Below are 70,249 nucleotides of genomic sequence, written 5' to 3'. Positions count from 1 at the left end.
AGATTGGCCTTTCCAATAAGAGACCAAGAACATAAAAGTGTTGTCACACGCTTTGAAGCAACAGTTCTACTCTGGAAACTGACCATGAAGAATTGATTCCAGATTGAAAAAATTAACTACCCGTAGATGGTCACTGCACTATTATTTATAACAACCAAAGCTCAAAATGGACTAATTAACTAATAAGACAGGATTGGCAAATTAACTTACTGTGTGTCCTCACGACTGCTTGTGATTTTTAGAAAAATGTTGTAATCACATGGGAATATGTTTATGTCTTTCAGGAGAAAACATAAACTCACAATAAGAACGTGTACAATTGTGTAGCCACAGCTGTGTAAAATCATCCCAGGAAAAGACAAGGATGGAAAGGTCTCAAAATGGTAGTTAACACAATGTGATAGGAAGGAGGGGTATGTTTACTTCTCTGGCACTTTCCAAACTGCTTCGAGATGAGTGGATATGTTTGATAATTGTGTTGATGTTTTACAAAGTAACTTCAGGCTTAAGGCGAACCAGCAGCCTTTCCACGCCTGCGGAAGTCGTAACAGAGAATAAGCTTTCAATGCAGGAGGCTTCTGTGTTGATGGGAATCAATGGAATTTGAAGGCTCATAGCATAGAATATTGCCTGAGGATGAAAATGCTGGCTCCACGGCGTGGCAGTTGGTCATTTTCACCTTGCCCTCCCCTACAGGACCCCCACAAGCCTCAGGGAAACCTGACCGTCTTCCAGAGGGGGTGCTCAGTCTCCCATGAAGCTACACAGGGAGGAAATGTCTATCCACCTGGTGCCCCTGACACAGCTTAGGGACAGACAGACCCCAGAGCATGGACTGACCACGTGTTCTTAGTCCTGTGACTCTCAACCATGTCTCCTCATGTTGATGGTCATGCAATGAAATATTTTCCTCACTCTTCCCCTGGGTCTGGCCCCAGGACAGAGAAACTCAATTGCCACATGTCTCCTCTCCCATTGACCAGCCCCAGAGACCCTGACCTCCGTTGTGCCCGAGGAGTGATGAGCTGACTCACGGGCAGCAAGTCTTGGCACACATCTTTGTGTTTCTCCATCACCACTGTTATTTTCCTGTTATCCCTACCAAAGGAAGATGTTTTTGTCCTTCAATTGGGTGTGCTCCCTGACCCCACAGACTTACACAAAAATAGTATCATGGTTCCCAAAAGAACATCTGTCTCTTAAGGAATTCAGAACCATCAGCAAAGTGATTAGCTACAAATTGATCCTGTTGATCACCATGAGGACTCGAGTCTTTCCAAATAGGACAGCTTAAAACTTTGATGGAAGGTGGTTTCCCTTGGGCCAAGATCATTAGAACTGTGTATGTGAGCAGGCTCCTCTTACAGGTGGGGAATCTGAGGCTCGGAACAAGGAGAAGGCTGGCCCCAATTCCTTGCAGACCCAGGACAGGGTCTAGGATGCCTACTTTTGGCATCCTGGTGACCTAAGGACAACTGCTCCCATGAATACAGTCAAGCAAAAAAATGACCCAGAGAACACGGATATTTGGAACTTTGTGTATCACTTCTTCTGGATGGTAGAGTCTTTCTAGAATCACTGGGATCTCCAGCGCTCAAAGAACTCCGATTTTCTACCTGCAGGCTCCGCTATCAGTTGCCAGCCAGTGAGCCACCTCCATGACACATTAAGGAAAGGAGCCCCTTATTCCTCCCTGCTGCTCTCCGTGGTACTCAGACTCCTGAGTTTCTGCATGGAAATGGGTCCACCTTCTGCATGAAATCTGCTGATGGCCCCAGAGTTCGGATGGTGGGTCTGGAATCTGCCTCCGCCCCTGAGCAAGAGGATGGAACAGCTAGCAGAGACCCCAGGAGGATGAAACCTCACCAGACTCTGCTGCAGACACTCAGTCGGATCTCAGGCATGACTGAGACCTATAACACATCTCTCCGAGGCGGTGCTGAGAACCCCGAGTTACGAGTCCCTTAGGGAAGGAAATTAACATAGAATAAGTACCTAAGTTACACCCGCTGGATCAGGAAGGGACAGGATTAACATCTCCTTTTTACTACTGGGGAAACTGAGGCTGAGAAAGAGTGAGAGACTTAGTCAAACTCACTAAGCCAATGTGTGCTGGGGCCAGGATCCAAACCCAGGAATGTTTAACTTCAAATCCCATCCTGCCAGGGACTCACTTGACCTGGAACCGTTACCCTCATGTCAGAAAAATTGACGCCAAGAGGAATGGTGGAGTGTTCACTTCAATCAAACATGGTGGTGGAAGTGGCGTCATATCGACTTCCTCCCCCAAATCCCAGTAACGTGAAAGCCATCAGCCAACGAGCGAAAGAAAAAAAAGAAAAACGGCAGCAGATTAGACATGTCAGTAGAACTTTGGGAAGTCAGAAAGGTGAAAGCTAAGCTTACAGTGAGGAGGGCAGTAAGGAGTCAGCTGATTGATCCCAACAAATCATTGGAAGGGCTCTGGCGTTGGAGGTGGCGGGAATTACGAACGTGGGGACCAGAGTGGTACTGAAAACAGAGGTTTTGCGGAAACTGAACAAGAAGGTTGTATTCGCCCATCCCCTCCCCACCCAGCATAGCCGGGCGCCCCCAAAACACACACAAGGTCCTTTCTAGGGAAACCAAGGAGAAGCAGCTCTGAATTCAGGGACAGCAGTTACTGCTAAAGATGCGGGTGAGGTGCCTCACTGAAGAGGGAGTATGGTGACCTTCTGGAAAGGAACCTTCATATCCTCAGCCCCTTCCCGCCTCCAACCCCTCAACAAGCAGCAGCCACCCCTACCCATCCCCAGACAGGAGATGGGAGACGGTGTGGTGGGGGCACTCCTGATCTGCCCAGGGGCAAATGAACAGACATTTGCAGTCCCCAAAGGAAAGGCCAGGTCCCCACGTGACCACATGACTTGGAAAGCCCTCAAGTGATCGCCCCGGTTGCCACCCCCACATACACCTTATACCCAGAGTTTCCAATCAACCTCGGTGCCTCAGTCTGGATTTTAATTTTATATTGCGTTTTGACTTGAGAGAGACAAATTTAAGTTAATGGAGCTCCTCATCTCAGAGGGCAGCACTGGTCCACGCAAGCCCCTCTTTTGTGTTGGTTTGTTTTCTCTTCTATCCTTAGTCCCCAGCCCCCCTCGACCCCTGCCATAAGCAGCTATTCTGAAATATATGATATCATTTCTAAGTTTCATTAGGTCTCATCAGGTCTCTCCCCCCGAGACAAGCCCCTGAGCCCCTGCTGTTGTCACACTCCCCCCAGTGGCCTTACTTCTGGCCCTCCTAGAGCCCGCCCTGCTGGGACTTTGCTAACCTGCACGAGAACACGAGCTCACGGGCTGGGACCCTGCCTCCTGTCCCTTGGGTTCCCAGGCCCTAGAACTGGCCCTCGCAGGGATTGCAGGAACCTGACACTTTCCTGCCCCAAAATGCTTGTGGCCCTGGAGCTCCCACCCACTCCAGGCTCCCAGGAGCCTGTCCCTGCCTGCCCACCCCATGTCTTCATCCATCCCCTCCGCATCACGCAGCCCTTTTGTGAACAAATGGGAACACACATTTCAGGAGAGGAAAGCTGTAGCCCAGAGGGCCCAGTCCCCCTATTCTGTGGTTGGGCCTAGGTGTGAGGTTCCCAGGGCTGGCCTGCTGGGGTGGCCCCCGGCCTTTGCTCTTGGGGTGGGTCCAGCCCAGAGCACAGACTCCCCCAGCCACCCGCAGGCCTAGTCAGACACAGATCTCCCGGGCTGCAGCATAAAACCCTAACCAGGTACATAAAAGCCGCCTGCCAGCCCGCCAGGGCCTCTGCTGGTTCCAGAGAGCCTCCAAGACCAGCCAAGACAGACGGCAAGGGTTGGGACGGAGTGGCACCAGGTTACAGGGTCCCCAGACGCCTGGCACCTGGGCACAGAGTGTAGCGGCGGCAAGGCTTCTTTAAATCACCTGGCTGCCTCCTCACTCTGGGGTAGAAGAGACCTGGTGTCACCAAAGTGATTTAAGGAATGATGTTTAAGCCTTAGGATCCACCTGGCAAGGTGAAAATTACATGGGAAGCAGGCTTTGTGCTTGAGAAGCTGAAGGTCATCAAAGGTCACGCGGCCAGGCAGGAAGAGGCTGGTCCTCCACCCTTGCTGTCTGCCACTCTCCCTGCCTGCTCCCCTCCATGGACCAGGCTTTAGAGAACCTCCTTTGGGTCTGTGGGAAGTCAGATCCCCTCCTCAGTGAGAGCAGACTGCTGTCATTTCCAGAATCCCAGCTTCAGGAAGGGGATGAAGGCTTCATGCTTCTCTTGGTTCACTGCCCCAGCTGCAGGCAGGACCCCAGCTCCCAGCGTCTGACCATGAATATTCTTTGTGTTTCTCTAAATTGCCCTGCAAAGCCACATCTCTGCTTCAGCAGATACCACATGACTCTTCCTTCCCTCTCAATGGCCTAACTCAGTGGTCCAGGTAGCTATGATTGCTTGTAATGTCTACAAGGGCCAAGGGTATGCTTGCCTTCTACCTTATTTGAAGTTCTTGGGAAGACCATGCCTGTTCCTTTTTCTCTGACTCTGTATACTCCCTTGGCCTGGAACACCTTTTCTTCTTTCACTATGCTGTTTTTGTTTTTTTTTTTTTTTTTTGGCCCAGTTGCCACCTCCTCCAGGAAGCCCTCCTGGACCTCTCCATCCAGGTGCAGTTAGGGTCTCACAGTGAGATCTCTTCCATCACCCCTTGTGTCACGTCCACTTCTCTGTCCTCATCTTGTGACCCACACCACCTTGCTCTCACTTCCTGGAAGCCTTCAGAACCACCTGCCCATGCTCAGCTCATCACAGACCCTCGAGAAACATTGTCCAATAGATGTTGAACAGGAAAAATCTCCAAATCCCACTGGAAACAGTGAGAATCAGAAACAGGATTCCAAAGGGCCCTGTGAGCTGGACCGGGATGAGGGCAGGAGCAGGGCCAGCACCTCCCTGAGGTGTTCTTGTGGGGGATCCTGGTACCTGCTCCAGTCTCCTGTCATCTACTTATGGGACCGGACCCCATGCTGGCATCTCACATAGGATGAAATTATCCCATGTAAAATGTTCATTTGATTCATCTGAATCTGAGACAAGGGCACCACTGGCAAACTGGTTCTAGAAGAAAGGCTCGCAGTCTAGCTTGTGTTGAGGGGAACTGATTTTAACTCTGCCAATCAGCCAACTTCCTTGGTCATAGGAAAAGTGGCAGAGGCTGCCAGCCTTGTATCCTGGCGTCATGTGATGTACCTGCCACCCTCAGCAGGCACCTCGGACATAGGAGAACAGGAGATCTACGATTCAAGTCCTCAGGAAGCAGTGGGGTCAGGGGCAGCCCCTCCTTACCTCTTAGGGGCCTCCCAATCCCAGTCTCTCTCCAGCAAATCTTCCAAGCCCCTCCTCATTCAGCCCCTCCCTACTGACAAGACTGCTCCAGGCTTCCGTGTCCACAGAAGATGCCAACCTGCAGCCCAGCAGTCCAGTTGCCCTCTCAGTCCAGCCCTTCGCATCCTGCTTCCCCCCGTACTCCCCCATGGCCAGCCCACCAAACTATTACTCTTCCCTGAAAATAGCTAAATATTTGGAAAGAGCCTGGATGGGTGTTATCATGAAGAGAAGGAGTCCCCGAGAAGTAGTACCTGGCTTCCGGAGGAAGAGGTGGGAATGTGGATGGAGCTTGGAAAGGCAAGTGGATTGAATGATGCCCTGGCAGTGCAGCAGGAGGGAAGTGAGAGCAGAGGCATCTCTGGGAGCCGGCGGTTTTCATTGACATGTTGGCCCGGGGTCAGGCAGACCTGTGTGAGTATCAGCATGAATAGCGGGGAAACTGGGACTTGAATTTTATGGACAGCAGGGCATGGCCACAGTCCTTACAGCAGGGTCTGGGTCCTCGTAGGATGGGTCAAAAGGGTGAAAAGCTAAGGCTGAGTCCAGCATACAGAGGAGGGCACCCAGAGTGTGAGATCGTCCTGGGGTCTGAACACCTCTGGCCAAGGAGCAGTTCTCCGCAGGATGGCCTGGGGAACTCTTGACGCTGGGAATGGAGGTGTGTGAGGACATCAGTCCCTGTGGAAGGGCAAGCAGGAGAGGAGGAAAGCAGGATTGACAGCCCCTGCAGCGCTGACCGCAGTGCTCGTTTGCCCAGGTCTGAGATGCATGACTTTCGGGGCTAAAACCAGGAAGGTCCTGGGTCAGTGGACACGGTTGGTCACCCTAGCCCTACAATGAGCCAAGAACAGTACTCATCTCAATTGTTTCACTCTTCACAAGCACCCTGTAGGATCTGTTCCTTATTATCTGCATTTTACAGAAGAGGAAATAGAGTTCCCCAAGGTCTCACACCTGCTCCAGGATGAAGCCAGGGGCCAGACCCTGGTCCACAGGTTCCAATGTGATCTCTTTCCAGGGGGTCCTGGTGCTTCCCAGAGGACCAGGGATCTAAATAGTGCACACTGAGGTCTAAGCTGAGGCTGGAGAAGGGACAACAGTCAACCAGACTGGACAAGCAGGTCCAAGAGGAAACTGCAGACAGGCAGGCTGGCCCCACAAGTGAGCCCGGCATGGGGACTTCGGGCAGCCAGGGAACGAGGTAGATATCAGGGTCTCCTCTGTGGTCTCTAAGGTGCCGGGGGCTCAGCCACCAGCCCGAATTCACAGCACTGCTTGCCTGGGCTGGGGTAGATGCCCAAGTCTGCGACAGCCTGGGCTGGGTCCCCTGGTGAGGATCAAGGGTCCCTACCATCAGACACAGAAGCAGGAGGTCACGGCACTACTGTAGCCATGATAGGACCCGACCAGACATGAGCCTGCCAACGCCCTCTCAAGTCTGATCTACTCAAGGCAGAAAGTGGGATGGACAAGGGCTGTGGGAAAAGGGGGCCATGCCAACAAGAACCCAGGTAGGTCTCAGGAGACCAATATTGTGAGTCCCTTTGGATGTAAAAAATACCAATTGGGAGACATACCACAGCCTGGAGGACATTTACAAAGATGGGAAGGGGTTGGGGACCAATGAAACTCCCAATGGGTAACAAGAGACAATGAAACTCAAAACCAGTTTTTTGGTTTGTTTTTCAGGATGCTGTAGTGAAAATCAAGACTGATTTCACAAAAGCTGAGCGATGGTCAAAGTGTATAGAATGTGCTGGACCTCAATCATTTTATATACCCCAAACAGCACACCCATATGTGCTGGGAGAAATAGCCCATCCCTCTACTACCAGGAGCCAGTCAGATAACCCTCCTGCAGTCCTCCCTCAAAACTGATCCATAGTTGAGCCAGGCCAACCCAGGTCCTCCGCTGGGATTCTCAGACTGGGCTGGGAGGGAATCACGCCTTTCCTCCTTGGCCGTAAGCTCCGGAGGCGAGAGCCCAGAGCTGTGAGACCCATCACCCCTCTACTCCATCCCCCATAGGAGAGAATGAAGCTGAGACCTGAGGCAGAAAGAAAATGTCCACACTAGGAGTTGGCAAACTCCAGCCTATGGGCCAAATCCGGCTCACCACTTATTTTTGTAAATAAAGTTTTATTGGCACCCAGCTATGACCCTTCATTTACATTCTATCTATGGTTACTTCCACAGAGCTGAGATCATATGGCCCACAAAGTCTAAAATATTTAATATCTGGCTCTTTACAGAAAAAAAATTTTTTTTGCCTGCCCTTGGTCCAGATGGTAACCAGAATGTTCATAGAGTTACCACATACATTGCTCTTGTATTTTATGATAGCTAAGTGGTAATTATATAATTAGTTAACATTAAAGCTGCTTTCATCTGGAAGAAGAAAAAAGGAAGGGAAGGGAGGAAGGGAAGGGGGTTTCTCACAATGTTGAAGTCCTTAGCTTGAGTTTTCCCAAAGGCTGGCTGCACCCCTCCCTCTTGGCAGTCTGATTACCTGAGCCAGTCAATCCCTCCGTCCCAACTGTGCTGGCTTGACCTTGGTTTCTGTCAATCAAAGGTTCGTGATTAACTATATATAAAAATAGATTAAAGAACAAATTTGTTCCGTATAACCCAGGGAACTATATTCAATATCATGTAGTAACCTTTAATGGAAAAGAATATGAAAATGAATATATGTTTATATATGTATGACTGAAACATTGTGCTGTACACCAGAAACTGACACATCGTAACTGACTACACATCAATTAAAAAAATTTAAAAGTTTTTTTTAAAAGGTGCCTGGTTAAATCCTGGAGAGTTAGTAAATCCTTCTAGAACCAGAAGAAGCTGCCAAGGGGCCCAGAGCTGACCATTTCTGGCCCATTACTTTCCCCCAAATCCTGCCACCTGATAAAAGGCTCAGAGGCGAGACGAAAGGCAAGAGAGGCAGGGAGTCAGGAGCTATCGAGAAAGCATCACCCCCACGGGTTCCTCTCCCCTCCTGCAGCCTGGGAACAAATCCCTTCACTCCCTGAGCAACTCCACGGGACAGACCCTCATCTGCCACTGTCTCCCCAGGAGCTCCCAGGGCACAAAGGACAGGGGACGGGGCATCTGAGAGGACTTCTGGGGCAAAGCAAAACTCAACCCTGAGACTTAAAGGTGGGAGAAAGCTAGATGGGTGGGTGTGGGGTCAGGGGCATTTCAGGATGAGAGAACGGCTGAGGGAAGGTCGGCTTGGGAGACAAGGAGCACAGGCGAGAAGTGAGAAGGAAAACCAGGTGCCAAGGGGAGAAGGTGCTGAGGAAAGTAAGAGTGATGGTGGCGAGGGTAATTTGTGAGAGCCTTATGTGGGGATTACACCAGGGGCAGGGGCAGTGAGTAATGTCTTATGGACAGTAGAGTGCTGTCACCTCTGGCAATAGAAAGATCACTCTGTTGTCTGTGAAAAGAGTTAGGTGGGTAAGAGCAGGCTGGGACGGAGTAGCAAGTGAAGGCAGAAGTCTGGATAAGATGTCCACAAACCCTACTACGCTGTTGGTGGGAATGTAATTTGGTGCCACTATGGAAAACAGCATGGGATTCCTTAAAAAACTAAAAATAAACTTACCGTATGATCCAGCAATCCCACTCCTGAGCATATATCTGGAGGGAATTCTAATTCAAAAAGATACATGCACCCCAATGTCCATAGCAGCACCATTTACAATAGCCAAGACATGGAAGCAGCCTAAATGCCTATTGACAGATGATTAGATAAAGATGTGGTATATTTACACAATGGAATATAACTCACCCATAAAAAATAATGCCATTTGTGGCAATATGGATGGACCTAGAGACTATCATACTAAGGGACGTAAGTCAGGCAGAGAAAGACAAATATCATATGATATCACTTATATGTGGAATCCTAAAAAAATGACACAAATGAACTTATTTACAAAATAGAAACAGACTCAGAGACTTAGAAAATGAACTTATGGTTACCAAAGGGGAAGAAGGGATGGCTAAATTAGGAATTTGGGATTTGCAGATACAAACTACTACATATTAACCAGATAAACAATGAGGTCGCACTGTATAGCACAGGGAACTATATCCAATAGCTTGTAATAACCTATAATGAAAAAGAATATGAAAAGAAGGTATATATATATATATATATATATATATAAAATGTATACCTGATTCGCTATGCTATACACCAAAAATAAACACAACATTATAAATCTGTAATACCTCAATTGAAAAAAAATTTTGTCCACATACATAGTTGGGATCTCTGTGACCAGGACAGGCGTTAGGATTGGCTGGGTCATGAACCCAACCTGCTGGTACCACCCAAGGGCAGCCTCTCAGGCAGCAGCCCCCCGAGGCATAGGTGTGGCTGGGGCAGGACCCCTCCACAGGAAGGAGGGTGCTGTCTCGGGAAGAAAGGGACAAGCTGTGCCAGGCAAACAACAGAGGTCCATTGCAGGGGGCCCGGTTTCCTTGGGGGTGTAGATGTCAGCTCATCCTCTGAGGAAAGAGGGGCTGGGCAGATGTGGAGCTGGAGGGGATTGGAGAAGGTGTGAAAGAAGCTGAGAGAAGGAGAAAGATATTGAGGTGGGGGCTGGTGGGGTCAGGCAGTGAGCAGCCTGTGATGGTCATCAAATGGGGTCCAGAGAAGTGGGTCTGGGAGACCAGGGCAGTGCTGGCCGGTGGCCTGAGAGAGGTCAGGTGCTGCTGGTTAGAGGCGGGCAGGGCGAGGGGAGACGGAAGCACAGTGGGACAGAGGCCAGGCCATCAGTAGGGTGGGGGGGCTCAAGCCAGAGGTCAAGGATAAAGGATGGACTGGAGCAGTGAGGGAGAGGCACTCTGTCCTAGAGCCGTCTGGTCCCTGAGAGGAGCAGCAGGCCCATTTGACCTCCAGCTCATGTCCCTTGGGGAGGTGGGGTTGGGGGATGGGGGACTGACCCACAGCTGTAGTCAGGAAAGAGGGAAGAGGTGGTGATGTCACCTGGGAATGACTCAGTTAGTGGAGTGGTGCACTGGCCGAGGGGGCCAGGCTCAGACAGGTCCCCCTGGAGATTCCCTTTCCTAAATGACCATAGGCCATGCTCAGGCCTGCTCCTTGTCTGCACCAAGTGAGGTCAGGGGGCAATTTGCAGGGTCCTGCAGATGCTAACCTTCCCCTCCCACTCGCTCCATTTCTCCCCGGTGGGAAAAGTCCCCTCGTCTGAGGACAGCCCAGAAGCTGATGAGCACAGTCACTCAGCTTGGTTGCTCATTCAGCAGCCATTTACCAAGGCTGCTGTATTGGTTAGCTACTGCTGCATAACAAATTCCTACAAATTCAGTAGCTTAAAATAGCACATATGTGTTATCTCACAGCTTTCACGGCGCAGGAGTCTGGGGCGGCTTAGCTGGGTTCTCCCATCTGGCTGCAGTGTTGGTGGTGGCAGGGCTGCAGTCCTTTCTGGAGGTTGAGTTCCTCTTCTCAGCTCATTGTGGTTGGAGGACTGAGGGCCCCAATTTCTTGCTGGCTTTCAGCTGGGGTGCTCCCAGCCCCTAGAGGCCCCTGCAGTCCCTCAGACCCTCTGACAGCAGGCAATCCGTTCCTTCAAGGCCAGCAAGAGGCTTGTTCTCTCCATGAAGGGCCCAAGTCTCCTTTTAAGGCCTTTCGCCTGCCTAAGTCAGGCTCACTCAGGACCAGCTCCCTTTTGATTACCAGAAAATCAACTGATTTGGAGCCTTGGTTACATATGCAAAATCCCTCCAACTTTGCCACAGAAGGTAAGCTAATTATAGGAGTGACAGGCAAAGAAAGACCTCGCTCCCACTTAAAGGGCGGAATTATAACATACACGCGCCCTGGGGGTGGGGTTCGGGACCGTCTTAGAATTCTGCCCACGACACCTACCCTGTGGGGCTGGAGTTACAATGGGGAGTAAGAGAAAGACCTGGCACTCAGGATCCTTGTGGGCCAGCTGTAGGCCGATCATTATACATGGTGAGACACATTTTATAAGAAGGGATATCTCTGCTTAATGCAGGGCCAGGGAGCTTCACAAAGAAGTGAGTTGTGGGGCTGGTTCCTGCGGGCTGTCTACTCACTTGATGCAGAGGAGGGGCCCTCCAGGCAGGAGAAATCACAAGGGGAGGTGTTACCATCCTTCAGTTAACTACCCTCATGGCTCCTACCCAAGTACCCTTTACTTAGGATTTTTTTCTTTAAACCAACTCACTCTTATTTTTACTTACATTTATCTTAAACAGAACATTTACATCTCTAGGGTAAATAGAAAACCAGCATTCCTTGTTATAAATAGAAGTTAACCATAAAAAGATCTCAACCTGTGGACGGCCTTAGGGAAAGAAATACACATGCCAGCAAATGTATGCTGTTGCCTGCCCCACACGAATGCAAACTCCTAAGTCCTTGGATGAGATGGAAAAGAACACAGTCACCAGATCAAAGGCTACACACCACGTACAGAGGCCATGTCGATCCGCTTTGGCTAAGGGATCACATGTGACACCGATCCTGCCATTGAGATGGTTGATACTACACTTGGTTGAGTTTGCAGTCACCCACCGCACTTCTGTCTGGCTCTGTGGGGGCCAGACTTTATATTTTTAAGGATGTATAATCTGCCAGTCACTGGGACAGAACACTGATTTTAACTTTTCATTCTGGCTGGAGCAGGAGTGAGGGAACAATTTCAGAGCCTTCTACTTGAACTTTCTTACCAGGTTCCTCTTACCCTGCAAGCTTTGATTTGCCTTTCCCATCCCTGCATTTTTCACCCTGCAGGCTAAGCGGCCAATGCAGACATTCTGGCTCCCAAAAATGTTGACTCCAGCTACGCATTTGAGGTTTGGAGGAATGGCTACTGGATAAGACCATGGGCTCAGTAAGCTGGGCCGGGACCCGGATCCACTTATAGCCTGGCCCTCATAAAATTCTACTCTAATGGGTGGTTAACGATGCTTTGGGCACCCAGTATCAGTGTCATCTTGGACCCTGTGTCCAACTATCCTTGAAGCATCTGGATGTTCCCCTTTGCCCAAGTATTGTTCTCTGAGTAAATGGCCCTGGGTCCCTTTGGGGGGAGGATGGGGAATCATCGCCACTTATCCTTGCTGTGCTATTGCAGGCTCCTTCCTCCTGGGGACCCTGCCTCTCTCATCAGTGGGTCCCAGGCCTAAAAACTGGCTCAGGTCCAGAAATTGGGCAAGAAAGGTGGCTACCCTCAGCCTCATCCATCCATCCCTGATCTCGTTTTGATTGTACAAATTGAGCAGTGCTCTTGCTGGCTGCCCGTCTATCTTGTCCCCTGAGGATTTCGTGTTCTAATAAGCACCGTAGCCTCGTGTGAGTCAGGCATCCTGGCTGAAATCCAACTGTGTCTCTTCTTTTGATAATTGTGTTCACCTTGATTTGGACAGTCAAGTGCTCTATTATTTTGGGATCCTTTTATCCCACTTCTACTAAGGATCCCAGTTCAGTAGTAACATCTCCTACCCCGAGCTACCCACAGAGAGCAGCCATCACTGAGTTTTTCATGATGCTGGTGCCCCAATCACTACTGAAATCCTTGTCACTTTGGTAAACGGAGAGTCCTCTGAGCCCTTCTGCGGAACACATAGGCTACTGGTTTTCCGGTCCCAGATACTACTTCCACTCTAGCACGTCCCGTTCTCTGAACTTTTAATCCATTCCTCTGTCTTTTTATCCATCACAGCAGTTTGGGCATTAATATTTCACTTAGTGCCGGTCACTGCTTTTTTCAACCATCCAAAAGTCAGCCTATATTAGCCCCGTCTCCTGGGGCCCTTGCCGTGGTGTAAACCCTGTATTATGGGACAATGCTTCTGTTTGCTGGACTCTCCCTTACCCAGCTATATCCCAGCCCCCTCACGATCTCGTCCCAATCACGATCAACCATGGCCTGCGGGTGCGTGTTGACTCTGTGCTAAGACACCCCAAACTTCAGAACGTTCCCCCTTAGTGGGTCCAACACGCACCTGCCTGGGTTACATGGAGCCATGACCTCAGTTTTCATCTGGAAGCCAGGAAGGGAGGTATGGATAGATTATGAGAGGGACGTAGGTTACGTCTGCTGCATCTTCAAGCAAGCAGGATGTGGGCCATTTTCCAGACCCAGAGCGTGTAGGCAGGTATGAGGTTTTAAGGTTCTCAGTGCATCAACCAAGGTGGCCCCATCCCAAGTCTCAGATCCCACTCCTTCCCAACTGGGGCCCTGACTTGGGCATAACAGACTTGCTGAGGTTGAGAATTCAACCATCACCGGAGCTCTGCTACCTTCAAATTTAAGTCCTGGGCCTGGCATTCAGCTGCGCCCACTGCAAGAGATGAGGATTTCTTTACATGCTGCCAAGAAGGCCCTCTGATTTGCACACTTTGCCCTAAATTAGTGACTAGCCACCCTCAACCTTTCATTATCTTTCTCCCATGACTCCATCTCACTCAGCAAGAGCCAACCACTTCCACTTTCTTTATGAGGATCCCTTCTTCCCCTGAATCTTCACTATCAGGGATGTTGAACCCCCCAGTTCACGTCAAGGACTAGGCAGACTGCAGTGACACAAGTCATCGAGTCCTCTTTGCCACTGGGCAGTAGGTGAGTCAGACTCCAGGTCCCATCTCTGAGCCCACTTTCTGACATCACTCCTGGCCCCGACTATCTTAGGTCAGCTGTCCCAGGAAATGGACGCTCGGATGAAAACACGCGTACAGAGGTCTACGGGCGAGCGCTTGTAGCAACCAAGCTGAATGCAATGCAGCTGTAACAGGGGTGTGAGCAGAGCCAGGTGAGAGTTCTGGAGCCGGAAGTTTCTGCAGAACAGTCCTGCCTTGGGGGCAAGGCCCCCTTCGGGGCCTCAACACTGCATTTGGGCTGTCCCCAGGCAGGGGTTGGGGACAGCTTTGGATGAGGCAATTCCTAGGGGCAGGGGAGACTCAGCTGGAAGCCAACATCAGACAACTGTCCTGGCAGCTGGGGGAATGAGAGCTTGGGTCCTGGAAGAGGGTATTGGGTGATGCGCTACAGCCTGTCTGTAGGAAAGCGCTGCGGGACGAGGCTGGGATGTGTACTGACAGAGAACGTGGACCTTTCTGAATTCTGGGGCACGAGGGGACTGGCAGAAGAAGAGAGACTGGAGAGAGGCTCTAGCAAGACAGACAGCGACCAATGAGACAGATGATGAGGGCTTGAATGGCAGCACAAGGATGTCAGGCTTTGTCCCTCCTGCAAAGGTTTTGCAGAAGATTATTTGGGGGCTGTAAGGAGATTGTGCTGCCTCTAAGGGATCCTGATTTCTGAACTGTCCCTTTGGCCATCTCCCCTGCTGACTTCTAACTGGCTTGCTCTGGCCAACTCACACACATCCCGACCCCCTCCCTCCAATCGGCTCCCTTCAGATTGTCCCTCCCCACAGAGCAGCATTCATGCATCAGCTCTAAATAGTCCCACTGTTCAGCTTTAACGAGAAGTAATACCAATTCCCATGTTTGCTTAGAGAGCACCATATTTCATCACACCAGAGCCCATGCCGGCTCAGATTACTGGCCGAGACAATGTTCTGTAATCCTGGTTTATTCACATGTCACGGGTATTTTAGCAAAACAGAAATGAATGGCCCGAGCCACCCTAGGAAGTCACGGGAGAGTTGGGTTCCCGCCCAGGGGAAGTCACGCTTTCTTCTGCCACAGTTCTCCGAGGAGCTGACTTGGAATCTCTGAGATTTTTCCCAACTTTCAGAAAGAGAATATGGGCTGAGGAGGAGTCACAAAGTGGGTAGTTATTTCCCTATAAAATGTTAACTCCGTGGAGAGATTTTGCCAGAGCAAAAATACAATCTGTCATTGATTATAAAGTCTTTTGTGCTTGTTATTTTACAGATTTATGACACTCGGGCCTGGCGGCCTGGGGGAGGCCCTGGGATTCTTGTCTCTAGCGCCCAGCAAACCCTGCAGCCGCTTTTTCACAGCTCATGCCCCAAATGGGAAGAGGGATTTGCCTGCATTTCTTTTGTCCTCAGGGCCATGAGTTTAGGAAATCTACATCTGCCGTCTTTGGACAGGGACCCACAGATACTGATGATGAAGGCGCAGTAGGAGAGGTCCAGGACTTCCTCAGCAAGGAAACAGCCTCTCCTCTTCCTTGTCTTTTCATCTCTTGGCACGGTGCACTCAGAAATGCATTTCCTCTGCAGAGCAAAAAAAAAAAAAAAAAGCGCCAGGTTGAACCTCTCACCAAATCTCCCAGAGTCTGGATCCACTTTAAATAGGCTCCAACCTCTTTCAAACACAAGATACATAAAAACAGTAGTTAACCAGGATCAATGCTATTTAGTTCCATCTCATGTTAAAACCTTACCAACGATCCTCCTAATAGCCTGCTCTTGTCCCCCTTCAGAGTTGAAGGAATCAAAGCCCAGAGAAGTCAAGTAATTTGCCTGAGGCTGTACAGCTAGGGAGGAGTGAAAACAGGGACACGAACTTCATCCCAACTGACTCCAAAAGGCCCTGGAGATACTCTCATTTCCAGGAATGAGTTGACAGAAGGCCACAGACCGGGGCCTAGTGCGTTGGAGCTGAAAACAGCCAGGAAGTCAGCCTTCTCGTTTAAACGGGAGGTGGCCGGGATTCCAAAGAGATGTTGGGGCCGGCCCAGGGAGAGAGAGCCAGTGAGAGCCACAGACTGACTCTACCACAAGGTAACTGGACAGCATCATGAAACAACTGCTCAGGAATATTTCCTTTGGAGATTACTTGGGGCGAGGTGCCGGATGAAACCAAATGAAGCTTGCTTCTCAGACTATCCAGGGTGTGATTTCTCCCTCACTCAGGTGTAGAGTTTCGTAACCACGGAGCTTCTTTATTTCTTCTTCAGGGTTTTCTGAGCCTAGGGAAACCCTGCTATCCTCAGACCATGTGGCAGGTAAGCCGAGAAGACTGAGGACCCCCAAATAACCTCTCAGAGAGAGGTTGAGCACTTTCCATCCCTGACAGCAAGTTCAAAAGCTCAGAGCCCCAGTAAAAGTAGCATAGGACACTCCGGGACTCCGGGATAATTTTAGTGAGAAGCTGTGAGAAATCACAGCTCTCGGGACTGGAATCCACCATGCGACATCTCAACTCCCATTCTGAGCCACAGCTTGGGCTATTAAAAACAAAACATTCTCATTGGCAAGCTCCACAGTTAGCCTCATTTCCACGCTAGGAACTCTGTTCTGCATGAGCTGATGTTGCACAGTGATTGTTTCTTGTCTCAGCGATGCTGTTTGCAGGCCTTGCTGGGAGCCAGCGAGGATGTGACCCGGTGGTAATCTGAATTGCTTCACCAAACACATTTTTATCCCATCATCTCGGCTACATGAAAGGGAGCCATAGCGCTCCAGTGTTCAGGAGTTTACAGTCCCGCTGTTCAGCAATAAAACGAGGCAAGAAATATTAGCCATCCTCGGCTGATGCCTTCATTCTTTCCCAACAATGTCAGAGAATCTGTACCCTACAGGTTTTAGTGCCGGCTAAAGCCTGACCCTCGGGTTGGCTTGAATGGAGCGGGAATGAGTTAAGGAGAGCAAGGAGGCTTTAATGGACACAGATCCCAAATAGCCCAGCTTGGCCTGGCCTCCTGCGGACTCACCCTCCTTTTCACAGGCCTCGATTGTGTATGGCCCCAGCAGAGACAAAACTACCCATGAGCAGAGGTTACCCCCAGCCGGTACAGGTCAGAGGCATTCTGGGGGAGAAGGGGAGAGGGGGGCAGAGGGGAAGTGAGGGGCACACGGAGAAGGAGGGAAGTGGGGGCGGGGGGAGGGAGCAGTAAAAGTTAGTGTGAATCATTTACGAGGAGAGATTCATCAAGTCCAAGACTGTGACTGGTCCTCTCACCTCCAGGCCAACCCTTTTCGAAAACTGCTTCACGGAACAAATGGGAGATGGGCTAATGGAAGGTTGAATGCGATGTGTGCTAATTGTCAAAAGAAGGAAAATGTTTCCCTATCGTCTTCCAACAAAGCTACAGGCCTGAGGTTCCGAAGCTCTCAACAGGATGACCTCTCATTTGACACTGCAAGATTTTGAAAAATTACAAATGGGTGGTTTTACCACCATCTTTTCAGCAGTTTTTCAATTATAGTATTGTAAGCCCTCCAAGCAAAGTCATGATTTGGGCTTGCAGAGCCCAGAGTTACCAACAAAGGGAAGAGCATGCTTGCAAGTTTGAAGATAATAATGTAGCATAGACAACATCTTGGACTTCGCTGGAAGAATGCAGGTTTGGAGATGTCCTTTCCTTCCCTCAGAGAGGTTCCTAAACCGTTCGTGTGGGCTTTGAACCCCTGACTCAGTCTGAGGAAACCCTAGACCCTTTCTCAAAAGAATATTCTTAATATGCGGGATTATAGAGGAGGCTGATGACATTAAACTAGTTACCAAAATGTTTTTTAAAACAGCTTTGCAACATAGTGATACATGTGCCTTTTAATTAATTCGTTAAATAACTAACAGCAGGCTTAAGTACTTGAATTTCAGAATAGTGATGAGCAAGAATGATATTTTCAAGAAGTCTGAAACATGATAGGGAAGTGTGATATGAAAGTATCTGTGGGTAGTGGCTATCACTGTAGTTTGATTACTTGTGTTTCTAATATTATGGAACGCTAAGTTTCTGGCACAGGTTAGCAAAAATAAAGATGTCATTTTTCCCCATCCAAATTCACAGCCGTCCTGGAATTCTATCCATAGACAAGAAACCTTGCCCCCAGACTAGACTGAGGGGTGGTGAGCCAGGGGTTCATCACACCCTCACTACATTGTGAAACCTTCTTAGGAAAACCAAGCTTTTCCTTCTCCTATCCTGAAGCTTTGGAAATGGTTTTGTAAAACAATTTGAAACCGTGTCCGTTCTTCGCGACAACTCTGCTGGCCACCTGTCCAAAGATAATAAGCACCTTTGATGTGTTTCTTCAATAACTGGAATCATCGTCACCAAATAAAGTGTCTGTTGATCGACTAATTCTGAATTTTAATCGAGATCTTTTTCCTTTAATCAGGATCGCCCTGAGTTGGTTGAGCTTTGGTGTTAGGGTTTTTCTTTTCAGAGGCTGCCCAGGGAGGGTTCGTGTTCCCCTCGCGCTTGCATTTTGCACACACAGTGGCTCAGAGACAACTGGGCGCACACACATCCCCCCATCGGGTCCTCACGGGGGAGCTGTCATCTCACAACCACATAGTCATCACATGCCATTGCAGGGGCAACCCGGCAGGAGGGCCCCCCTCTAAAGGCCGCCCAGCCCCCGCGCTGTCCCGCCAGGCTGAGGCGCCGACACACAGGAGCCGGGCCGGGTCCGGGTCTCCGGCTCTCCGCAGGGGAGCCGGGAGCGCGCTGGCCCACGCCCACGCCCCCCACACCCCCGGGCGCACACTCGGGCGCACACCCCTGCGCGCGCACGCCGCCACACTCGGGCGCACGCACACCGCGGCCCGGCCAGGGACAGCCGTGACGGCGGCGGCCCGGAGTGGTCCGGGGCGCGCAGCCGGGTTCTCCCCGAGGGCGCCGCCGGCCGCCCCGCCCCGCCCCGCCCCTCGAACCCACCGAGCCGGGCGCGCCTGGGGCTGCAAAGTTTCGCTGCGAGTCCGCCGAGGCAGCGCGCTGGCTTGGGCTCAGCGAGGCTCTGCGAGGCTCCGGGCGGCTCCGTGACCGTCGTCCGGGGGCTCGGGCGGCGCAGACAGATCGTGCGCTTGGCTGTGCGCCCCACTCTGCCCCGCGCCCCGCGCGGATCTCCGCACTTCACGCCTCTGGCTTCCCGAGCGGGCCCGCGCGCCCTCCGGCCCCGGGGTCTGTTCTCAGCCTCCTGTGCGCCCTCGCTCTCCCTCCTCCTCCTCCCCGGCTCCGGCCCCTTCGTCGCCGCCACCCATCATGGCCCTTGGCCCGGCTCGGACCAGCCGGGGATCGGGGTCCCGACTGCTGCCGCTGCTGCCGCTGCTTCTGCTGCTGCTCCGGGACGCGGGCGGCAGCCACACGGCCCCCGCCCGGTCCGCCCCGCCAGCGGCCGCCGAAGGTCTGATGGGGGAAAAGGACCCGCAGCGGTCCCCGGGGGACGTGGCCGCCGCTCTGGGCCCCGGCGCCCAGGACATGGTCGCTGTCCACATGCTCCGGCTTTATGAGAAATACAGCCGAAGGGGCGCGCGGCCGGGAGGGGGAAACACGGTCCGCAGCTTCCGGGCCCGGCTGGGTAAGTCGAGGGGGCCCCAGGGCCCCTTCTCTTCATCCTCCCTGGTCCTCACTTGTCTATGCTCCCACCCCTTCACCTCCGTTTTCCTCTTCCTTATAGTCATTGACTGGTTCATTCATTCTTTCATTTAACTGTTCCTCCAGCACTCCATCCCAGGCCCTGAGCCTCTGATGGGGACACCAAAGTGGCACAGAGTGACAGAGTTCCTGTCTCTGGGGTGTTGCCGAGCCTGGGAGGGTGTCACACTTGCTGGACACAGATCACCCCATACACAGGGCTTTAAGCACAGGGTAGAGTAGGGACTGGGCTGGGGAGGTTCATAGCATGGGGGGTATCCATGTCCTAGGGGTAAGCTGTGTTAGCTCTCCACAGAGGAGGTAGGAGAGCCTGTCAGGTGGATATAAGGCAGCCCTGATAGACATACCAGTCACTGGGCCTGGACAGACGGTGTGCCCCTCTAGCTGGGGCCAGTAGGTGGGTGTGGTGGTTGGGGGAGCAGAGTGGACTGAGAAGGGCCCTGGGTCCCCAGCCTTGGGTGCACAGGACTTAGGCCTGCTGGGCACTAGCATTGAAGTGTTGAGACTATGAGGGCTTGAGGAAAGGTCTAGAAGCTTGGGCAGTGGGGGATCCCAGCCCCTCCCCTGCCCTTGCCCGACCTGGGCAGATCCTTTCCCCTCTCCCTACTCCTTGGATGGAGCTGGACAGAGACCACTTGCAGAGCCCTCCCTGCCCTGCCTTTGAGAGCACTTCAGAATCCAGCCTCTGACATCTGCCTGTCCAGCCTGGGCTACCTCTGCCAGCCCTGGGTGAGCAGAGAGGATGTGCATCCTGATGGCAGGGGCGGTGGGAAGACCCTGGTTGTCATGGAGATTACTCATCATCCCAGAATGCCATGGCAGAAAATATGGGGAGGGGTCCCCTGCAGCCCTTGTGAAGGAAGAAGCCATTCATCAGGGGCGAGACCATTGATCTGTAGGGTGGAGGGGAACCAGACCAACGTTGGGGCCAGACAGCCTCGGGTCAGATCTGCCACCTACCTGTTGATCACTGGCTGTGTGACTCAAGGTAACATCAGTGGCCTCAGAGCCAGACATGGGAAGCTTGGTCTCACATAAACATGTCCCGGGGAGCACTAGGATGGCCAGACTCACTAGGTGAGTGTTCCTGGGCTCCAGGCCTACCAAATCTAACTCCGTCCTCCCTGGTACCTCTTATTCACCTCTTGGGGCCCATTTCTGGAACATCAATATTAAGCTACTCAAGAATCATTTAGCATGACCGTGACCTTGGGCAATCACTGAAGTTCTGTGGACTTGAGTGCACTCATCTACAAAATGGGCAGACCATAGCTGTATCTTCCCTGTTGGGTAGATGACATGAGGTGATATGGGCAAGCCCTGCGCCCAGCACTGACAGGGTTAGGTGTTTCCCTGGAATACAAAGCATTTGTGTTCATATAGGTGTAGACTTGACCTGGCATGCATTAACTCGGTCCCCAAAGCTTTGCAGTTGAGGAAAGCAAGGCTGGCAAGGTCACTACTGCAACAAGAGGTGAGCATGCCTGTTGAGCCCACCAGCTGCTTTTGCCCACAGTCTGTTTTTTTTTTTATTCTCCCAGGCTAGGGTAGTATAAGGAACAGCGAAGCAACAGTTATCCCTGAAAAGGACCTGGAGATGGTACTTTAAATCCAGCCCTCCCATTTTACAGATAAGGAAACTGAGGCCCGGGGAGGGGGAGCTGTTCACAGTGGCACTTTCCATCTGCCAGGCTCGTGTTCCCCTCACTGTTAGTCCCCTCCACCCACCTTCATCAGAACTGAGCCCAGGATGTAGGAGACAGAGGGTGGAATAGACAATTCTGGAAGGTCAGAATTATTCTGGAGCAGTCTGGGACTGTCTGACAAATCCAGCACTCTTGTTTGGAACCACCTGACAACCATGGGTGCAAGTCCCAGCTCCATCAGCTACTGGCTGAGAGCTGTGGTACACATCATTTTACCTCTCTGAGCATCGATTTCTTGTGCACATAGTGGGATGAGGTGGATTTTGTTCCGGGCAGAGAGTGAGCCCAGCCAGCTGGGTTTCTCATCCCTTCCCTTGCTTCATGCCTAGCTCCTTGCTAGCCCTCAGAGGTTCCCGCTTTGTGACCCAGAGACTCAACGGTAAGGAAGCATGAGCTTGGGCAGAGACCCCCTCATCTTATGGATGAGGCACAGATGTTGGGGGCTTCAGCTCTGGTTCTGAATCGTACCGGTCCCAGCCTGCTCCATGACAGTAGCCTCTGCTGCCTCAGTTGGGTGGTCCTGCAGCTCTCGTTGCAGTGGAACCATGTCCCTTGCCTGCCACCAGGCAGCATAGCTGAGGCTCTGAGTGCAGGCTGTGAGCTGGACTGGTGAGGTCCCAATCCTGAGTCTGTGATCTGGGCCAGGGACTGAACTTGGCCATGACTTTTTTTTTTTTTTCCAGTTCTAAAATGGGGCTTTTCTTTGTAGCATTTTTTAATTGAACTGAGATAAGTGCGGTGCTTAACACAGTGCCTAGCACATGTAAGTTCAGTAATTTATTAGCTCTACTATTATTACTCCAGCCACCCCACTCCTTCCCTCTCCGAAGGGTGTCTTGTTCCCTATTAAGTCTACATCACGCCCAGCCCCAAACGATTTGCACTTAAACCTAGGCCTTTCCAACTACCTGTGTGATATAGGGCAAGTTTCTTAACCTCTCTGAGCTTGATTTCTCCATTTCTAAAATAGGAGTAATAATAATGCCCATTTGTCGACATTGCTGAAAGTCACATTCAGTTTCCCGAGTCTTTCCTAAGCACCTCATTCGGTGGCGGGTGCTGTAAGCTCGGAGGACACAAAGAAACCTGGCCTACTGACCCTGCCCAGAAAAACTCACTAGCTGGTGGAGAAGGGAGAAGTAAACAGGAGAATGTGAGCAGTACAGCAGGTGGTACAAGGGAGAGAGAAAGGCCTGGGGGTGGGCACTGATCCAGCAGGGGAAGGGCTGGTGGGGAGGGGCCCGTGAAGCCTTCACAGAGCAGGCGGAGCCCAGAGAGATTTAGAAGGGCAAATGGTGTTAGCCAGAACTGAAACAGAGCCCTGTGTGCCAGGAACTGTGCAGAGGTGGCTTCAGTGAGGAAGTAACAGGAGGAGAGAGGTGGGAAATGGAAGCAGATCAGTGGGCCGCCAAGGCCACCAAGAGCCTCGAATGTTATGAGTTTGCCTGTAGGCAGTGAGGCTGTATAAAGTGTGTATCCAGTGAGACAGGGAAAGAGGGAGCGAGAGGGAGGGAGAGGGAGGAAGGAAAGAGAAAAAAGGAAGAGGAGAGGGGAGGAGAGGAGAGAGATTATAAAAGAAATGCATACTTATCCAGAAATAATAGAAAATCAGAGTAAAGAAAAGAAATCAAACTCAATTGCAACCCAGGTATAACCAGAGTTAATATTTTGGTGAAACATACATACATATATATATATATATATATATATATATATATATATAGGTTTTTTCACCCTAATGGGGTCATATTTTCAACATGCAGGTAAAACTTGTTATAACCTCATTCTCATTTGAAGTTTCTGTTTTTGTTTTTGTTTTTCATTACTAGTCATCTTGAATTGGTTTTTCATGCCTTTTGGCCATTTGCAGTTTTTCCTGTGGAAATCACTTCATCTAATTGAGGTTCTGGTCTTTTTCTTACTGATGGGTAGAGGTTTTGAAGGATATGAACTCTTCATCTGTAACAGATGATTTCCTTGTGAAGCATGAGTGTGACGTGAGAGTGGCAGTGTCCTGGGGTCCCATGGCGGTTGAGGTCAGGCTGTGGACGAAGACAGTCGTGGAAAGATGGGGAGTTCCAGATGGTAGTGGAGAAACAGGATGCGGCGCCAGCAGGAACTAGGATTGGTTGGATGCAGGAGGGGGTCATGGCCATGACAATTCTCAGGCTCCTGCTGGAGAGGGTGGATGCGTGGCAGTGCCTCCGATCGGGCATGAGGACAGGGAACAGAGGTGAGGTGCCCTGAGCATAGCAGTAGCTTGTGACATCACATGACCAGTATGTTCTGAGCACGTGCAGGGTACCATGCACCTTGCTGAGAGCTCTGCGGAGAGGATCTTCCAACTTCAGGAGGCTCATATACAGATTCTGCCTGGTTTACAGATGAGGAAACTGAAGCACAGAGAGGTTTTGTGATTTGCCTTAGGTCCCACCGCTAGTAAGTGGTGAAGCAGGTTTTAAACCCTGACTCTGGAGCTTACCTAAAAATAGACCCTCTTCCTTTCTCTGCTGCACCACTGGCCGGCGCACTGCTTTCTTCCTTCATCCCACTTCCTTCTGGTGTTCTCACTCCAGTCACCCTGATGGCTGTTTCAGAGGCAGTGGGTGAAGGGACAGATCTCCAGGTGGCTTGGATTCTGCTTGGAACAGTCTTGAGGGTTCTCAAGGGTTGGCCAGCAGGGAGCCTGGGAGGACCCGCAGGCTAGGGCCCCTTCCCTACCTCTTTCCTCTCCAGCCCCATCCCTGACGAGTTGTGAAGGAGGTTGAGTCCCCAGTAGAGTGGAAATGACTAGGGCTCTAAGATTTCCAAAGATCCATAGAGAGATCAGCTTGTCTAAATAAGGTCGATCCTTTCTTTCTTGAAGAGTCAGAACTCAAAATCATCCAAATAATGACTTGTGTTTTTAAACTATTTTAGAGCTCACAGCACCTGATCTTTGTTACATTAGCTGTTAGGCAGATCCAGAGCACGTGGTATGGGAGGGTGGGGAAGGGCCTGGGCTTGGGGTCACGCAGGCCTGGGTGCACATCCCGGCTCTGCCCCTAACTGGCTGGGGGACTCCAGGCAATTGATGTAGTTCCGTCTCCTCTCTGAAGCGCCATCTTTTTGTCCACTCGCCATCTCTGCTTCCCTCATTGTGAAAGTGAAGAATCAAGTGTGCCTATATGCTTTGAGCTTCATAATTAGTAAACCATATTATTCCTATTTTAAAGATGAGAAAACTAAGGCTCAAGGGGGAAGCAACTGGACAAAGATTCCACTGCCCAGTGCCTCCAGTTGGATTTGCATAATCGCCTGTGTCTTTCCAAAGAAGGAGGCTTTCTAGACCTCTTTCAGGATGTTCGCTGAGCCCCAGGGCAGCAAGCCAGGAAGCCCCTTTGTTAAGTGAAGCGGACAGATCTAGCAGACTCCACCCTCCCCTGCCATTCAGCATGTATTTCTGAGCACTGACATCACAAAGTGCCAGGATGTAGGGATGCAGCAGTGCGCACAGCTGGCGAAGCCCCACTCTCATGGAGTTCGCATTCTAAGAGGAAAGAGAAACAATAGCAACAAAATATATATCAGGGTGTCCAAAGGTGAGGTGAAGACAAGTGAAGCAGGGGACAGACAGAGCGAAGGGGCTGCTCCTCCAGCCAAGGGAGCCAATGCGACCCTTTGTTGAGGATGCTTCTCAAGCAAAGATCTGAAGGAGAGGGGAGTGATTCCTGGAGGAGGAGGGGTGATGGCAGAAGAAACAGCTGGGACAAAGCCCTGAGACGGTAGCTTCGTGTTGGAAGGACAGGAAGGCCAGGGTGACGGAGTAGAGATCAGGTTGCTGGGAGCAGATGGAGTTGGGGAGGTCGGCAGGCCAAACCAAATAGTGCCTTGGTAAGGTTTTGAGTTTTATTTGGGGGGCAATGGAGGGCTCTGAGTGGATGGTGACCTGAGGTTGAAGGCACCTGCCGGGGCCTCACCTGGACTGTGTTCTTGAAGCTGTGACAGGTGCTGTAGATGGACATCCCCACAGTTACCACTGTCTCATCCCTGGACTGAGCTCCTCTGAGTACCTCTGACCACCTTTGCCAGGAGCACATTCAGTTGGGAACTTTGATGTACTTTAAAGGAACTACGATAGATCAAGGAAGGAATCAGCCCAGCACTCGGCCCAAGTAGGGGTTTCCCAAGCCTTGATCAGGCTGCCTGACCCATAAGGCTGCCAGACCTCCCGGTATGAGTTCTTGAGCATGCTCTCCTCGGTTTTCCATCCCGAGGGAGGGGCAGCATTGGCCGTCCCCTTCCTCCACCTCAGGCAGAAATGACCTCCAGAAAAGGCCCCCGCCCCGTCCTCCTCAGCACCCAAGGAGGTGGTCTTCCCAGCGTCTTCCTTGGGCCACACCCACCTCAAGCCGAGGTTGCTGTGCCCATCCTGGTGGTCACGGTTGTCCTTCTTTGTACCCTCTCTCATCCTTCACCTCATCACTGGAAGGGGTGGGGGAGCCAGGTGCTTTCCTCTCTGGGCAGCCCCATCTCTGTTCCCCAAGTCTGCCATTTTTCGTTCTCACCAGCAGCCGTAGGTTCAGGCCAGCGTCCTGCTATGAAAGGCCAGCTTTTTGGAAGGAGTCAGAAATGTCTCTCCTAGAACCTCTTAAGTGTTCTCCAGCAAAGAACCTGTTAGCAGAACAATGGAGTTAAGACTTGAGTTGGATAAAAGAAAAACACTTTTTTCCGCTATGCTAGCTGGGCCATTGTGTGACAGGGACCTAAACGGGTATAGGAGGAATTTGCTCTGGCAGCCTTGGTCCTTTAGATGAAAGTGACAGGGAACCACATTTGGGGAGTCTTCCTTTGGGCCTGGCACATCACATGTTATTTATTTAATCCTCCAAGCATTCACGTGAGACAGAGATTCTGTTGTCCGTCTGAGGCAGATGAGCAAATCGCGGTCCCATCGGGGCCTGGGAGCACGGTTCCTAGGGTCTTTCCTAGCTTGGAGGGTGGAGGTTGCCTCATTGGTGATCTTGCATCCCCACCCACCACCTGCCAACCCCAGATGCTGTGGATACACAGCCATTGCCCACCATTGCTTCTTAAACTTCCCTGATGTTTAGAATCCCTAAGATGCTCATTAAAATATGAATATCTGGGCCCTACTGTCCCAGACCCTCTGAATCAGTATCTCCAGGGGAGGGAGACAGTGATCAGGGAGGTTTGGGAAATGCAGAACCGGAGACCATGACACTCAGGGCCGCAGGGTTTGGGGAAGCCAACTTTAAATGTGCGTCAAGACCATGAACTACTTCTTACTTGTGGACATGTTGAGGGGCCGCTGCGCCTCTCTGCAGGTTTGTTCTGAGAATTCAGTAAGGTAGGATCTTTGAGTGTCACCCAAGTCTTGACTGGAATTTATCAGACCCTCCGATTTTTCTTTCCTTCCTCTCTTGTAGAGCCTTAAAAATACGTGGATGTTCCCAATTGAATTATGCCTTCTTCTCAATAGAAACAAATAACCTTAAATTAAAGATTTTGGTTTAAAAAAAAATACCAGCTGATCCTGTGGGTGCAGGTGTCAGAGAAGCTGTGGCCTTCACACATGCCCTTTGGAGAGCCCATTGTCCGCACACACATGCATGCATACACGCACACACACCCATGCATACACGCACACACACCCCTACTCTTGGGAGCCCTGTACCTCTCCTGGCCTCACCCAGCAGACAGACACCTGGCAGCAGGAAATAGAGCAGCGGGAGGGAGGCAGCTGACATAGCAGCTCTGGTCTCCTGTTCATCTGCAGCATCACGGGGCGACCCCGGGAATGATGCTTCCATCCATCCAAACCTTAGAGAGGGCTTGCTATTTACAGAACTCATGCTGCCAGGGCTTGGGGCCTCTTCTTGAGGCTGCAGACAAGGGTGTTCTGCCCTGGGGCTCTGCGGTACACCTGGTGCACCCGAGAGACAAGGGCGGGCTGGTTGACAGCCCCAGGGATGCGGGGACGGAAGGGTTCTTGAGCTGCAGGTATGATGTTTGCGGGCTCCCGGTCCTTTTCATGGTTTGGGCCTCTGGAGAGCAACCTGGATGTTGGCGATTTTGCTGAGTGACCTGGGGCAATCCTGATATTACTCTTTCTTTGTAAAAGAAGTGTAAAAGGCCTTGGGCAGAATAAATAGTAGGCGCCCCAGTGGCTGTGCTCTTAAGCCCAGTTTCCCTCAGGAGACACTCAAAATGCAGGAAAAGTATGGGGCACTCTACTTATTTTAACTCATTTGGGAAAAGGGTTGCATTTAAAGTCTATAAAATAGAGGGCTATGCAAATACAGGGTGGGAGGGCTGCAGTCAGCAGGGCCTGGACCCATCCCAGACCATCCTGAACACCTGATTCCACCTTATCTCATGAATGAAGGTGTAGGGGATCATTTGTTTATTTGCTCACTGAGAAGTGTTGGAGCGCAGAGGTGGGAACAGGAACTGCAGGGTCCAGCAGGCCTGAACACCTACCCTGCTTGCTACCTTTTTTTCTTCCTTTTTTTGCAATGGGATATTGACAGTCCCCAATCTTCTGACCTCCATCCCTCATCTCCATCCTTTCACTGAAAATAGCAAAGGGTGCCCTCATCAGTTTACTGTGAGAATTACATGAGATGAGGAAAGCCTGGCTAGGCTGGCAGCGCTCCCTGGATTAGCGAGTTCCTCCTCCACCCTGGCCCTGGGCCGGAGACCCTAAGAGCACGGGGCCTGTCCAAGGAGACAACCTAACCGGCTGTGGTCTGTCCTCCCCTCGCAGAAGTGGTCAACCAGAAAGCCGTGTATTTCTTCAACCTGACTTCGATGCAGGACTCGGAAATGATCCTCACAGCCACATTCCACTTCTACTCAGAGCCGCGCTGGCCCCGGGCGCGTGAGGCACCATGTAAACAGCGGGCCAAGAACGCATCCTGCCGCCTGCTGCCCCCGGGCCCCCCGGCACGCCAGCACCTGCTCTTCCGCAGCCTCTCACAGAACACCGCCACGCAGGGGCTGCTCCGCGGGGCCATGGCCCTGCCATCCCCGCCACGGGGCCTGTGGCAGGCCAAGGACATCTCCCCCATCGTCAAGGCAGCCCGCCGTGATGGCGAGCTGCTCCTGTCGGCCCAGCTGGATTCTGGAGAGAAGGCCCCTGGGGCCTCCCGGCCCAGCCCCCACGCACCCTACATCCTCATCTACGCCAACGACCTGGCCATCTCAGAGCCCAACAGCGTGGCAGTGACACTGCAGAGATACGACCCCTTCCAGGCTGGGGACCCAGAGCCTGGCGCAGCCCCCAACAACTCTACAGACCCCCGAGTGCGCCGGGCCACGCAGGCCACTGGGCCCCTCCAGGACAATGAGCTGCCGGGGCTGGACGAGCGGCCGGCACACGCGCCCCACGCCCAGCACCACCACAAGCACCAGCTGTGGCCCAGCCCCTTCCGGGCGCTGAAGCCGCGGCCCGGGCGCAAGGACCGCCGGAGGAAGGGCCAGGATGTGCTCATGGCCTCCTCGCAGGTGCTGGACTTCGACGAGAAGACGATGCAGAAAGCCCGGAGGAAGCAGTGGGACGAGCCGCGGGTCTGCTCCCGGAGGTATCTGAAGGTGGACTTCGCGGACATCGGGTGGAACGAATGGATCATCTCGCCCAAGTCCTTCGACGCCTACTACTGCTCGGGGACCTGCGAGTTCCCCATGCCCAAGGTAGGGTGTAGGTGTATTCTACCCCTTGGCTAATTGTGACTCTCAGCTCTGCCCCGCCTGGCGAGCCCCTCTGCCTTATGACTGTTTTCTGCCTCTAAATAGGGATAATAACACCTCCCATCTATTCAAGGCAGGGAATAGTACATAGAGGTGCCAGCGCAGCAGCCGGCGGGGTGGATACAGCCCACAGATGGATGCAGCCTGGCTGTGCTTTTGCAAGTGTTGCCTTCTTGGAATTTGAATTTTAAATCAGAACAGTTCTCCTTTTGCAAAGCAGGAGAATCCATCTCCTTAGGGATGTGTTCCTACATAGCAAAATCTACACAGGTGGAGTAGACACTGCCCCGCTGCACGCAGGTCAGACCTCTGAAGCCCCCTCCTCGCAAGGGCTCTCGTTTCTGTTCCTGGGCTAGACCTCGGGGCGTTGGTGTCTGTGACCAGTACAGAGCTGGCCTCAATGGCTTCCCAGGCTGACTCCCCCACCCTCTCCCTTCCACTCAGGCCGGGGATTCACGGGGCAACTAGCTCCCATTGTGACCGCATGGGGCTGTTTTATCCATTGCACTGGCCTCATTTTTCAGATGCTCACCTTCTCTCCAGGCTGGGCTATGGCTCTGTCCATCCATCACCCCACCGCCTGAACACCGGTGGGCCGGCGGCCAGCTGATGTCGACCTCCACAGGGAACACACACTTTCCTCCTACTTAGCTCCTCCGCTGAGTCCCAGGTCGTGCCTTTCCCTCCAAGAAAGGAAGTCAGTGCATAAATCCAGCGCGAACCATGAATGAATCAGCCATCTGGGAAATCCCAGACCCAGACATGGGGCCGCATTAACCTGGTGGGGGAATTAAGAGGCTTCTTCTCCAAGCCGTGCATGTGTGGGAGAGAGGAAGGGAGGAGCCTGACAGAGACAGGCGTCTGCCGGAAGGGCCCAGCACAGACCTGGGGCAGATGCAGGGTGAGTACTGGCTGGCTGACCCTGCACTTACCTTATCAGTCTGCCTTGCTGTCTTCCCGCCTTCCCTGACACTAGCCTGATCTCCCCAAACGCCGGTGTCCCTCTCCTCCCCTCCTGCCCACCGGCCGCCTCCCTCATCGATGCACTATATATATAAGACTGTCTTTGGCCGACTACGAGCTGAAGCACCTGTGATGTGGTCCTGGTCATCCTGTGGGAGGTGCTTAAGGAACAGCCTTCTCTGTAATTAGGGCTGGGACCCAGACCCTTCTGGATGTGAGAGGCTGCCAGGGGCGGGAGGTGGGGAGAGTCGGTGTGGGCCCAGTGAGCATGGTTTCCAAGCCAGACTGCTTTCTAACTGAGGGCTCTTGGTCAAGTTAGTCATGTTAAGCCTCAGTTTCCTCACCAGTAAAATTAAGGTCCTACCCACCCTGTAAGACTGATGCGATGACACGGCAGGGTGATGCAGGTGACACCCTGAGGTCAGACCCGCCCAGGAATGAGGAGTTTCCAGCCCTACAAGCCGATGTACATGTGTGCCTGCAGGCCTTCCCCTCCAGTGCTGAGAACATGCTCACGTGGCAAGCGCGTCGGTGTGCCTCAGGCTGACGTCTGGGCAGCTGTGGCCCTGGGTGGAACCAGCTGGGCATCTCCCTCAACTTTCCCTCTGGAGTTCCCATCCAGTTCCAGGTGCTCCTTGGGGATGTGTGACGCACAGGTGCCCCCAGGTGGCCAGTGCCGTGTAGGGGATGTGACTTCCTCGGCTTGAGGGCCAGGAAGGCCTTTTGCAAACGGACTTCACAGGAAATGTGTACCCTGCCCTGGGACCTCACCTTTTCTTCTAGGCTGATGCCTTTCCTGTGACCTCAGTCAAGGACGTGCAGGTGGTACGGTGGGCGGGTGAGGACTGCCAGGTGGGCTGAGCACAGAAGTAACCATGCTCCTTTCCGCCTTGCAGATCGTCCGCCCGTCCAACCACGCCACCATCCAGAGCATCGTCAGGGCCGTGGGCATCGTCCCGGGCATCCCAGAGCCTTGCTGCGTTCCCGACAAGATGAACTCTCTCGGGGTTCTCTTCCTGGATGAGAACCGGAACGTCGTTCTGAAGGTGTACCCCAACATGTCTGTGGAGACCTGTGCTTGCCGGTAAGACCGGCCACTCTGGAGTGGAGGAAACCTGTCCCGCCCCCACGCCCAGCAGGACAGCATTCTCAGAACCTTCTGGAGCGAGCGCTTGACTCAGAATGCAGCCGCAAAGGCAGGGCAGAGCTCCCAGGGAGCCATGCTGGGTCCCAGAAAGATCCGTCCCCTGGGGCATCATTCTGGGGTCTTTCATTGCTAGTGACTCAGCCCCCTAAATGTCGGTCTGAATCCTCCGAAGGGATCTGAATTAGCCCTGGCCTGATGGTCACCCACCGCCTGTCCCCTCTGTCCTCAAGGCCTGAAAACTGGACGTGTCCACAATGTTGGGTTTTGTAACCATCATCTCATAACCTGGACAGAAGGCTTCAAACCTGAGAGCTTCACTCCCTTCACATAGAAAGAAACTCTGTTTAAATAATCAGTTTGAAAACACTTGGGGCCACGTAGTGATGCTGGAAAACAGGGCCTAAATGATGATATCAATGGCCGTTTTCTTTCCAAATCCACTGCAAAAGCTTGTCTACATACCGAATACACATATAACCAATTTCGGTTTCTTTTCCTCGATATATTTTTTATTTTAAAACAGAAAGGATGGAATTGACATCGTTCCCCACAGAGGTGATCATCGCTGGTTAAGTGTGCGTTGTTTAAACATGCTTATGGAAATAACAGCTACAGTGCTATGTTGGAATACTAAAACTTAACCAAGATTTTATATTTTTGTAAATTATACTTTCTCTACCATAGATGGTGTGTGTTACATGTTTTTATGGAAAGCTAATAAATTAAAGGGACAGTGCTATCTTGAAAAACTGACGGTCACCCATTCCAAAATACAGATGGACCCCCATGTGTCAGTATGACACCTGGGTGGCTGCGGGGACACAGCCACTTTAGGAGCCGACATCCTAAGCTCCAGACATCATCTACTCCTTGGCCATCCAGGGTCCGCCCACTCACTGCAACACACGTCCCCACTCTGAGCTCGTCCAGGCAGGACAGTAGCTTTAGCCTCAGAGGACATCCATTGATGAGGGGGTGACTGAGGCATTTAAAGGAACATCTGTGGTAGCCTGGTCAGGGACCTTTTACTCAAGCCACTTCAAGCAGGAGATCCAGTGGAAGTGAGGGATCTCTCCTGAGATTCAGGGGCTTCTGAGGGACTGGAATGTCTGCTTCTCCCTGCTTCTTTGTCAGCATCTCCATCTCAAAACAGCCTCCCCACAATTGTTCCCTACCCCCAAGCTGACATCACCTTACAGCTGTAGCACCCAAAGCTGGTTGACTGGCATTTCTGAAGAAGCTGGGTCCAATTTGGGGCAGGTATGTAACAGTCTTTGGCTGGGAACTCTGAGGATGGCATGGTCCCCAGTCGTACCTGGAGGAGGCTGAAAAGCCAGGAGCAGTTCTCCAAGAGGGGACTTCGAAGGAGGAAAGAAGCCCAGGGCTTCAAGGACTCCTGAGGCCAGGGTTCCCGTGCAAGGGCTGTGGGAGGAAGTGCTCCCAGGAGAAACAGGCAGGGAGTGGGTAGAGCAGGATGAGAGGGCAAGAAGCTCAGCATCCCAGCCTTGCCTGGACCCTGAGGGGAGCTCTGGAGCTTCAGCTGTACCTCCGGGTTAGTCTAGCTTTGAGGTAAGGGAGCTGGATGTTCAGACCCCCTCCTCAGGCTGCCCCTGGTGGAGAGATGGAAACTCGCCAGCTCTCCGGCCCTCTGCACAGGCAGCCACTGTGGTTTAGGAAGCCCAGCAGCGTCTGAAGAAGGCCACAATCACAGCTACTGGAGGTAAGGAGAGCGACACTGACGACAGTACCGAGGACAGGCAGGTGAGGGCTGAGGGTGCCTGGATAGGGGTGCAGGTATTTTCCCCATAGACATCTTCGCTGCAAGAAGTTCCTTCACAGGCATTTTTGCTGCACAACTAATTGACCATGAAGCCATTTTGCCATAAAAGATCAAATAACTGGTTGAAAATTACATCAACTAGAAAGTGATCGCAGGTCAGCTTTTCCAAATTCTTCCGTGAGCAGTCATCCCTCCTACCCATCAAATCCAAAAGTTTACCAAGCTATCAAAAATGTAAGAGGCAGCTACTAATTCATGACAGTCTTCAAGAGCATTAATGATGAATGTTTTTAAATTGAAGGATAATTGATTTACAACCTTGTGTCAGTTTATGGTGTACAGCATAGTGATTCAGTTACACATGTGTATATTCCTTTTCATATTCTTTTCCATTATAGGTTATTCCAAGCTATTGAATAGTTTCCTGCGCTATACAGTAGGACCTTGTTTTGTTTTCTATCTATTTTATATACAGTAATTTATATCTGCTAATCCCAAACTCCTAATTTATCTCTCCCTGCCTTTCCCCTTTGGTAATCATAGGTTTGTTTTCTATGTCTGTGAGTCTGCTTCTGTTTTGTAAATAAGTTCCTTAGTCTCATTTTTTTTAGATTCTACATGTAAGTGATAGGATATTTGTCTTTGTCTGGTCTGACTTTCTTCACTTAGTACAATAATCTCTAGGTCCATCCATATTGCTGCAAGTGGCATTATTTCATTCTTTTTTATGGCCGAGTAGTATTCCGTTGTATAAATATACCACAAGTTCTTTAACCATTCATCTGTCAATGGACATTCAGGTTGCTTCCACGTCTTGGCTGTTGTAAATAGTGCCGCTATGAACATTGAGGTGTATGTGTCTTTTCGAAACAGAGATCCCTCTGGATATATGCCCAGGAGTGGGATTGCTGGGTCATATGGTAAGTCTATTTCTAGTTTTTTGAGGAATCCCCATACTGCTTTCCATAATGGCCGCACCAAACTACATTCCCACCAGCAGTGTAAGAAGGCTCCATTTTCTCCACGCCCTCTCAGCATTTAGTGGATTCTTTAGCTCATTTAGATACAATGGCTTGTTCTCTCATGCCATCTTTACCAGATTTATCATGTGGTATCAGAAGTTGGAGGCAAAGAAAGAATAAAGCTCCTCTTATTCCCCCAAAAAGGAGATGGTTATGTGATTCCTGGTTAAGTATACATCCCTTGAAAATGATGAAAATTTTAACAAAATCTGACTTAGATTAGCTCCACCAAGGATTTGCAAAAACTGATGTGTTGCCTTTTCTAGTGTAATATAACTGTCAAGCAGTTATTTTATTTTTTTACTGCAAAACGGCCTTACGGCCAATTAGTCGTGCTGCAAAACCACTTGCGGCAAAGCTGTTTACGGCGAAAACGCTGGACACACCTGGCTGGGGCCCAGCCGCATCTGCTCAGCATCTCCTCTGAGGTGCTGCGAGTGGCCGCGGGGCGTGTGTGTGAACAGCTGCCCTGGGCACATGGCCCTGCCTCTTGGCAGAGATCAGGTGAGGCGATGGGGGTGGTCCTTAAGGCGCACACTGCCGTATTCCTGCAGGACTTGTACTGGGGCTAAATGATTCACTCATTGGATTGCTGCGATGTCTCAAATTGGTCTGCAAATTGGTCATGGCTTGGTTTGCCAGGTCTAATCCTTTTTGAAATATGACAGGATATAAATTACTAGCGAAATAAGTCAAAACATTAGGGCTTGATAAGGTTCCAAATGTCTTGCTTCTCAATATTAGATTCCTCATTTCCCCTTCTCTCCCTCGGTTTTTTTTTTTTTTTTTTTCTCATCTAACTGCTCCCTTTCCATTTCTTGGTAAAGATGGGGTGTCCTATAATAGTTCTATCTTACTGTTCCTGGCAGTTGCAGTTTCTGGGAGATCTTCTGAGTCACCACCGAGGCCTACAACGTCTCTGAGCCTTCATTTCTGGATGAAAGGGATAGAAGGAGCAGGCTGGGGGGATCACCCCTGTGTCCAGCCATGGACAGGGGCTTTGGGCTTGTGCCAGGATAGATGGTACCCAGTGGTGATGACTTTGGGGTGTGGTGGAAGGAACCAGTATCGTCAGTGACCCATCTCCCATGTTTACAGAGCACCCTACAATTTAGACATGGCCTTTCCGTGAGCCTCGGAGCAACGTTGCAACTTACTATCCACTTAGTGCCTCAGAAAAACAGGCTCAGGACATTTAGTAATATGACCACCACCATCTTTCCAAGACCAAAGGTAACGTCAGCTCTGACACCCAAGGCTGCCTAGTTCAAGTCTCAGGTGTCTGGTCCTGCCTCCCAGCTTCCTGACCAGTGACCCCTACTACCAGCCTATTAAGGCTGTCCCAGTGCCACTGAATGGCCTTCCAGTAAAGCAAGATTTTAAAAGAAATGTGGGTATGAAACAACTTTTTTTCCTCTTAAAACCAAAATATCAATGTCAGATTATCACAAGAGCAAGAGATTCCAGCACACAGATATGCATGGGTCCCTGGATCTCTGAAGTCATCAACTGCCTCTGGGTCAGCCTGGAGGGAGCAGGGTGGTGGCCTGCCCCTGAGCCCGTTTCCTGAAGTCACACATCCTCTGATAGGGTAAGGCTTTAGTTCATGTGACAAATATAATAAACAGTACAACTATGAGCTAGAAACGTTAAGGCTGGGAAAAACTTCCAGAAAACTTCTGATGCAACCCTTTAACTCCACAAGTGGGGAAACTTGAGTCTGGATGCCCACCAGGTGTCTTGCCTGAGGCGTCCCAGCAGGTACCTCTTTATGTCTAAGTCACTTGTAAAATATCACAGCGGGAGCCTTTAACTGATGCTCCTGTGACCAGGGTGGACACAGGGCCATGATAGAGGGGCCTCCAGAAATCTGAGGCGGGGATGGGAGAGTTTGCAGAGGAATAGAGACGGCTCCCCCAGGATGCACGAGCTGGACTTAGCTGGCGGCATGAAGCCACTGCAGGCATCAGCTTGTGCAAGATGAGTTTGCTGGCCGCACATGCCAAGGAGGGCTGGAGAGGGTTTTGAGGGGGAAGAACCAGTGAAGCAGCTTGGCAGCACTGGCTCTAAGTTGTGCACCAAAACACTGAAGTTAGATCCGAAGGCTATTTCCTTTTGCCAAAAGCTGGAAACGTAAAATCCTTCACTGATAAACGGATGCTTCTGTGACTTCCATTCACCTCCTCTCTTCTGCTCCCTGAGACGATCATGCTCTTTTAAGCTCTGGTCCACTTTTCCTTCTCACTCACTCTAGAGCCCTCCAATCGCCCCCAGCAGTCCTGGTGGTATGTGTAGAGGGTGGGTGAACAGAGGAATGACCTGTTTATTCATTATTTAGCTTCTCCTGTGTGCCAGATACCGTATCAGGCAGCGTACACATACTTAATCTCTTGGACGGTCTCTCTGAATTTCTTCTTTTATCAAAAGCAACGTGCAGACTTGAATATGCATCGGAATCACCTGGAAGGCTGGGCCAGGTTGCTGGACCCTGACCCTGACCCTGATTCAGGACAAGACTTAGCATTTCTAACTAATTCCCTGGTGCTGCTACTGCCGCGGTCCAGGGACCACACTTTAAGAACCACTGTTCTAATAAATGTGCTGACAGCCTGGGCACAGTGCAGGAACAGGGAGCACACACTGGCTGAGGACTCACATTTGGCTGCATGCCAAACAGAAGTAGGCTCTCAGGAAGGCAAGGCCCAGAAGTGGAAAGGACATACCCCCCTGCTCTGCCTGGCTCGTGCTCGCTCCTCAGGGTGGGTCCAGTCTTTATTCCTCTGAGCAATGTGTGGGTGAGTGCGGCCCCTGAGAGGCTCACAGAAGGACAGATGTCTCATCGTCACGCCTCCTGAGACAGAAGGGGCCCCTGACCCGCTGGAGGCAGCTGTGTCACAGACATTCAGGCAGATCCTGTCCCATCTCCATATGAAAGCTGAGGTCAGTGTCCGCTGGAAGGATGAGCTTCAGTCATCCTTGACATAAATGGGTGAGTCAGCCCTGCCTCTCTTGTTCACTAAATTGTACTTCTCCCGTAGTAATGGCGTGTGATGACTCTATTTCTGTAATTCCAAAGTCCTGGGAGAGATGATGTTACAGAGGCTTCGGTTAGAAGTTGCCACAGCACAGTCATGCCAAACTGACCGGGCATCAATTGTAGACAAGTGCACCAGGCTGAGCTGGCAGCCACAGAGGCAGGGCCAGCCTGGTCCACACACCCGCTGGAGTGCCCTGAGGTGTCCAAGGATGTACGTAGGGATGAACCCAGAGGTCTGCCCGGGAGGGGCTTTAGACCCGCTGTGAACACAGGGCTGGCCTGCTCAGCACATCAAATTGTAGGAAGGATGCCATTTGGCCAACCCAAGGCAACAGCAGCCAGCAGTCCTAGGGCCCTTTGCAGTGGTTGTTAGGCAGATCCAACAGGATGTCATCACTCAGAACACAGAGGCTGCGAGGAGGAGGGGATCTGAGCAGGCACTGAAAGGCAGGACAGGGTGGCCCCAGGTGGAGGACAGTGGGGAAGAGCATGAGGCATCCCTAACGGAGAACACAGCCAAAGCAGGGGCTCTGAAGAAATGAAGGGCAGGTTCCCCACAGGAGTAATAGAAACAGTGATAGAAAAATCAGCATTCATATTGACAAGAATGCTGTTGAATGTTTACCACGTGCCAGGCTCTGGGCTAAAGAGCAAGCACCCAGGCATCTGAGGAAGCCTCTGGCCTTCTCCCTGGACTGAGAGCATGGTACCAAATATGACTCTCCAGCATAGCCTTGGACCAGCATGGATGAAAGGTGGCAACTTCCATACCTTCTGGAAGGCTGAAGGCCTTTGGCTCACTGAAACAGGAAAAAAGAGTCCAAATCAGCTAGCAATGCAAATCACCGTTACTTTGTTCATCAAATTACTAATGATTAAAAGGAACTACAAGTGAAGGGTGCAACAGGTGCTCTTAGAGTCTGCCAGCGGGAATGAATCTTAAAAGAGTATTTCTGGAAAGCGGCTTTGCAACTTTTACCAAGAGTTTTGAAAATATGTATTTTCAAATATTTAGATATCCCCCTTCTGATGAACTCTCTTAACAATATATATTTATATAATTGTATGTATATAAAATATGCCTTGCAATATTATCTTAATAAATAATCTGTCCTGTAGCTGGAAGATGTTGACTACATCAAGATATGTCAATATGGTTGGGTATTGTTCAGTCATAAAAATGGAAGTACATGAAAATTTTTCATGGCGGGAGAAGATAGTTACATAATCTTTTAGCTGCATCTTCTTCCAGTGACCAAATCTAGGCCCCTCTGGGGAATCATCCCATCCTGACTCTCATTCCTTGCTACCAGTGACGTCACCTCCACCTAAGCCAATCAAGGCATTGAATTTCCGTGGCCACAGTGATTGGCTGGGGCCTGGGCAGATGATCCAATCCGGACCAAAGAGATACCATAAGAATAACCAGGACCACCTGGAAAGGGGGCTTTTGCTCCTCCCTCAATGGATGTGAATTGGATGCAGGCCAGCGATAGCCATCTTGCCAAGATGCAGAGATGGAGCTCCCACAAGAACCTAGAGCTTTCTGGAAGAGGAGAGAATGGGATCAGAGTGTGATCATGGATGACCTCTTCTCTCAACCCAGCCCCCTGGCACAGGGGTGTGCCTGCTGGAGAAATGGGTAAGCCTGGGAGTGTGTCTTAAGAAAGTTGTTACCTTGGTGCCCAAAAGGAGACATCACGGGGACCTGGGCAGAAACCTAGATCAGCCGGCACCAGCAGCTGTAGGATGTGTGGGAGCCACCCCGACAGCAAAACTGGGTGTCATTGAGAAGCAACAGCAATTGGGACCTACCAAGACCCTTACCCCACCCCTCTTCCCTCTTCCAGCATGAAGAAGCTGGACTGATACCAACTCACCTCCATCTCCTTTGGACTAAATCAACCTACAGGCTCTTAAACAATTCAGGAAAGAGATGCCCTGAGAGAGGAAACCAGACTTTCTGATAATACAGATCAGGAGGCCTCATGCAATTACTTAAAAACAATAAAGGAGATGTGAGCATAATGATACTCTGAATTTGTGGGCAGATAATTCCAGAAATGCACAGGCATGCCGTACTGCACAGTTCTGGGGGTGCCTTCCCCATCACAGTCTATGTAACCGGGACCTCCAGGAGGTGTTCACATGCGACCTTCATGGTTGGATGTGGTGACCCCATATGTAAACAGGTCCCTAGTCCTCAAATCCAAAACTGACTTTCTTTCAATCCCTTGCATGACAAAACTTGATCTGAATGGGTATTTGTGTTTTGATTTGTTTCATTACAGAAATATTAATGTGTATGAGTATAGGGTGTTGGACCCAACCCCGCTGGGGATATCACAATATACTCACCATATCAAATTCCCCAAATCTGAAGCTTTCTGAATCGCAAAACACTCCTGGCCTCAAGGATTTTAAACAGGGGATTGTGGAGTTGCAGCTGCCTCAAAATGTTGCCTGCGCCCATCACTGGAGGGTGAGACTGCAAGTTATTTTTATTTCCTCCTTTCTAATGTTTTGCATTTCCCAAATTATCTGCACTATATATTACTGTTATAAGCAAGCAGGAAAAATCTGTCCTGTTTTTAAGAAAACATCAAATCAGCAGCATCTCCAGCTTCAAGAGACAGCACGTTCAGGCCGCCCTCTGGCAACCCTTGGCTCCACCTCTTGAATGTGACAGGTTTCTGGGTGGCCTCCAGGGACCGGAGCACTGTGAGGGATGCCTGCTCTGCCCCCCAGCTCCTCCCAGCCCACTCCCTGCTGCTGTGAAGTTGAAGCTTCACTGCCTGCCCTGTGCACCCATTCTCCTCCCTGCCTCAGGGAGTTCATGCTCAGAGCTGGCTCAAAGCCAGGCAAGCTTCCTGCCCCCTCTGCAGGCAGCACTTCTGAAGCTGCGCCCTTCCCGTCCATCCTCCCTGGCAGTGTCCCCAAAGGATGGGGACAGCAAGTTCTGTCCGAGCCTGGCCCCTGGAGATTCCTGGTTTCACACACACCCCCCCCCCGCCACCACCACCACAAGGAGTAGAATAGAGCTGGGTGCACACCGGGATCTCTGCACCTACCTGCCCTGGCCCCTCGTCCATCCTCCTGAACCTGCTCAGCTTACTGCAACCCCTCCCAAGGGCCCCACCAGCTTGGAAAAACTCCGTGTTCAAATCCTCTTTAGAGTAGACCCCTAGAATATTTTTATGCTCATTCTTTGCTGTGGTCGAACCCACATGCAATGGAAATGGACAGGGTCTAAGTGTGGGCATGCTGCTTTTAAAATAACAGATCCTGGGGCCTCCCAGGCCCTGACTGGGCCCTCAGGCAGGGGGAACATCTTCTGGGCATGTAATGGCCTCAGAGCTGCACCCCCCCCACCCCAACTTTGTCTCCCAGATGACAAGTGTGGCCCAGGCTGACATGACCAAAGGCTTCCCCCCACCCCACCCCCGCGACCAGTGACAGAACTCTCCTGGGGTCCCCGAGCCAGCAGGCCTCAGTGTGTAAGTGGTGTTTTCACACAGCAGGTCAGGGAGGGGCAGGGCTTCCTCCCCAGCTCCCAGCTCAGTCACACCCGGGGTGGAGAAGTGGCAGCCAGAATACAGCCACCCAACTGACTGAGTCTCACGGTGACCTCTGTGACGTTCAGCACAGAATCCCCTTAAATCCTTAAAACTCTCTTCTGAACCAGAGGCTCAGAGAGGCTTGCTCCAGGTTGAATCACTGAGGGAGCTGAGACTTGAACCCGTATTTGGCCTGACTGCAGAGTCTTCATCATCTCACTAATTCCATGCACTACATCCACCCATGATCTCTAAGGCTCAGGAACTTGCTTGACAAATGAGAAACCAAGGCACAGAACGCTTAGCCACAAATGCACATTCTGGTTCCCCGGGAAGCAGGCCTCTTATTAACACTGACAAGTAAGGTCCCCACCCCGCCACCCACCCCAGGTCCCAGTTAGCTGAGGTCTTCTGGGAGTTTCCTGCTGTTGTTTCTATATTTGGAGGACTTTTTGGTCTTATTGGCTTCCTGGATTCTTTATTTCCGTGGCCCAGGAGAGGAAGCATATGTCACCCTGTCTGGAGATGCTTCTGAACAGAGCTGGCAAGGAAATGAGAAAGGATCCTAATGAGAGGGCGATAACCCCATGGAGAAATTCAGATTCTTTGCAGCAGGCCGTGTCCTTCCCACAAGCCCTGTGTGCTCGTGAGATGTTTATAGAGCCTTCATTAAGGGAGAGCTCCCTTAGATAAGAGGCTGAGCGCAGCATCGAGGGCCAGATAAGAACAAGTGGGGGGCAATTCGGGGACGGCGGGTGAGAGCCTGTGAACTGGCGGGGGTGCTCGGTGCAGAGCGTGGGCAGGACAATGCGGGCTGGCTCCTTCCGGCCTCCTCCCCGAACCCGCTAACCCACCGCGGCTGCCGCACGCAGTCTCCCGTGCAGGGCGAGAGCATCCCAAGATGTGCCGCGGGGCGCTCTGGGCGGCCCTGCCCGTGCTCTCCCTGCTGGCCTGCTCCGCGCAGGGGAAGCCGCTGGAGAGCCGGGGGCGGGCGTCGGTCGGGGGAGATGCGCACCGCCTGCTAGGGGGGCCCGGAGGTGAGCAGGATGGGGGCACCTTCGACCTGAGGATGTTCCTGGAGAACATGAAGGTGGATTTCCTGCGCAGCCTCAACTTGAGCGGGGTCCCTTCCCAGGACAGAACCCGAGCCGAGCCGCCGCAGTACATGATCGACCTGTACAACAGATACACCACGGACAAGTCGTCCACTCCCGCCTCCAACATCGTGCGCAGCTTCAGCGTGGAAGGTAGAGTCGGCTCCGTCGGGGCGCCCCGGGTGGGGACGGGGGACTCAGTGGTCCACTGCTGCGTCTTGCCCGGTATGGCGGCCGCTGGACCCGTGGGGCTCCTTAAGTTTCTATTTAAATTAATTTCAATGAAATGAAATCAATAGCTTAGTTCTTTAGTTTCACTAGCTTGGATGCAAGTGCTCAGCAGTCATGTATGCCTAACGGGGACCCTATAGGACAGCGGAGATTATAGAACACTTCAATCTTTGCAGACAGTTCTTCTGGACAGCTCTGCCCTAGAAGATTCTCCCTCCCTAGGCCCAATGCCAAGTTTAATGTGTTAGGTGCCAGTTCCCCTTCGTCCATCCCTGCCCCACTTCCCCATTCCTGTGCTGACCCCTTCCTACTTAGACACAGACAATTTATTTAGCCTCCAACCAACTGGCATTTTTTTAAACACTGAATGAATGTCTATTTCACTCTCAGCAAAAGGTGTTTCAAATTCTGAGAAATTCCTCCAAGATAGAAACGTGGATGGGCAACTTATTTCCTAAATATAAAATAATTTCCCTGATTTAGGAGGACTGGATGATAACAGACGTCAGCATAGGGTGTACATCCACTAATCCACACAATGGAGGTGAAACGGCCTTGCGAGCAGGGAAGCCAAGGCTCGTCCACCCTGAGGGGACCTGTCCAGTTCACGTATTAGCTAAGCTGCTGGATTCTGACCCAGGCCCGCCTGCCTGCAACACTCAGACTTTTCCTGCAGCTGCAGCCTCTCTCTAACCAGCCAGGCACACAGGGCCTCTTCCCTCTTGAGCGCAAGACCAGCAGACTCCTAACAGGTGGACGCCCCATCTAAAGGAGGCTGCGGTCATGCTGCGTGCCCAGCGAGGCTGTATTTTCTGATGGCCCAAAATGAGAAAAATATGGATTTTACGTGGACTTGCCTGAATTTTAAAACATTGACCATTTTTTTAAAAATGCAGTTTGCAGGTCCCACAGATACTGCCAGCCTCTCAACTGTGCCCACGGGGCACATCTGTAACCTCTGCTTTGGGGGAAAGCCCGGCTTTTTTAGCTGGATCTAATCACCAAATCCCATAGTCTGGGAGTCCAGCGTGTGGAGACATCTAAGTGACCCCTCCCCCCAGGACTGTCCATGTCCCGGACACAATGCACCCATCATAGGCCCCGCTGGCTACTCACATAGGCCGTGGTGGCTCTGCAAGAGCTAGAATGGCACACCCACACTGGGTGAGGGGACACAGAGGGCTGTGTGAAAGCCACGGGCTTGGGATGGCAGGGCATGCACAGGTACGGAAGATGGTCTGGGGAGCACCCAGAAATATTGACTGAGCATCTGCGATGAGTCATGGACAGTGTTGGGTTAAGTTCCATGTGCCATCTTGTCGAAGCCTTACACCAACCCTGGGAGGCAGGGTGGATGAGCCCCCATTCTACAGATGAGGAAACTGAGGCCCAGAGAGACTCAGGACTTCTCCAAGTTCACACGTCTGGAGGGGAAGAGTCAGGACTGGTACCTCCTTCTGTCAGACACAGCCCAGTTTCATGGCAGCACACAGTCTGCCCTCATGTTGGCATGTAGTAGGTGCTCACATACAACTCCTCTTCCCTTTTTGTGACCGAGCCACGGATAATAGAGATGAGCTAATGGCTATGTATCAGCCAGAGAGCAGAAAAGTGAGAGCCCTGGGGCGAAAAGGCAAGCTCCATTTATGCCTAATAGGACCTGCTGTTGACGTTAAGATACTTTTTTCCTCAAACAAAAAAAATGACCCACTTTGGTTTCGCTCTGAAGTTACTGTTCTGAATGGTTTTTACATCTTTTCGATGCTCAGATTTTTAACATCGTTGTAATGTTGGAATTTCCCCTGCTGGGATCTCTCCTTTAAAATCATACACTCAGGATCCACAATCTGAGGCTGACAATGTGCTTTGCTGTTTTGTTTATTTGGTTCTTTTCTTTTTTTTTTTTTTTTTTTAAAGTGAGGATCTTTACAGGATGTGTGCAGTTTGGCAGTTAAACACCCTAAATCCCAGTTTCCACATCTGTAAAAGTAGAATAATAACGAGATCCTCCCAGGATCAGTGCGAAGAGAACAGTGAAATAAAGGACACAGAGCTCCTAGTGTAATGCTGGCAGCAGAGTGATGCCCTGTCAACAGCTGGACCTGTCCACTCCAGTGCAGGGTATTGCCCGCTTCTGTTTTTCTTTGGAAGATGCCAAATGTACCATTTACAATCCCGTTCTACATTAAGGGCTTAAGTGGCACCAGATAACGTCATCCTGGATGCCCTTCCACCCAAGCCATGAGTCTCAGCTTTGGTGTCATGAAAACAGACCCTCCCAGCAGAGGTGACCGTCACCATGTATTTGCATTTCAGATGCCGTCTCTGTAGCCGCCACAGGAGACTTCCCTTTCCAGAAACACATCTTGCTCTTTAACATCTCCATTCCCAGGCACGAGCAGATCACCAGGGCTGAGCTCCGACTCTACCTCTCCTGTCAAAGTCACGTGGGCTCCTCCCACGAGCTGAAAGGGAACATGGTCATTTATGACGTTCTGGATGGAGCCAACGCCTGGGATGCTTCGGAGGGAACCAAGACCTTCCTGGTGTCCCAGGACATCCGGGACGAGGGCTGGGAGACCTTGGAGGTGTCCGGTGCCGTGAAGCGGTGGGTCAGGGCAGACTCCACCAAGAGCAAAAATAAACTGGAGGTGACCGTGGAGAGTCACAGGAAGGGTTGTGACAAGCTGGATATCAGTGTCCCCCCAGGCTCCAAAAACCTGCCTTTCTTCGTCGTCTTCTCCAATGACCGCAGCAATGGGACCAGGGAGACCAGGCTGGAGCTCAGAGAGATGATCAGCCACGAACAGGAGAGTGTGCTCAAGAAGCTGTCCAGGAACGGCCCGGTGGAGGCAGGTGGGAACAGGGACGAGGAGGAGGAGGGCGTGGAAGGCCACGTGGCCGCAGGATCGTCTTTAGCCAGACGGAAGAGGAGTGCTGGGGCCAACAGCCACTGTCAGAAGACCTCGCTGCGGGTGAACTTCGAGGACATCGGCTGGGACAGCTGGATCATCGCGCCCAAGGAGTACGATGCCTACGAATGTAAAGGCGGCTGCTTCTTCCCCCTGGCTGACGACGTGACCCCGACGAAACACGCCATCGTGCAGACCCTGGTGCATCTCAAGTTCCCCATGAAGGTGGGCAAGGCCTGCTGTGTGCCCACCAAACTGAGCCCCATCTCCATCCTCTACAAGGACGACATGGGCGTCCCCACCCTCAAGTACCACTACGAAGGGATGAGCGTGGCAGAGTGTGGGTGCAGGTAGTGCTGGACCAGGCGGGGGATGCAGGATGTGGGGGGTCCTAATGAGAGGTCCTGTGTCCCCCTGGGTGTGACAGGGACTAAGTCCACCTGCAGTCAGCCCAGAGGAGGAAATGGAGCCACCAGGTCCTAGAGGTAAAGGCCCACTCTCCCTCTTACCGCCTGCCTCCAAGCACACACCACTGGGTTGAACGGCAGGGGAAGGGGATGGTAACAGGAAGCGGGGGTTGGGGGAGAAGAGGAAAGCCTGAAAGCATCGTTGGGGTGGAAGGGGAGCTGAAGAAAAGGGAATAAGAGGAAAAATAATCCAGAGTCGGCAAAAAACCGAGCAAAAATGCAGGAGATGTGCAGAATTGAATGGAAATTAAAGGACGCGAGAGAGATGGGGTTTATTGCAGTAACCTCAGGGAGCAAGGGGGAGAGCAAGAGGACGTGTCCTCCACACCCACTTCACCTTACCCCCACAGCCCGGGAGATGGGCTTTATGACTCCCAATTCACACACGCAGAAACCAAAGCTCAGGCAGATCAAGTATCAGTCAATGGCATGATTCCAACCTCCATGGGTCTGTCGATCCGCAAAGCCCAGGAGCTCGCCGTTACCCCACTGTGGTTTAGCAGGTCCCCTTGTCACTAAAGACAGTTAGACTGTGGGAGGCGGGGAGCAGGGAGCAAACTGGACAGAACCCAGCCAGTACCCAACAGTACGACTGGGCTGCTTGGCCCACTCAGCGTAAACTTCAGACTGCGCCGCACCTGTGCTGAGTCAGCGTCCAAAAGTGCTTTTGAAGATGACCCCGGAGGACTGAAAACTACCCCCAAAACCAGCTGCAGGATGGAAAGTGTGCAGAATAGAAGCCCTTGGGCTGCAGTGAACACTGTGCCCAGGGGTACTTCGACCCGCTGGCAAAGAGCTTGTGCGACCTGTGGTTCATACAGGGTCCCCTGCTGCCGTGGACTCACACGTGGACGAGGTGGTTTTGGAGGGGTGGGCACAGCTGACTCTGAGGGATGGCGCAGCCCGTGGCCTGTGTCTGTGCAGCTACTTATTCTGCATAACCAGCTCACCAGCACCACACACCTGTGAGCGCCCCTCCCACAAGGACTCCACAGGAGACAGGACCCGCGTTTGAATTTGTTGGAATAAATGCACTCTTGCTTTGGTATTTGCAATGTCCCTACTTTTAGTCCTTGGTGACATGTAGTGATGTCATGGTGACTCAAGTGATGACATCCAGTCTTTCGGGGTGAGGGCTCCCGGCCACGGAAGAATTCCGGTCCTTATTGGCCGAAGTCGGTTCTGCCTGGACCAGCCGGCTTTCTTAAGTAACGTGCGTCCAGCCCCTGTCCTGGGCTTGGGCTTTGGGACCAGACTCAGCCCCCACTGACCCCAAGGGAGGACCTCTGACTCTCAAGGTCACACACAGAATGGGGTGGAGTAAGGAGGAGTCTGGAAGCGGTGACGATTCCACTCCATGGCCCTTCTGACCACTGGCCAGAGCAGACGCTATAGAAGGCCTGGAGAGACCCGGGCCTTTCCTGTTGGTTGAAGCTCCCAGAATTTTTTTTTAAAAAAATGGTTTGTGTTAAATGTTTACATGGAACCAATGAACAGCTTTAACACAAAACTACAATAAAGCATTATTGTTTAATTACTGGAGTTACAAAAAATACTAAATACAAAAAATTCCTGGTACGACAATGTTGCTCAATCACCAAGATGGATGACAGACAACTTTTAGTCCTGGTGGTGTACTTCTGTGCCTGCGTCAAAGTTTCACTTGGAAATAAAGTCAAATGTCTAATGGGTGGCTTTTCTTAATTGTGAGACCTGGGCTCGTGGTCCCCTAGCCCCACACCTTGCCCACCCCTCCCTACAGGCTCTGGGGGAGAGGAGGGGCGCGGGGTAGGGGGGGTGACAGTTGTGGGCAGTGTCTCTGCAGGTGAGTGCACACATCCGTGTAAGCGCACACGTGTGGGTGTAATTGTGAGCGTGAATATTTGCAGGTGGGAAATGACAGTCAGCCCTGTGCCTTGACCTCCCCATGTCAGGGGAGGGAGGCCAAGCTCTGGCTATGAGACACATCTGCCCCTAAGTCATGTCTGCCGGTGTCCTGAGGCCCGTATGTCTCTTCCAGCATCTGCTCCCTCTGTGTCCCTGCTCAGAAACCCAGCTCCAGTCAAATACCATCAAGGCCACTCCCTGTTCTCAGCCCTCGGGTGACAGTGTGGCTGCCCCACTCCCAGCTCCACAGCCCAGGTCCGCCTTCCGTGAAGGCCCAGCTTTAGTGTTGTCCCCTCGGACCTCAATCCTAATGCCCCACCTCTGATCTTCTTGGCTCTAAGGGGCACTGTGGTGCTTCTGTCCCACAGTCGTCACTGGCCTGGTGTAAGGACCTGCGGACTGACCTCTTGTCTTGAGCCGTCTGTGGCACCAGGTCCTGTGGGGGCACGGCCCAAGAGCCTCCGGCCTCCATCACTCCCTGGAAGCCCGACATGGCCTGTGGCTTTGGACAGATAGATGTGCTGGGAGAGAACTCGCCAGGAGAGCCAGAGAAACACCCCCTGGTTCCCATTTCACTGGGTGCTCCTTCCCACCAGACCCTCCAAAGCTAGTTCACCCCCTCAATCAAGTCAGAGAATGAAATCCAACAGCGCCATCCGCTGGACACTCTGCGAGGCAACCAATTCACCCTCTGCCTGATGACCGCCACCGTCCCTTCTGCAGTGTTTCCTGAAGCCTTTTCACGTTTGTCAGGGTGGGGATGTGAGTGCTGTTGCTGGGATCAAAGAGCTGAAGCCCAGAGAAAAGACGAATTGTTGGGGTCAACCGCTGGCCCCTGCCCCTCACGTGACCTACCCTCCAGGCCAGGAGCAAGGGAAGAAAGAGAGATGCTCAGGGATGCTGAGCAGAAAGTCACGGGCAGACGCAGAGACAGTGAGATGGGGTGGGACACAGAGACTTTGAAGGGATCCAGAGAGGAAGCTGGCAGCGCCCCGAGCACCAGGCAGGCTTGGAACTTGCACTCACCTGGCGGCCATAGAATAATCAATGTGTTTTCCCCTACTTTTACCAATGAGGAGATGGAGGCCTCACACTTTGCTCAGAGCCACCAGCCAGGAACTGCTGGAGCCAGGATTTGAACCCCTGTTGTGATGCCCAGCTTACTTTCTCTCTGCTCTAGTGGCCTCTGTCCTAAATTCTTCCTCAAGGTCAAGGTCATAGTCACACTAACAGGAAGAATCAAAGCTACAGCATAAGACAGATGCACCAGACGGGGCTTGTGCTCTCCTGAGCAGACGCTGCCCTCCTGTGGTCACTGCCCGTCTTGTCCTGCGATGTAGGGTCCTCTGGTCAGCTGGGCACAGATGGGGTGTTATTCTCTGGTGAAGGAAGGAGGGGACGGAAATCCTTCTATTCTTTGGTTGGTTTGGGAGTGAATAAACTGGTGCTGAGAGTGTTGGTTCGGGGTGGTTAAAATTAAGTGAGGGTTTTGTTTGGGTTTGGGGGGTAATTTTTAGTCTTTTAAATTTTTTTTCCAATTTTAAAAGACAGAAAGAACAGCATATGGCTAGATCCATGTCCGTTCCCTCCTCCCTTCTCCCATGGGCTCTGTGCTGGCGTGTACCTGTTATCTCTTACTCACCTGTCAGCCCTTACAGAGTGATGAGATGGACAGATGGGGCAGAAACGTTTTCAAAGTCAGCTTGAACTTCCCATCTTTTGGTGTCTGAACCCCACTGCACACACCGACGACTCTCCTTGGTCAGGGAGGGGTGGGGGTCACCCAGGGCACTTGGAAGCATCAGCACAGTGGAAACAGGAGGCCACTGGCTGTCCAAGCCAAACGAGACTGCACCAGTGACCCACAACAGCAGACACAGAAGAGGAGACCCAGCTCGCAAAAGCATGAAGCTGCAGGCATTTTTAAAATCCCTGACAATGTCCAAGGTGCAGCCTCCCTGTGGGAGCCGGAGAGCATGGCTGGGTCTGCGCAGCTGCACAGGGAGTGTGTGAGCTCCGTGGTCCTCTCAGGACCCCAGGATCACACTCACATTCAGGAGGCCATATTGGGTCCCACCCCACAGTGGGCAGGGCTTGGACAGCCTGTTCCTCTGGCTCAGTGACCATCAACCTGGTTTGCCTGTGATGGTCCTGGTTTATGCCTGTTGTCCACCTATAATTGAAATTAGGACCTGTCTGGATAACAAATTATGTGTTGTCACAGTCAGGGACACAGAGAGCAGCTGGGGCTGGAAAAGCACGAGGTGTGGGGTTGCCTGGCCTGGGCTCAGGTCCTGACAAGGTCACTCACTGGCTCATGGTCACATCAAGGGACACTGGCTCACCAAGTCTTGATGTCTTTGCTTATCACCCCCAAAATGACATACAAATGCTGCCTAGGGACTTAGGAAAAGTCCGTTTCGGTCCTTGCTTCTTTTTCTGAGCCACTTCCACCTGCAGGTGCCCTCCCCATGCACACACCGGAAGTCCTCCCTGTGCCGGGCACCCAAACCTGAAATGTAACCAGACACCCGAGAACTGCAGACAACTCTCCACTTCCCTGATTAGCCTGGACCCCGTGGCCTCACAGAGAAGATCCTGATGCCTGTTAATTATTGGGGTTCAGACATATACAGACATGTCTGATGGACCTGGGAGAAATGAGAGAAAGAAACGCAAGAAGAATGGCGAAGTCATGGAGGAAAATGGTTCCCAGGCGAACCTGCCAGTAGATTTCCAAGGCTGTGTTCCTTTAACCACCCCCACCACTCTCACACCTCTGCGTTATCCCATCTTATCCCGTGGATTCCCATGGGGTGAGGGATGGTGTTCCCCCTGCTGGGTTCAGTCGTCACCTCAGCATCCAGCAAACTATGTGTCCTGGAGTTGCAGAGACAAGGCATTGCTGGGGTTACTCAAGCCATAAGGGGCTCGAATCCCTGCTCCTTTCCCTCCCCCCACCTCCCAACACAAGTCCACACCTGGGGTGATGACTCAGGGACAGGAACCAAAGCCCACATAAGTGTGTGGGGAATCTTCAGAAGATGGCAATGTCCTCTCTTCCTTCAGCCAACCCATTGATTCTCGGCTCTGTGATCTTGGGAGATTTCTGTAACCTCCCTAAGACCCTGCTTCCTCATCCATAAAACAGGAAGAAGGGTGGTTTACGAGAAATCAGCTTAGAAGAGGGCTGTGAACAAGATCTACGAATGAAGGCATCACCCATGAACAAGTACTTACTGCACAAAACTTTGTAGGCTTGGAGCAGCGGGAAATTCACTTGACCCTTGTTTACTAGCCTCATAAGGCTACTAAAGCCTTATGATTTTACCTGTCTGGTAAAAATGACTTCTTCGGCATACATTTTCTCCAGATTTAATTTAAAATAAATCTCATTTATTTGTTTAAAAAAAAAAAAGTGTTCCCAGAACCTCCTTAAGCCCAGCACTCCTGTGTTCTGTGTTAGACTGGCTCTGGCCACAAGGTACTTTGATCGTCTGTGAAGTTGAATTTCTGCCTTCTCTGCACAGAAAATGTTTGGTGCGGGAAAGAGGCAGGCAATCACGGGCTGCAGAGAGGTTTCCACCCAGCAGAGAAAGCACGTGGGTGATGTTCCCACTGCTGTTAGGACTTTGGTCACTTCTCCGAACCCGCGACACACCTCAGAACTGAAACTGGTTCGAGCCCCCCGCCCCGCCCCCGCCCGACTCATCGCCTGGCACACAGCGCCCCCTGGAGGTGCCTCTGGGAGCTGCACCTTCAGTTACTCCCGTTCTCTTCTGCCAAATGATGTCATTTGGGGGCTGTGAACACTTCCTAACGTGAGTGATTAACAGCTGGAATAATCTATACTCTGGGGCCTCAGTTATTGTTTTCCTTTCATGACATAAAACTGTGAACATGCCTTATTGGGAAGTGGGAATAAGGAATAAACAGAACCAGCCCTCCTTTCTGGCCTAGAGCAGTACTTCTTGGCTCCTCAAATAACTAAAACCATATCAATTTTACATGAACTGTTCCCAAAAAATAGAATTAATTCCATAAAATTAAGCAATAGGAAGAGGAATAAAAATACCAACTCATCTTATGAGTCAGCATTACCATGACACCAAAGCCAAAGGAAAAGACTATATATGGCTATCCCTCATGAGCATGCAAAAAAGCTCAACAAAACACGAGTAAACTGAATCCAACAACATACAATAGGAAGACACATCGTGACCAAGGGAGATTTAGCCCACAAATGCAAAGCTAAAGCTTTTCCTAAAGAGGAAAAAGCATGATATCTCAATAGAAGCATTTGACAGTATTCAACATCCGTTCATGATTTTTTTAAATTCTTAAAGTAGTAGGAATGTAAGAAAAGTTTCTTAAAAACTGATAAAGATCATCTACCAAAAAACAAAACAAAACAAAACAAAACCAAGCAAAAACAGATCTACAGCTAACATTACACTTATGTTGAAAGACTGAATTATTTCCCCCTAAGATCAGGATTGCAGGTCCTAAGGAGTGCCGTAGGGCAAGGATAAGAAACGAAGTCTGTAGATGGGAAAGAAAGAAGTACGACATGAATATTCCTTTAGAAAATTCCAAGGAATTTGAAAAAAAAAAAAAAAGTAGGATAAATCAATAAGTTTAACAAGGTTGCAGGATATAAGATCAATACACATTGAATAACTGGAAATTAAATTTTTTTAAAAATATCATTTACAATAGCACCCAGAAATAATGAGAAATATTTAGGTATAAATCTAACAAGATATTTATATGATTTATATTCTGAAACCAGACAACACTGATAAAATAAGTCAAAAGAGATCTAAATAAATGGCAATATATATCATTTTCATAGATTGAAAGTGTGAGTATTAAGATGTCAATTGTCTCCCAACAGATCTAGAGATTCAACTTAATCTCAGTCAACTGTCTGATTCTAAAATCGATTATCTGTATCTAAAATGTATGTGAATAATCAAAAGAACTAGAATAACCAAAATAATTTTGATGAAGAATAACAGAGTTGGAGGGATTACATGACATGATTTCAAGACAGGCTATAAACTATTGTAACCAAGACAAGTGTGGTATTGCTGAAAAGACCAGCAAATGAATGCAGCAGAACAAAGAGTACAGAAATAGACCCACACATATGTGGTTAATCACTTTCTGATCTAATGCCAAGGCGATTCAATAGAAGAGGGAAGTGTTTTCAAGAACTAGCGTTGAATCAACTGGATGTCAACTTGGAAAGAAATAAATCTTGACCCCCTAGCTCATATCATAAAAGTAATATGCTCATATACAAAAATTAACTCGAAATGGATTATAAATGTAAAAATTAAAACTATAGATCTTCTAGAACAAAATATTCAAGAAAAGCTTTGTGACCTTGGAATAGGCAAAGATGTCTTAGATATGGTGCCAAGAGTATGAATCATAAAAGAAAAAAATGGTAAATTGGAATTCAGCAAAAATAAGAACTTTAAAACTTCAAAAGACACTGTTAAGGACATGAAAAGACAAGCCACAGATTGGGAAAAAATATCTGCAACACATACATCAGGCAAAAGACTTAACATGAAGAATGTAAAAATAATTTTTATTTTATTAATAATAAGACAAACAACAGCCTCCCCCTCCTCCCAACAGATGGGCAAAAGATTTAAACAGTCATTTTACCTTAGAATATATACAGGTGGCCAATAAATATATAAATATATGCTGCTCAATACAATTAGTCAATGAGGAAGTCTGAGTTAAAAATCACAATGAGAAATTACTATATACCCATTAGCATGGCCAAAATTAAAAGGTCTGACTATGCATATCAATTGTTAGCATGGATGTGGAGGAATTGGAAGTCTCATGCGTTGCTGGTAGAAATTTAAATTTTGGAAAACAGGTTGTTTCTTTAAAAGTTAAACATGCATTCTTGGCATAGCAGAAATAAAAATACACATCCACACAGAGACTTGTACTCAAATATTCACAGCAGACTTACTTGTCTTAGTTATACACTGGAAGCAGACCGTAGGTCTATCAACACATGAGTGGATAATAAATTATGGTATATCTATACAGTGGAATTCTACTCAACAATAAAATAAGTGAACTTATGGTACATTCAATAGCATAGGTGAATTTCAAAGTCTAAGTTACGTCGAGTAAAAGAAGACAGAAAACAGTACATGTGGTATATAATTTCATTTATATAAAATTCTAAAAAATGAAAGTTAATGTATAGTGATGACCGAAAGTGAATCAGTGTTTGTCTGGAGATGGAGATGCAAGGAGGGTGGATAACAAAGGGGAGGGAGGAAAATTTGAGGATGAGGACAAGATACATCACCTTGCTGGTGGTGATAGTTTCATGGGTGTATACACATGTCAAAACTCACCAAATAGTACACATCAAAGATGGACAGTTTGTTATCTGTCAATTGTCCATCAATTAAGTTGTAAAAAAGAAAACAACAGAAAAAAATACACATTTATTACATCATTTTAAAGTTACTGAAAAATATAATAAAGAGAATACCAAACAAACAAGTGTACAACCCTTTGATTCAGCAAGCCCAGGTTTGGGAATTGATTCGACAGAAGCAAGAAGCACTCGTCCTAGGGACATGTGTTTGAGAACTCTTATCACAATATTATTTAGAGAAGCAAAACCAGACACAACTTAAAATATCTTTCGTTTAGGGAAATGGATCAGCAAATTGTCAAGGACTCTTACGCAGAAATTGAAAGAATGAACTTGATGGATATGTTTCAGCTTGGAAGGCTGTTTCTGCTGTATGTTTAAGTGAGTCTAATAAAATGTAAATTGCCCTGTATACTTTTATGAGATGACACTAGGTAAATGGATGGATGGATGAGCATCATATATGGACAGATGCATAGACAGAAGGACAGATTTCCTATAGATGTGCTTCCACATATGAACACAGAGAAAAGTGAGGGCAGCCACATCTTAAACTGTTATTATTCACTGAATTGGAAAGGCTTTGGGAAAAGATTGTTAGGGTGTTTATGAATTATTTAACTTATGTATAGGAGTATATTTTACTCTTTAAAAAAAAGTAAAAAATAAAAAGGATTAAAATAAAATAAATACAAGATTCATCTTGCTTTGAAATGCATCCAAAAAATAGGTTGGCTTGAGTCAAGACCCGGCAAGAGTTCCCAGCATCCCACCCTGAGACTGCATGTTAATAAGGGTCCAGGGGAAATACATTCCCCAAAGAGAGACTTATTCCTGCTCATCTCCATCCCTGCCGTTCCGGGTCTCGAGGCTCTGCCTGGGCTCAGGTGATGATGGAGAAGTGTCCTCAGAGGACCAGGAGGGTGTGTTCCGAGTTGTGATTCCCCTGGCGGAGGTGGAGCAGAGGGCTCAGCCTTCCCAGTGAGGACTAAGGAGGCCTTATTATTATAATAAATCAGTCTCAGTTGATTGGCTGCCAACCGTGGAGTGATGTGACCATATGTCACTTGGGCATTAAACAAATCCTAATGAGCTAAGAATATGTTTGTTTTTACTAATTGACCTCTTTGACCTTCATCAACCGCTTGGTAAACATCCTCAGATAATGACTTCCAGAGAGCGGATTGTGGCTCTCAAGTGTGCTGAGAGGGCTCCCCTCGGGCCCCCAGACCACCTCCCCTGGCCGCCCGCTGAAGCACACGTGTGCGCCTGCCCACTGCTGCCCGCCCGGCCCAAGAAGGATGCGCTGGTGGTAACAGGGTGATGGGAGAAGCATAGAGCCAAGCAGTTAGATCTAGGAGCTCACGTCATCTGCCCTGGCATTCCCAGTCCATTCATCACGCCCCACGATGAAATTCAGACATTTCATTCCTATCGTCTCACAGGGGTCGGGTGGTAGGGGTGGGGAACACTTCGGTCCCCTGGATACATTAAGAAGACATGGGAATAAACTTCAAGCCCTGAAACGGGGTGCGCCTCCAACTCAGCCTCAGCTTGATCTGAGTGACTGTGAACCCGCAGGCTTTTCTCGCTGACCTGACATTCCCCACCTAGGACGGTGGGCTTCAGTTAGCAACTGAACTCTGTGTCTTCAGCTATAAAACAGAGAGAATATCTAACATGGAGAATTTAGTAATTGAGGGCTTCCTTCTTGCCTGACAGTGTGCAGCTCCTTACTCAGATTTTCTTACTTCATCTACACAATAAGTTGCTTCCCTAAGGCCACAGAGTAGAGGGTGGAAGAACGGAGCCTCCAACAAGTTCTCCCAAATTCCAGAGGGGCGGGTCACCCAGTGTCGTGGGGAAATGCTACTTTACTTGCAGATTAATAACTCTACTTTGTGAAGTGATGACTGTCGACATGGGAAGCGTGGAGCACAGTGCCTGGCATGTGGCAGGCACTCAAAATGAAAGGTAGCTATTGATGTTCCTAGCCCCGAGGGGGCGCAGCGAGATGAAATCCCATGTACCTTCTGGGTCAAACCACATCGGCCCCTTCTCCCCGGTCCCCAGGGCTGACGCGTTTGAATTAGACAGGATTAAAGGCTTATCGGAGCTGGAAGCCGTACCCCAACTCCCGTGTTTAGCCCCAGACCTTCTGTCCGCCGGCTGAGAAGGACGTGGGAGAAAGGCAGCTGCCCGGGGCAGCGCTACTGCCTCGCACACAGTCAAGAGAGCTTTTGTGCAGGAGCCAGGCCTCCTTCTGGGTCCTCATGTCGAGAAGGTGGGCCCTGGTCCTGCCCATGTTGCTCTGTGGCCTGGCAGGCCCCTCACACCTGTTCCAGCCGAGCCTGGTGCTGGACATGGCCAAAGTCCTCTTGGATAACTACTGCTTCCCAGAGAACCTGATGGGGATGGAGGAAGCCATCGAGCAGGCCATCCAGAGTCGTGAGATCTTGTCCATCTCAGACCCTCACACTCTGGCCCACGTGCTGACAACTGGGGTGCAGAGCTCCCTGAATGACCCACGCCTGGTCATCTCCTACGAGCCCAGCACCCTCGAGGCTCCCCGGCAAGCCCCGGCCCTCGACAGTCTCACACAAGAGGAACTCATTGCGGGGCTGCAGAATGGCATCCGCCATGAGGTTCTGGAAGGCAACGTGGGCTACCTGCGGGTGGACGACATCCCAGGCCAGGAGGTACTGAGCAAGCTGAGAAGCTTCCTGGTGGTCAACGTCTGGAAGAAGCTCATGGACACCTCCGCCTTGGTGCTGGATCTCAGGCACTGTACTGGAGGTCAAGTTTCTGGCATCTCCTATGTCATCTCCTACCTGCACCCAGGGAACACGGTCCTGCATGTGGACACCATCTACAACCGCCCCTCCAATACGACCACTGAGATCTGGACCCTGCCTGACGTCCTGGGAGAGAGGTACAGTGCTGATAAGGATGTGGTGGTCCTCACCAGTGGCCGCACTGGGGGCGTGGCTGAGGACATCGCTTACATCCTCAAACAGATTCGCAGGGCCATCGTGGTGGGGGAGCGGACTGTGGGGGGTGCCCTGGACCTCCAGAAGCTGAGGATAGGCCAGTCCGACTTCTTCTTCACTGTGCCTGTGTCCAGGTCCCTGGGGCCCCTGGGCGAGGGCAGCCAGACATGGGAGGGCAGCGGGGTGCTGCCTTGTGTGGGGACACCGGCTGAGCAGGCCCTGGAGAAAGCCCTGGCCATCCTCAAGCTGCGCCGGGCCCTGCCAGGAGTCATCCAGCGCCTGCAGGAAGCCCTGCAGGACTACTACACACTGGTGGACCGCGTCCCCGCCCTGCTGCAGCACCTGGCCAGCATGGACCTGTCCTCAGTGGTCTCCGAGGAGGATCTGGTCACTAAGCTGAACGCCGGCCTACAGGCTGTGTCTGAGGACCCCAGGCTTTTGGTGCAGGTGGTCAGGTCTAAAGAAATCTCTTCTGGACCTGGGGGTGATGTTGAAGAACCACCAGAGGTGGTCCCAGCATTGCCCGAGGATGAGGATGCCCGGAGGGCCCTGGTGGACTCTGTGTTCCAGGTGTCGGTGTTGCCCGGCAACGTGGGCTACCTGCGCTTCGACAGTTTTGCCGATGCCTCCGTGCTGGGGGAACTGGGCCCGTACATCCTGCACCAGGTATGGGAGCCCTTGCAGGACACGGAGCATCTCATCATGGACCTGCGGCAGAACCCCGGGGGGCCATCCACTGCCATGCCCATGCTTCTCTCCTACTTCCAGGGCCCTGATGCCGGCCCCATGCGCCTCTTCACCACCTACGACCGCCGCACCAACGTCACCCAGGAGCACTTCAGCCAAACGGAGCTGCCGGGCCAGCGTTACGGCAACCAGCGTGGGGTATACCTGCTCACCAGCCACCGCACTGCCACCGCGGCTGAGGAGCTGGCCTTCCTTATGCAGTCACTGGGCTGGGCCACGCTGGTGGGCGAGATCACCGCGGGCAGCCTGCTGCACACGCAAACGGTGTCTCTGCTGGAGACGCCCGAGGGGGGCCTGGCACTCACGGTGCCCGTGCTCACCTTCATCGACAACCATGGTGAGTGCTGGCTGGGGGGCGGCGTGGTCCCCGACGCCATCGTGCTGGCCGAGGAAGCTCTGGACAAAGCCCAGGAGGTGCTGGAGTTCCACCGAAGCCTGGGGGAGTTGGTGGAAGGCACGGGGCGCCTGCTGGAGGCCCACTACGCCCGGCCAGAGGTCGTGGGGCAGACGGGTGCCCTGCTGCGAGCCAAGCTGGCCCAAGGGGCATACCGCACAGCAGTGGACCTGGAGTCGCTAGCCTCCCAGCTCACGGCCGACCTGCAGGAGATGTCTGGGGACCACCGTCTGCTGGTGTTCCACAGCCCTGGCGAGATGCTGGTTGAGGAGATGCCCCCACCACCTCCCGCCGTCCCCTCCCCAGAGGAGCTCTCCTATCTCATCGAGGCCCTGTTCAAGACGGAGGTGCTGCCCGGCCGGCTGGGCTACCTGCGTTTCGATGCCATGGCCGAGATGGAGACGGTGAAGGCCGTCGGGCCGCAGCTGGTGCAGCTCGTGTGGCAGAAGCTGGTCGACACGGCGGCGCTGGTCATCGACCTGCGCTACAACCCCGGCAGCTACTCCACGGCCGTGCCGCTGCTCTGCTCTTACTTCTTTGAGGCGGAACCTCGCCAGCACCTCTACTCCATCTTCGACAGGGCCACGTCGAGAGTCACGGAGGTATGGACCCTGCCCCAGGTGGCGGGCCAGCGCTACGGCTCCCACAAGGACCTCTACATCCTGATGAGCCACACCAGCGGGTCGGCGGCTGAAGCTTTTGCTCACACCATGCAGGACCTGCAGCGGGCCACCGTCATCGGGGAGCCCACAGCCGGAGGGGCGCTCTCTGTGGGCATCTACCAGGTGGGCAGCAGCCCCTTATACGCCTCCATGCCCACGCAGGTGGCCCTGAGTGCCAGCACAGGCGAGGCCTGGGACCTGGCTGGGGTGGAGCCGGACATCACCGTGCCCATGAGCGCGGCCCTCTCCATAGCCCGGGATATAGTGGCCCTGCGTGCCAAGGTACCCACTGTGCTGCAGACAGCTGGGAAGCTCGTAGCAGATAACTACGCCTCCCCGGAGCTGGGGGTGATGATGGCTGCCAAACTGAGCGGTCTGCAGGCCCGCTACGCCAGGGTGACCTCAGAAGCCTCCCTGGCCGAGATGCTTCAGGCTGACCTGCAGATGCTGTCCGGGGACCCACACCTGAAGATTGCCCACATCCCCGAGGATGCCAAGGACCGCATTCCTGGGATTGTGCCCATGCAGGTGAGTTAAAGGGAGACTTGGTCCAGCACGGGCCCGGAAGGGAGACAACCAATTGTCCGCACATCCGGAGCTCTGCACAGGGTGCAAGGAAACAGCTCCTAGACTTGTTTTCGTGTTTAAGTTTTTACCACTCCCATCTTTTCCTCTCTCTCACCCTGTCATCCATTCTCTGTGCCCATGTGGTCCCTGAGCACCTCTGTAGAACTTTGGTACCCACAGGAAAACTGCTGGTAAAGAGGGAGCTTCACTCTTGTCTGGGAGGAAGGCAAGGGTCTGCAGGACTTCATCATTGCTGTTGGGGAAAGAGGTCACTAAGCCACACGAGGTCCCTGTGATGTCCCCCTCTGGAAATGTGAGGTTTGTGTCCATCTGCATCCCCTGCCTGCCTCGGGGGTTTGTAGTTTGGATGGATGAGTTGAGGGTATGGAGAGAGGGAGGCAGGCAGATTTCTTTTCCTCATGGTCACCTCAGAGCTAGAGCATGGAGCCCGGGCACAGGCCCTGAAGTGCCAGTGCATAGCCGGGAGAACCCCGGTAGTGAGTCTGCCTTGATCATCACCAGCTGCCTCTCCTCCCGTCCCCCTAATGCCAAGTCCTGTCTCCTGATGGAATCGTACTGGTGGGCGTGCACCCTGATACAAGGGCCAGTCAGATGGGGAATTCTGAACAAGGCTGTTTTCAAAATATCTGAAGCCAGCGCTGCAGGTTGGGGGAAACACTGAAAAGGTAATTAAGGTTGAGGAGTTTTGATGCAGATGAGGGAAAAGGTCTCCAGACCAGGGGCCAAACTACAGCACAGGGTTCACCAAGCTCCCACCAGCAAAGAGCTCCTCTGAAAGCAGCTTTATAACACGGTGTGCATCATCTGCGATTTCTCGGCAGAGTCACAAGTAGGCAGGGCAGCATCATCCTGGTTCACTCGAAGGCAAGACCTGAGACAGCGGTTGGGTGCAGGCAGTCTGGAGCGGGAGTGAGGGAGTAGGGGGAGCAAGATAAGGAGGGAGGGAAAGCCCGCAGGTGGGGGCATTATTGAGGCTGTTGCTTCTGAAGATTCCAGCAGGACCCTGACAAGTGTGAGGAATGCTTCCCAGAGCCGTCCCTCTGCAGACGGGACCCTGCAGCCCCCGTCCTCCATTCGCTGAAGGTCCCCCTAGGGACACGAACTCTCTCGGACTCTGGGGCAGCTTGGTCTTGAAGTAGAGTACGAAGACAGGGGTGTGCTGGAGGCAGGGCCCTGTCAACCCTGTGGCTGAAGTCAGAGGAGGGCTGAGGGCATCAAAAGCATCTCTGCAGAACCGTCATCCCATTTTACCAAAAGGGGAACTGAGGCCTGGAGGGGGCTTAGGAGAATGGTCTGGAGCCAAAGAGTCTGTGACTGAGGTCAGTGCCAGGCCTGGAGGCCAGCTGTCCCAGTCAGCAGGGCTGTTCCTGCTGGAGTTCGGAGTCACATGTGAATTTATACTCTGGCTCTACCACTTACTGGGCTGTGTGACCTTGGGCAAGTTACTTAATCACTCTGCGCTTCAGTTTTTTCATTGACAAGATGGGGATAAGAGTGTCTCCTCTACAGGAACTGGGCCTGGTTCCTGATAAAGATTCAGGCCCCCAATAGTTAACGTCTTCCCTCCCTGCCCCGGGGAGGGAGAGGATCATGCACTCAGAGACATCAAAAAGTGTCTGGTGAGCTCAGGGGAGTCAGAGTGGAGACCATGCCTGAGCCTTTCAGCTCTGACACCAGGGCGAGGCGTAGGTACCCCTTCTCCGTAAGGAGGCTGCTGACCACACGTGGGTTCACATCCCAGGCCCACCACCCGTGTAGCCTCCCAGATACCGTCAGGGAAGGTCCTGGCTCCTACAACCTCCTTCGGAAATGTTAGCTACCTTCCCACGCCCTCAATATTTCTCGTGGTGTGCAGGAACTTCCTCTGTGGCACCCACTTTCAAACCCAAGCTTTCAAATCTCTCCTCTCCTGACGCTGAGCCAGCCTCCCAATCTTTCAGATCCCTTCCCCTGAAGTCTTCGAAGATCTGATCAAGTTCTCCTTCCACACTAACGTGCTGGAGGGCAACATCGGCTACTTGAGGTTCGACATGTTTGCGGACAGTGAGCTGCTCACCCAGGTCTCCGAGCTGCTGGTGGAGCACGTCTGGAAGAAGATTGTGCACACGGACTCCCTGATTATCGACATGAGGTCAGTGGGCCGGGGCTCAGCAGGTCCTGGCCAGGCCGGGGCAGTGGCTGGAAGACAGGCAAAGCTGTGGGTCTTAGTTCCCATAGGTAGGGAAGATAAGGACCCTGGGATGCAAGGCAGGACCCGAGTGGAACAGCTGCCTGACTCTCAGGGCTCCAGCCAGCTAGCTTGGGGTTCTAGGCTTAATTGGCCAGGTACGCCACCAGTATTGGTAGTTTTCTGTAAGCTCAGATGACCTCAATGAGTATTCCAGGCTGAGACTCACTGGGCTAATCAGGTAGTCCCCAGACTTGCTTGGTCATAGGAGTCAGTGAGGACACAGGGGAAGGGTGACTTTAAATACATTGATTCCAGGGTCCTTCCCAGCCATCCTGAATCCAAAGCCCCCGGGGCAAGGTCCAGTGACCTATGTATTTGACAAGCATCATCCAGATAACTCTGGTAATCAGTCATGTTTGGGACAGCTGGCGCCCTCTTGTGGTTGTGACTCATATCACACAAAGCCAGCCCAGGACAACGATGGTCACGAGAATCATACAGCCAGGGTCCCAGAGAGAATTTGCAATTTAGCCACCATTGCTGCAACAAGAATTCTTTGCACCATGAAATGATTATGGTGGGGGGTTCTTTCAGCTAGTGACCTCCCTTCTGCTTCTGTGAAGGTGTGCCTCATACAGGGTGAGTGCCCTTCACAGAGCTGGAAGACTGGGGGTAGGGGGTAAAACGTAGAAGAATGCTCTCAGGCAGTGGTCAGGCCCCTCGTCACTCCCAGGGCCATCAGAGGACTTGTCCTGGGCACCCTCCATGGGCACTGGGAGGGGGTCAGCCTGCTCCCCTGGGGTGTGGACTCTGGCCCCATCCACAGCTGCTGGATTGACTGAGAGGGAGCTCTCATCCCTGGCTTGCAATACTCCTGTGATTCTGAGTCGTCACTAGGTGGCGCTGGATCCCAGAGGTGGGCTCTCCTCCCTGGAAGATAAACCATCTCCCAGGGCTTGGGTTTCTGCGAGCCCAGAACCTGAGCTTGGGGACTCCTGTGGTACCTACGAAAACTTTATTCTTCAAATGCTCTATTGAACATCGGAATGACCCTTGTGCTAAGTCCCTTTCTGCTTAACTGTGTCATGTACATTTTTTAAAGAGGAGACCCAGCCCACAGGTGTGCTTTGCTCAAAGACCCTTCCAAGCCGAGGTTTGGAGGTTTGAATGCTGAAGTCATGAGCCCTGAACCCAGCCAGGCCATCCTAGACCATCAACTGGCAGCCCAGGATTCCTGGTTTCACAAATAAGGAGACAGGGTCCCAGCAAGGTCACACAGCGGGACAAATCCAAATGGCCTGGGATGACCACAGGCTCCCTCACCAGCAGTGTGGTTCCACAACTCTGAGCATTCCACCCCACTAAATGCCACGTTAGGATACCTCAACCAAGACACGTAGTGGGTTTTGTGAAATTATGGAGACTGCAACTGGAGAAGACAGCCTTCCCAAAATGTGCTCCACTCACAAGCAGCATGAATGCAGGGGAGCAGTCCATCCATGGTCAGTAAGCAGGAGAAATTTATCAACAAGTTCCCGGCTGCAGGACTTGTCAGAGCCCTTAATGTGATGTACACAATATGTATCACATAATGTCTTAATGTGTGATCAGACGGGGTGGGTATGCAGTATTTTCTAAATGAATTTGACCTCAAAGTCTCTTGTTCTCAAGAGACTTGGACTCTGAGAAATGCCGACCAAAGGATTCTGGAGGAGGAGGAAGGGGCCCTCGACTGAGGCTGCCTGGAATTAGAACCCTCCACAGGGCAAGGATTCAGGCTCCCAGGGGCCCACTGAGGGCCTCCTCAATGGACATTTCCCTTCCGTCAGGTTCAACATTGGTGGCCCCACCTCCTCCATCTCCTCCCTGTGCTCCTACTTCTTTGATGAAGGCCCTCCTATCCTGCTGGACAAAATCTACAACCGGCCCAATGACTCTGTCAGCGAACTTTGGACCCACGCAGGGCTTGAAGGTACGTGCAGAAGCCTTCCCTTCCTATTATCATTCTAGAATTGCTGGGAAATCAAGAAAAGACAGTTTGGGTTCGGGTAAAAGTAATAGTAACCAGACTATAAAGCCCTGTCCTATGTCATATACTTTGTACCCATGGTCATTAATCCCTGCAAAACGTGTACCATTGCTGCCTATTTTCTGGAGGAGAAAACTGAGTCTCAACTAGGTTGAATATCCTGTCTAAGGTCACACAGCTAAGTGACAGCGCCAAAACTTGAACCTTGTTTGTCTAAAACCAAAGCACTCCCCATTCTCGCCACTACAACTGTCAGCCTGCAAGACGAATGCAGAACCAGAAGGACCCCCTGCCCATCACCAAACCCCATGGGGTTCCCAGTGGTTTGCCATCATACCTGAGCTCTCAGCATCTCCTCAGCACACCTGCCTAAAGAAAGTTCGTAACTCTGATGAGGCTTCTGTTACCCGCCCTGGGTCCAGAGCAATGGCCGGAGGGGGCAGTGCAGTTCCTGTGTTTTACAGAGTCACGGCTCTCCCAACCATGTCTTGGGTGGATAGCCTCACTCCGTCTCCCTTGCCTGGCTTGCAGAACCAAGGAACTTCTGCTTCCATCTAACAAGTAGGCCTGGGAAACGAACAGGGGTGGGCATCTGATCCAAAAAGCACCCTGCAATCTTCATTTGCACACTTCCTCATCACACATTCAGGGGTACATTCCAGAACATCCATTCAATAATATTGTACAATGTAAATAAAAATCAGGACAGCTGAATTCTCAATTCAAATAGATTTTTGAGATAGGAGGTGAAACACAGATCTGCAGACCACGAGGTCCTGGAATTACAGTGTCCTGTATGGGAGCCACTTGCCACAGATGGCCACTGAGCATTGAAATGTGGCTTGTGTGAATGGAGAGGCATAAAGTGTTACATGCATGCCAGATTTTGAAGACTTTTTATGAAAGAAAGGGATGTACAATATCTCAATATTTTATTGATTGCATTTTTGAGAGGATCATATATTAGATACATTGAGTCAATAAACATTATTTTAAATGAATCTCATCAAAGTCTTTTTAGTTGTTTGATGTGGTTCCCAGAAAACCTGAAATGATGTCTATGGCTTGCATTCTGACTCATGTTGCATTTCTATTGGACCTCACTATCCTAAAGGGTTGTTGTCATGAAGTCACAAATTTTGGTTCTTCTGAGGGTTCAAAGTGAAAAGAGTTTAGCCAGGTTAGCCATTCTCATTACTCATGAAGAAGAAACATGCCCTTTTCTTTAGTAAGTCAAGTCTTTTCCCATCACTTGGTAATAAAAGCCCTCAGGCACCTATATGCTTGGAATTAGGCACACATGCTTATCCCCATTTTGCAGATGCAGAAACTGAGGCTCAGGAAGGCAGAGTGACTTGCATGTGAACACAAGAAATCAGAACTGAGTCCCTGGCCCTGCTGTCTGTAGGTCTAGGCACCATGAATAAGGCAGGTGCCCAGGGTGGGGACTTGACTCCCTATTTTTTTAAAGAGACTTCCATCTTTCAGGTGAACGCTACGGCTCTAAGAAGAGTATAGTCATTCTGACCAGCAGTCTGACAACGGGCGCTGCAGAGGAATTTACCTACATCATGAAGAGGCTGGGCCGGGCACTGGTCGTCGGGGAGGTGACCAGCGGGGGCTGCCAGCCGCCACAAACCTACCACGTGGACGACACCGATCTCTATATCACCATCCCCACGGCCCGCTCAGTGGGGTCTGCAGATGGCAGCTCCTGGGAAGGGGTGGGCGTGGTACCCGACGTGGCTGCGCCTGCAGACGCAGCCCTCAGCAGAGCCAAGGAGATGCTCCAGCACACTGTGCTCAGGGTGAGGCGGAGCCCAGGCCTGCGGGGTCGCCACAAGGGCCTCCTGGGGCAGCACCTGGGAAGGGCGGGGCCTCTGGGCCACTTCCAAGGGGCACCCCGGCATGAGGTCCTGACTGAGGTCCCCAAAGGGCGGAAAAGGGGTGTGATGAGCTCTGGTTAGGCCTAGAGTCAGGGGTACCCTTGGAGCTCACCCATCTGATCCGTTTCCCATTGCCAGTGTCCTCTCTGTTGGAACACCTAGGGACAGGGTGCTCACCCCCTCCTAGGCTCAGCCCCTCCATAACAGTTATTTTAGGGAAATGAAGTCCAGATCTATTTCCCCCCAGGCTCTTAATCCCCAACCCCTGGTCCTCACGCAGTCTGCTGGAGCATCTCTGTCCGACAGCATCACTGTGTGAGGCACAGATGCCAGGCACGTGTGTCACTTTACATGTTCTCAGCACCACACTTAAGAAGAGTATAAAGGAGCAGGTGAAATTGATTTTAACAGTATACTGCATTTAACCCACTGTATTCACAGTAGTATCCTTTCCACGTGTGCTCACTATCAAAATTATTATGAATGAGATGCTTTTGCACAAAGTCTTTGAGATCTGGTTTATGTGGCCCGCACTTACTGGACATCTCCATCAGCACATGTCGCATGTCTAGCGCACAGCGATCCCCTGCAGCTGGCGGCTCCCATGTGGGACAGTGCAGGCCCAGAGGTCACTGGTCACTGCCCCGCCACACTGGCTCCCTTCTGCCCTCCCTGCCCTTGCATCTTCCCCATTTGAGCACCTCTCCCACCCTGCCCTGGGGTCATTTCTGTCCCCACCCTGCTGAGAGCCCTGAGGGACAGGAACCATCCTCCTCATCCTCGTCTCCTCCTGCATGCCACCTGGCGCAGCAGCTGGCACGGCGGTGGGCGTGCAAAGAACACACATGACTATCGGGCTGCAAATCCACATCTTCCTCCGGGTGGCAGCCCTCAGACCCCTGAAGACAAGTCAGGATTCACTTAGAAGCCTCTCCTCCCTGCCCCCCAGCCCTCCCCAGCCAATCTGACACAGCAAGTCTGACTTTCCTTCACATGTTCCTTCCTCATCCTCATTCTCTCGCTTCTGCCAGAGACACTAAAGTGAGCCCCAGTGCCACGCAGCACCCCGACAAGCTTTGCTGCTGCTGGAGGGGAGAGTGGCTCTGGGTGGCAATCTGGGCACCTGCCCTGCTCGTCCAGGTGCGGCCCATCTCTGTGCTGGCTCTGACGACCAAGCTGACTCCTAACAGGGTGAGAAGCTTGCAACAGGCAGAGCCCTAGACCCCCCTGCCAGAGCTGGGCTGGTCCTGGGAGGGAGCCCGGAGCCCCGTGGTGACCTGGGGGGAAGGAGAGGCCCCAGCTGGTGCCCTGGGACCAGGGGGCTCTGCCCAAATTCATGGAGGGAGCAGGGCTGGGGGGTTGGGACCCGAGCACCCAGTCCCTACTCCCGGACCCCCAGGCCCCAGGACTGCCTGGGTGAGGATGCAGTACTGTCTGGCCCTGCGCTCTGGTGAGTCCAGGCTGCAGCTGCCACAGGCGCTGCCCCGCGGCACCAGGCACAGCCCTGACTTCATCAGCCCCTCCCCAGACCCCATAGATCTGGGGAATCCAGGCCACCACCAATCTCTAGGGGTTTCTCCACTAGAAGCCCTCACACCAACCCCATGAAAGCAGGAGAGCCCTGATGGAAGGGAAGATTTCACTCCAGCTCCTTTTCTTCCTGCTAAATTCAAGCAAGAGTCAGGGCATGATTGAATTTTAATAGTTTCACATTTACTATGATCTCGCCTTTCTCTTCATTAGACCTTCTAATATCTAGGCAGATGTGGGACCACCCTCCATGCTTACACTCCAGGAATCTCTCTCCTCCCTCTCTTCTCTCTCTCTCTCTTTCTCCCTTGCTCTCTTTCACACACACACACACACACACACACACACACACACACACACACACACAGCTAGCTGATGATAACCTAAATCAAACAATGGCTTCTTCTAGGTGGTAACATTTGGGGTGGCATTTTAACTTTCTTCTTTATGCTTTCTCTTTTTCTTAAATCCTTATAATTAGCATATATCAGTATTTTCAAATGCAGCAGTCATTATTCCAAGAATACAATAAATGAGATAAAATAAATTATATAACTGAATCACTATCCAAAACTTTCCTGGTCATTGGCGGTTGTTAATTTTTTTTCATGGTTTTCCTTTCACATCATTTGGATTTCCTTGATTTGCACCCCTGGCATCTATTACAGCTTATTGTGTCTAAGGTGCCCCAGAGGAACTGTGGGGTCAGCAGATGGCAAAGATCCCGGTGGGTCTTAAAGAGGGGAAGGAGCGGAGCGGTTCTTGGGGCAGGTGATATATATAGTTCTCGCTTCTGAGCATCACACCAGAGGGACATCCGCAATTATCATCTCCACCGCGGTCAACTCCACCTCAGAGCCTCAGACAGGATCAGTAATTCACTGCGGTCACACATCTGGCCCAGTGGACATCTGCCTTCCTTCAGGCCATCAGCATTTGCCCCACCCGCCTTTGGATGATCAGAGAATTGCTCCCCATATGAACCTGTGGGAAACAGACTCACTCAGAAGCAGAGAGAGAGGTGATTAGGTTCCGGCTTGAGTCTGCCGGAGTAAGAAGGCCAGCCCTGCCACTTCCCAGCTGTGTGACTCTGGGCAACTTACTTCGCATCTCTGTGCCTCAGTTTCCTCATCTGTGCAATGGGAGAGATAATATCACCTTTGAGGCTGTGTGGATTAAATGAGTTCATCCAGTGTCCGCTATAACTATTCCCTCTCCACAAAACTGGACCCCCCTGGAAGCTCACTTTTCTAGCTCCCTGGCAGTGGGGTATGGACATGCGGGCCTGCCTGGGCCAATCAGAGCCTCCTGTGCAGGATGTTTTGTTTTGTTTTGTTTTTCTGGAGCAAGTGACCCAGGGAAGGTGGGCAGTAGCAGTGGCCAGATGTCCGGTGTGCAGGGCAGCACAGCCATGCCCCGACTTGGCAGGGGCAGCAGCAGCGCCCTCTAGAGGCAGTTCCCTGCCTGACCTCAGCTGAGGTCCTGCTGAGTAGCTCCTTGCTTCTGTCCACTGTCCAGCCTGGGCCCCCAGCTTGCCCATCCAACACTGGGTGCATCCAGGCTCCTCTCCAGACATCCTTTCCTGTTTCAACCAGGCACAGATTATTTTCTTACAACAAACTGCACTGTCCATCCTTCTCCCTTGTCTTGCTTGGAGTCCTGGTTTAGTGCCTAAATCCCCACCACAGCCTCCTCCCCGTTTCTGTGTCCCAGCCTGCAGCCAGGGCCACTGCTCTGCTCTGCAACTTTCTCAGATCTCTCCCTGCTGGAGGACCCCTCAAGGCACCCACTGACCTGCCACAAGAGGGGCTGGACCAGGCTGTCCACCCTCCCCGCCAAGGTGTCCCCAGCCACAGACAGGCTAGACGCTCACTAGCAGGATCCTTGCTGGAGACTGGACCCAACTTCCTGGCCCCATGCTGGAGCCCCAGACGGGAGGACCCCAGCTCTTCTCCCATCTCGCTCGCCCTCCTGCTTCCTGTGTCCTTGCATCTGCCCACGCAGCCCAACACGAAGCAGAAGGCCACCTTTGTGTGTCAGTGAGGGTCATAGCCATCCACACCAGCTTGGATGCAATGAGAGGATACAGCGCAGAAGGAAAAAGGACGCAGCCCAAATCACAGCTGCAGGCAAGGAAACCGACATCCTAGGTCCCCGCTGGAGGGCGCCCATCCCGCACCTCTTGGTTCCTATAGGATTAGCTGCCATCTGGCCTAAGGACCTCCTTGCTGCCTTGCAGATCGGGGCAGCCGGCAGTGAAAATAGGCCCCTAATCCAAGCAGCTTAGAACAGCGAGGGTAACAGAGGCCACGGGCTTCCTGTCTCCTGGGCCAGGAAAATACAAGATGGCCAGGGAAAGAAAAAGTTAAATTGGAAGAACTCCAGCCCTCCTTCCAGGATGCACTGCCTCCCCACCCCAACTCAAACTTGCTTTCCAAAATTTCTCCTCTTCTAGGACGTGGCTCAAATCAAAACACATTGGAGAATCATTTGTTTTTAAAACAATAGGTTTATTCTATGGGAGGCATATCTTACTATATGATCTGTAGACCTCCCAGCTGACTTCTACTATGAAAAACAAAAACGAAATTTCACGGAACAGTCAGGGTGTGTGAAACACTTTCTCTAAAGAGAAGCAGCCTGCAGGGGAGACATGCTGCCACAAGGGGGTGCCAGCACCTTCCAAGAAAAGAAAAGATGTGGGGTTCACCTTGGGACAATTTCTGCTGACTTTCACCCCTATGCAGGGTTCTCTTCCTGTACCCAGAGGAATAGGGTGGTATGTATGAGGTTAGCAGAATGCAGCCAGCTCAAAGGCTGGGTGCATAATAGAGTTAGGGGTCTCTGGCTGGTGGTTCCTGTCCCCTCCCCATCACCACCACCATTAATATGTTTCTTTAAATCCATGCATTTGGGCAACCAGTTTTTAAAAGACAACCGAATAAGTGATCACTAATTCCACATGCAGTCCTGACTTCTGGCCTCTCTTGAGGCCTGCATTCAGCCTAGCACTGAGGGGCCTTCACCCCAGGACACAGGAGCTCCAGGTGCCAGGACCACCCCCACCTCCTCTTTCCTCCCCTCCCCACAAGCCCAGTGGGCTTCACTCATTTTCATTAACCCAATTACATAGTCATTGGAGTAGAATCCCTGGTCTAAGTTTCAGGAATTGACCAGAAGTTGAAATCTAGGATCGTGGCCTTATTAAGGTTTTACTTCTCTTCCAGGTGAAAGCAGAAAGAAAAGCAAATCTTGGTTAAAATTGAGAACATAAATAGATCTGAATTCAGAATGTCTTATTTGAGCCTCATTAGCGTATTCCGGGGACTTTTATAAATCCTAATTGAATGGCTGTTGCTTGGGCGATAATGTATTAAGATGTAATTTGCTATTTTTCCAGCCACTGTCGGCATTTTCCCTTCCATTGTCCAAGAAGCAAGCCAAGAAGACTGTCTGTTTATTGGTTCAGGGGCTCCTGTGTTACTTGCCTAATGACATCATTGCCAGCAAACCAACCAGGCCTGAGATCCTGGGAGAAGAGTCCGAGCC

General features: G+C 51.4%; 3 protein-coding genes across 3 annotated transcripts; all 3 read left to right on the top strand.

Moving 5' to 3' along the window:
- Positions 1–18,862: 18,862 nt before the first annotated feature.
- Positions 18,863–31,973, top strand: GDF10 (growth differentiation factor 10). The gene is made up of 3 exons (XM_010963523.3): positions 18,863–19,645; positions 28,198–29,123; positions 31,040–31,973. Exons 1-3 carry the CDS (start codon positions 19,330–19,332, stop codon positions 31,229–31,231), a joined length of 1,434 nt encoding a protein of 477 aa, XP_010961825.3. The 5' UTR covers positions 18,863–19,329; the 3' UTR covers positions 31,232–31,973.
- A 9,446-nt stretch (positions 31,974–41,419) lies between these two features.
- GDF2 (growth differentiation factor 2) lies at positions 41,420–47,077 on the top strand. Its single transcript, XM_010963477.3, has 2 exons — positions 41,420–41,933; positions 44,328–47,077. Exons 1-2 carry the CDS (start codon positions 41,588–41,590, stop codon positions 45,275–45,277), a joined length of 1,296 nt encoding a protein of 431 aa, XP_010961779.2. The 5' UTR covers positions 41,420–41,587; the 3' UTR covers positions 45,278–47,077.
- An 8,900-nt stretch (positions 47,078–55,977) lies between these two features.
- RBP3 (retinol binding protein 3) lies at positions 55,978–65,251 on the top strand. The gene is made up of 4 exons (XM_010963476.1): positions 55,978–59,025; positions 61,026–61,216; positions 63,085–63,227; positions 64,773–65,251. The coding sequence occupies exons 1-4, from the start codon at positions 55,978–55,980 to the stop codon at positions 65,249–65,251; spliced, it is 3,861 nt and encodes a 1,286-aa protein (XP_010961778.1).
- The last annotated feature ends 4,998 nt before the right edge of the window (positions 65,252–70,249 follow it).

This window comes from Camelus bactrianus, chromosome 11 (genome assembly GCF_048773025.1).
Source record: "Camelus bactrianus isolate YW-2024 breed Bactrian camel chromosome 11, ASM4877302v1, whole genome shotgun sequence".
Taxonomy (NCBI): domain Eukaryota; kingdom Metazoa; phylum Chordata; class Mammalia; order Artiodactyla; family Camelidae; genus Camelus; species Camelus bactrianus.
Note: the sequence above shows the minus strand (reverse complement) of the source record. Positions and strands in the feature narration are given on the sequence as shown.

Bases quoted from the DNA above. Each gene is read 5' to 3' on its own strand.
- GDF10 (XM_010963523.3), top strand. From the start codon at position 19,330: ATGGCCCTTGGCCCGGCTCGGACCAGCCGGGGATCGGGGTCCCGACTG. The intron at 19,646-28,197 runs GTAAGTCGAGGG...CTCCCCTCGCAG, and splicing joins CAGCTTCCGGGCCCGGCTGG to AAGTGGTCAACCAGAAAGCC. The intron at 29,124-31,039 runs GTAGGGTGTAGG...TCCGCCTTGCAG, and splicing joins GCGAGTTCCCCATGCCCAAG to ATCGTCCGCCCGTCCAACCA.
- GDF2 (XM_010963477.3), top strand. From the start codon at position 41,588: ATGTGCCGCGGGGCGCTCTGGGCGGCCCTGCCCGTGCTCTCCCTGCTG. The intron at 41,934-44,327 runs GTAGAGTCGGCT...TTTGCATTTCAG, and splicing joins GCGCAGCTTCAGCGTGGAAG to ATGCCGTCTCTGTAGCCGCC.
- RBP3 (XM_010963476.1), top strand. From the start codon at position 55,978: ATGTCGAGAAGGTGGGCCCTGGTCCTGCCCATGTTGCTCTGTGGCCTG. The intron at 59,026-61,025 runs GTGAGTTAAAGG...CCAATCTTTCAG, and splicing joins CTGGGATTGTGCCCATGCAG to ATCCCTTCCCCTGAAGTCTT. The intron at 63,228-64,772 runs GTACGTGCAGAA...TCCATCTTTCAG, and splicing joins GACCCACGCAGGGCTTGAAG to GTGAACGCTACGGCTCTAAG.